Here is a 71570-nt window from a genome sequence, read left to right as displayed (position 1 = left end):
ACCTGGTTTTAGAGTCTAGGGAGAAAAAATAAACTTTCGTAAAACTTAAGGAAGATAATGTGGATTTTTTTCCCATTTTTTCTGACTAGACTATCTACATATTGTGTGTTTCAGCCAACTAAGCCCTTTAGTTTGCTTCTTCTCCATGTGACCAAGTCTTGGGCTGGCCTGCATGTGACGAAGTCTTGGGCTTCAGGCCCATGGCTCCATGTGACGAAGTCTTGGATTGGCCTGCTGCCTGGACGACGCCGCGACGGGATCACCGAATGAGGAGTCCAATCCTCTCGGTCTCTCGGAGTCTTCGACCACCGGACTGCAGGCTTCAGGCTTGTGCAAACAGCGAAACGCCCAGATGACTCACTACTTTGAGACTTTTTTTTTCTTTGGAACAGGAGGGGTTCTTTCCCCCTACTACTTGAGACTTCGAGAGTTGCCGGCCAAACGACGGGTCGATCAAAATCTTGGATCACCGTGAGGTTCAATCTCTCTTTTTGTTTTTCTTTGTAAAAAAAAATCCTATCTGCTTTAATTGTTAACATTAACGAGTCATTCCTATTCCCTCATGCAGCGAGATTAGGGACTAGCCCGGCATCACAAATGATCTATTCATATTGTAAGTCACTTGTCCACTTTTATACCTATATTTTTGAACTACCAGTATGACATTTAATCTATTTATATTATAATTTGTGCATGTTTTCAACTTAATCTTCAAATCTAAAACTTATTATATTATTTAATGTATGTATACCAAATTATGTTTAAATTATACAATTGTTATCGAATGGCCAAACGGTTTTACTCGATTGTATATGAAATTTTTTTGGACGACATACTATGAGGTAAAATCCTAGATCCGCCACTGCCTGCACGTGGCAACGCGTCAAAGAGAACTGTTTAGTGATGTGACAAGATGGATGTTGAAAATTAATGGTTGGATTGGAGGTCTAATTTAATTGTGTGTTTCGAGCTCTCTATACTGGGTACGTCCTTTTGTTCATGATTTGCTGCCATGTTCAATCGGATCATGCACGTAATGTAGCTCATAGGACACAATGCAATACACAGGGTGAGGAAACCATTGATCATCTCTTCAAGTTGATCAGAACCTGACGCCGTTTTAGAACTTTGAATTCATCAAAGCCCAAATCAACCGAAATTTTTTCATGGAAATCATTATCTTGCTTTACTGGGCAATTTGGATGAGTAGGAACAACCTCATTTTTAGACAGATTCAACCTTCCAGTCAAGAGTGTCAGGGTATTTTCAAAAATGAATTTGAGCTGATGCTATGCAGAGCAAAGAAAAAATACTTCCCAAAGATTCGGGAATGGATAAATCACCTAGGTTGAATTGGAGGCCTCTAGTCTTTTCTCTGTTCCTCTTTTTCTTTCCCTTTCTAGTTCCTTAGCTTCTGCTAGAATTTCCCATGATCTCCCTGTTTTCCCTTTACTGTAATCTTGTAACTCAGTTCTTTGTTTAATAAATTTTCTAGTAGGGGTTCCTTGCCCCTCCTGTTCTTTCAAAAAAAAACAAATAAATGTACGATCCATCCTAACTTTGCTTGTGGATGAATTGTGAACTTGCGATTTGTGATGATGGCCGGCCTCTCAGTGGGATCCAAGCTTGTGTGAGGATGGACTTGAATACTATGGATGATGCCTCAATACTCTTTAGAGAAAAAGGAAGAGAAAATGGAACCGTCTTGGATTCTCTATTCTAGGACGTTATAAATTGTAAGTGCCTTAGATTTATCCTACATCATTTTTTTTTTCTAATTTTAACTATCTTTATAAAAAAAATGTATATAAATATATACATCATAAAATTAAAGTAATAAGATTTATAGACAACAAAATATATTTTGATGGTGTAGATGTTAGTTTGAAACACATTTAGGTAGATGGAGAAAGTTTAGAATTAATATGGCAAAATTATATCTAATGTAGTTTTTGTACTTCTAAAAATATTTTTTTATAATACTATTTCATTTGTGAAAAGATATTTAAATGTTGAACCAGTTTTTTTTTAAAACATGTTTCCTAAGTCAGTTTATAGAAAGTTGAGTGAATACAAGACATATCTAAAGATATCTTGACGATTAGCATTACCATAACAGGTTTTATGAATTTTGTGATCTAAAATTTTAGCGCATTGGAAACGCAGAAAAACGATAAAATCTAGAATGTATAACGCACAGAAGTTAAGGATTAGAAAAATAAAATAAAATAAAATAAAATAAAATAAAAGGACAGAACAGGCAAACCTGGTTTGGCTTGAGCTCGAGGTCCACATTGGTGGGCCGTGGGTCTCATGATGGGCCGTTATGAACAGATCATCTGGCCAGGCCGCAGGCCGACTGCTAATTTAGTCCACTCACCAGTTTCAAATTGGGCTGCGCTTCTCCGAACCGTGCGTGGTCAGTGAACTGGTGCTGGGGTCCCGCCGTACTACACGTTTCTGTTTCTGAATTCGCATCCCAATCTTGTTGCAGCGCTTGAGTATTGTGGAATCATAATTTTGGACGGTGTTTACGGAACAGCTGCGAGGATCTATCCTGGATTCACTGTAGCAGCCAACGGATGTCCCGTAGTACGGAGTACCCCACTAATTTTTTTGCCGGTCGCTCTTGGTCAGGGCGCCTTCCGTCCCGAGTCCCGAGTCCCGAGTCCCGACCGAGCATCCTGGCGCGCACCTCCTGCGGTGGTTGCTGGGCTAGGCTAGGCTAGCTTTTTCCCGGTGGCAAGGCAAGGCAGGCCACGGCGCAGCGCTGCTCCCTCCTTGGCTCCTTGGCCCTTTGCATACTTGGAATTGCCCGCATCATGACGCAGGGCCGGCCGCCCAGTCGCGAACCGAAAGGCAGGAGGGAGGAGAGCTGCTGCTGGAGAGGAGAGCAAAGCAACGCTTTGGCCCCGTTTGGATCTAAATTTTTTTTTTGATTTTGGCTATTGTAGCACTTTCGCTTGTATTTAGCAATTAATGTCTAATTATGGACTAATTAGGTTCAAAAGTTTTGTCTCGCGATTTCTCACCCAACTGTGTAATTAGTTTTTTTTTTCTACATTTAGTACTCCATGCATGTGCCGCAAGATTCGATGTAACGAGTACTGCGCAAAATTTTTTAAAATCTAAACAGGCCCTTTGTTTTGTCTATTTATCCACCATGATATATTATTTTCTCTTGTAATAAATTAATTTTTAATCGACGAACGGCTCATCTGTTCTCCATGTCTTTTGGCCCTTGTATCATTCTCTGTTCCTTGAACTACACTGCTAATACATTCTGACAGAATTGAGTCCTTCCTGATCCGAACCCTAGCCGTCGTGCCCTCTCCCTCCCCTCCAATCTCCAGTCGCGCCGCCGCCGGAGCGGTCCGCCGGCAAGGCCGCGCGGCCGGCCGGGATGGCGGCGGCGTGGCCCTCTCAGCCGGTTGTGTGGCGGCGCTGGACGACGCGGCCAGGTGGGGCGACTCGCCCGAGCAGCGTGGGGCTCGGCGAGGTCGCCAACCACGATCGCGGCGGGCGCAGGGCGGTGCGGCGGTGGCGGACTTCTCCGTCATCGGTGTGCAGTCGCCGTGGCGGCGGACGGGCGGATTTGGGCCCTGCGGGCCTGGATCTGGCGTCCTCGGTCTGGGCTGGTGCTGTCCCTCTGCCGGCAGTACCCTGCTCTGTGTGGTGGTGGATCGTCGGCGGCGGCCGGCGTGCTGTTCATCTGGCGGCGGTGGCGGGGGGTCAGGATTGGGCCCCCTGGGTCTGGATCTGATCCACGGTCAGCGCCGGGGATGCCCGCCTTCTGAGCGTCTCTGATGGTGACCTTCCGGTGAAGGCGGTCTTCCACGTTGGCCGGGCGCAGTGTCGACGGTGGTGGCGGCGGCTTGGGCGAAATCCTTGCCTGGCGTGTTACGCCGGGCCGGCAGCGGTGGAACTTCTGTGTCACGCACCTTTTTGAAGGCGCCGCTGAAGCCGTTGGTCAGTCCGTCCCTTGCTGCATCCGCGGGCGTTCAGTAACTGGGTGAAAACCTAGCCTCGTTTCTCCGGGCCGGCGGCGATGGCGCAGGCGCGTCGTCGAAGTTCTTGATCTCCAAGGCCGGACAGTTTTCCCGTGTGGTTACCCTGTTCGGTGTTCAGCTCAAGGCGGAGGCGGCATTCATTGGCGTAACAGCTCGGCGTTTGGTGGTTTACACCAAGTGCTTCGTGCTGTTGTCAAGGAAGAAGCATCCAGTCTTCAATGGTGGTCGGTGTCTAACGTTTTCAGTACCTTTATTAGGTCTGACAAACGTGTTTGGCGGCTTCGTCTTGACGTTGGTGATCTTATTCTGTGGAATTGACATCACGGTGGAAGTCAGAGGTCACGTAGGACTACTCGAGCTCCTTGTTAGGGATGTATTTTCTTCGGTCAATTTCTTTCTTTAATTTTTTATGCTGTAATAATTTGGTCTGATTCTATCCACAGGTAGATAAAGCCAGATAGTTTCTATCCTTTATTAAAAAAAAAGCTATAGACACCATCGGTAGAACAGCTCGGCGTCTACTACTAGCCCATGCTAGCCACCCAGTACCTGCCTATACCTAACCTGCCTACTACGGCATGCACAAGAGAGAGGCCCCGTTTCGCTTGTCTTTCTCTGTTTAGATGTCCAAATTTTTAGCAAAATAACACTATAGCAGTTTTCGTTGTTATTTAGTAATTAGTGTCTAATTATAGTCTAATTAGGCTTAAAAGATTTATATCGTGGATTTCGTCTAAACTGTGTAATTAATTTTATTTTTTATTTATATTTAATACTTCATGTATGTGTCCAAAGATTCGATGTGACGAGAAATCTTGAAAAATTTGGTATTTTGGGAGGGAACTAAACGGTATCTAAATCAGCCAAGCAAACAGCGCCAGAGACTGCCCAGCGTCCACATGCATACCTGTCTGTACGCAACACGTACGTGTCAGGCCCTCGGTCAGGGGCGTTGTCGCTGTCTCGTGGATACGTACGCGTAAGCTACGTACGTACGTACCCCGTCGTTGTCGTCGATACGGGCGGGCAGGAACGCGTGCGTACTAGCTATCAAATCAAGTACAGTACCACGACGTGCTCCGTGACCGCTCGATCCAGCGTGCACCAGTAGATATAAGAGATAACAACGTGCGTACGCTCTTTTAATCCTGGTGTCATCGTCTGTGTACTGCTGCCACCGCAGCGACGGTAACTGTGTCGAAAAGACCTGTGCATGGGCAAAGCTGCGGCGTTACGTACGTACTCCGTACTTGGCTGAGCGATCAGTCCTTTTGGTTGGCTTGCTACAGTGCTACTCCTAGTTCCTACTCTATACTTCCTACAGAGGGGTTAGCACTACAATCGCCGCTTCCCGTGTCAACAAAGTTGACATCGTATCCAAGAATTGATGAGTGCCATTCTTGCGTTCCGAATGAGGCATACCAGCCTTTATACATTCCACTAGATATCTAGCATGTAGATGGGTTGTTATACTAATTTTAAGTAATGAATGGGACTTGCATTATAGTACCCACTACCCAATGATTTTGTTTCGATGGAGCGTGGTAAAAAACACAACGATCAAAAAGAGAGACATAACACGCTGTATGGACCTCGTATACTCGCGTTCTTAATTCTTATCGATTCTCTAGGTTTCTTATGCAACAAGTCATTTCATAAAAGTTTTAGAAGCTTAACCATTTGTTCCAAAGAGCTCCTTACAAGTTTTACTATTTTATCCTATAATATTTTGCTTAGAAGGCCTCGTTTCAAACATAAGACTTGAGACAAATCTTTGTGTGCCATTGGACGATTCAGAAATGATGGGCAAACCACTTGAAAAGTTCTCATGACAAATGCACCATCGAAGTTTTTTTCCCACGTACTGCATGCCACTACCATTACCACCGTTGGGTCTCCCCAATGTCATCCTCTATAGAGCTATCATACATTTTCACAAAATGGCCATTTTGCCCTTGCCCTTGCCCTCCCCTCCAACTCCCATTGCCGGCCTCCACCCCATCCACTACGACGATCCGCTGGTGGGCTGCCGCTCCACCCTCTGCCCTCCAACCTACTGTCGGGACGACCCGCCACTCCATCCTCTACCCTCCAACTCGCACAGTGCTAGACCATATAGTCCTAGACAAATGGAGCTCGTGCAGGCCACGACGACCTTGAGGCCACGGTCGTGGTGGACAGGATGGAAGAGAAAGCTAGAGCTCTAGCTCGTTATAACCAGTCAAAGCCGAGTTAGGCGCTCCCATAGAATGGATTCATGCTATGGATGCTGAATTGAGCAAAATCTACTATGTTGTTTTGTCCTAGACGTGTCAACCCGCTACATCGGCATTGAAAGCATCTAGGCCCCGAGTTGGGTTTCGGTGATTAATGACAATACAAGATTACTATGACTAACGTGTGTTTTGCAGAGGCAATTTAGTCAGGTCATGGTAATGGAGATCAATTGGGCAATCAAGATGGTCATGCCCCTACGATGAAAATTGTTTCGATTTTCAAAGGATGGACGACAAGGTTAAGGATGGACTAGTTCTAAGTGTCAATTGAAGCTGGAGAGACACTTAGAGTAGTTTAGGACTTTGTTTTTCCTTTGGCCGTACTATTAAGGGGAGTATGGACGGGTAGCTTGACCTAGGTGAGTCTAGCGAGTTAGGTGTGGTGCACACTTGTTAAAACTAGCACTAGGTAGCTCTAAAATAGCCCTTAGATCCAATGGAGCAAACTTCATTCATATATGATCGAGAGTTGGAAGTGAATGGAGGGTCAAATACTGACCGGACGCTGGTTCTGGGTTGACCGAACGCTGGCGCAGAGTCCGGTCAGTTCATTTGACCAAGGTGAAATCGTCTGGTGCGACCAGACACTGAGAGGTGAAGTGGCCGAACACTAAGAGCCTACGTTCGGTCGACTCCAATAAGGCTTCAGAGAGAGAAAATCAAGGTGCAAGACTCTGGCTACGTTCGGTCGGTGTCCACTGGACACGTCCGATCGTGATTCTAGAGGAATTGGACCTCTCTGGAATCGACCGGACGCTGGGTGGCAGCGTCCGGTCGCTGCCACCAGAGCCTTCGGTCAGTAGAAATCGTGCGGCATCAGGTTTCTTTCTCTTTTTCCTTTACTGACTTGGGGGCACCCTATTTAGTCTCAGCACGTCGTACCTTGACCTAATCCACACCTTCGCCGCACCGACATCTCCCGAATCGCCGTCCTGTGCCCTAGCCACCGTGCTTCATGCTCTCAAGCACCACCGCGCCCTTGCCTCCCGCTCCGTCGCATCGCCCTGCCTGTGCATCGCGCGCCACGCCCTACGCGTCGTCCGTGCTCGGTGTTGCGCCCTACTCGCCGCCCATAGCTCCCAGCGCCACTGCCTGCAGCTATCCCCCACGCCGAGCCAGAGCCGCCATGTGCCTCGTGTCTAGCGCAGCCGCTTGTAGCACCTCCCTGCGCCTCTCTGCTCGCCACTGCCGCGCAACCCAAACGCCGCCGCCAAGCCCCTGTTCCAGCCCAAGCTCCACCCTTGTTGTAGCCAAGCTCAAGTGCTCTCATTGCAATTGCTCGGTCTTCGTCGAGCCAGAACCCTAAACCTAGCTTCGCGATTTGGTGGTTCCCCGATCCTTTCCTTGTCTTGTCGTTTCGCCGATTCGTCAGGTAGCAAGCCTTCGTTTCAATTTCGTTCCTAAATTGCTTGCTACCTAGGGGTTTGCATCTATTAGATATATTGTATTTATTTGTATATCCTATCTATTCCATCGTGCAGCGAGTCGGTGCCGTTGAGGTGTTAGTGTCATTTGTCAGTTAACTCGGGGCCAAGCTCGCGAGTAAGGATCAAGGCCAAGCCTTGAAAGTGTCAGTGGCAGTTGATCTTTGTTAGAGGCAGTAGCTCTTGTTAGATGGCTCGTGTGAAGAACGCCGGAGGTGGTCTAGGTGATGAGGATCCAAGGCGTCCGCCTCGCTTGCCTACAGATCCAAAAGGCAAGGCGACGAAGAAGATTGCATCAAAGAAGCGCAAGTATCTAGATGCAAAGACAGCTAGAGCAGCCGCAGTTGCAGAGGCCGCAGAGCGTGCCAAGAAAGGAGGTGCTCGCAGTGCAGTTCGGATCATAGATCAGCTTTCACCAGATACGAGGGCTACACTTCAGGAGGTTGAGCACCTATATGGTGGTCCAGCTAGGACTCTCATGATTGGTGGATGGCGTCATGCTATTGATGAGGGTCAGCCTCAGGGGGAGTCACAGCAGCACGCATCGACAGTAGAGCAGACTCAGAAGGGACAGCAGGCAGAGGAGATAGAGCAGGCATCCTAGCCATAGCTTTGCCGCTCTAGTCGTACTCATGCTCCAGTCACGCCAAGGGCAGATACACAGCGGAGGGGTTCTCGTCCACCGCCCAGACCATAGGGTCTACCTCTAGTGACCCATCTTGACTTGAGGGCTGCCATGGCCAAGCAGGTGTAACAGCTGAGGTTCGTGGACTTTGAGGTGTGGTTCCCATCGAGGAGAGATGACAGAGCATCTGATGGTTTCTACACGCCTCTGTAGGAAGATTTCTACAATGCTTATCTCAATAGTGGGGCAGTTTTCAGATCTCAGATGGTGTGCCACATTGATTCTATAGTTGCAGCAGCTGGAGAGCACATTCTCCCCTACCTTGCATATCTGCCGGGGCTAACAGATTTGATTGGATGGATCAGATTATATGTTCCATCTTGGGTTCGTTAGTTCTATGCTTCTCTCTTTATTGACCCACACCATAACTTTATTTACTTTGCATTAAGAGGCAGAGATTACCAGTTGACAAGCACTAGGGTCAGGGAGATACTCAGGCTTCAGGAGTAGCCTATCAGATTGCATGAGGTTTGCTATGGACAGACAACGCCTCCCAGACACCCACATGGTGGTATGGTGCCCCCTACGAACTTGGTTTGCCACTGCTTCACTGAGCCCTTTGGCGAAGGATCGAGTAGGAACCCTAGTGATCTTACTCCCACTGCTCATGTGCTTGAGGCTATTATGAGGAGGACACTACTTCCTAGGATGGGATGCAGAGAAGGGTTGGCTCGTATACAGCTATGGCTTATCAACTCTCTGATGCAGCAGATAGTCTTTGATATTTGGGATCTTCTTCTATCAGAGATGGAGGACACTATAGCTGAGGGCTTCAGAGGTCACAGGTAGCTACCCTATGCTCATTGGATCACATTTCTTATTCATAGAGTAGTCACAGTGAGGCCGCCAGAGATGCTTGCTGAGTACAGTGGTGCCACCACAGAGTTCCCTGCCTATAACATGACACAGATGATTCGGCATAGTACACCTACTACACCCAGTCAGCCACGCCGATGTCCTGAGGTGCCAGAGTCTGCAGCCTAGCAGGATGATATTATCAGGGGCATAGCAGCTACTAAGGAGAAGGAGCTTGCTTAGCAGGAGGGAGTGGTCGTGAGCGACCCCAGTGATAGTTCTGATGATGACTACCAGCCCATCCCTCGGATGCCTCCTCAGCGACATGATCATGAGGCCAGCATCTCTAGTTCAGCGCCACCTGCCCCGCAGACTGACCATGCTCTCCTTGCTATACTTAAGCAGATGAGGCAGGACCAGGCACGCTAGGCTCAGGAGATAGCTGCTACATTTGCACAGTTCTAGACTCGGCAGGATGAGTTCCAGTAGCAGCAACAGGTGATCCAGCAGCAGTAGCTAGCTATTCAGCAGCAGACGCAGGCTTTACAGCAGTAGCAGCAGGCCATGCATCAGCAGTAGCTCCTCATGTAGCAGTAGCTACTTGGATTCATGCAGCATGTAGTGACAGCTATTGGGGCTCCACCGCCACAGCCTACGCCCCAACTTGGTTAGCCTACCACCACTTCCACGACTCCAGCGTTACATCCTAGTGGGCTTTAGAGTCAGGGACAACCACCAGCACAGTTTCCTTCTCCTACATAGCAGGTGTCCTAGTGGTTTGCTACGTTAGTGCCAGCCCCATAGTTCACACCGTTTCGTACGGGCTTCACACCGGCTGAGACATCATCGCTGCTAGAGCTAGAGACCACAGTGTTCAGGGGCCTTGGTGCTTCTTTCAGTGAGTTGACAGGGTAGCCCACTCCTCCATATCTATATGTCCCAGGTCCCTCTATTGTTGCACCTATTACCGGGACTACAGAGATGCTCCCTTCATCAGTGGCATCATCAGAGCCTGCTGCTTCAGGCGTACCAGCTCAGCCTACAATAGCTCCAGTTCCTGATCCGACCCAGACTACTTCAGCTTCACTACCAGCTACAGAGGGTCAGACAGCTCAGAGCTCAGGGTCAGATGATGATGGTGACTAGTTCCAGCTCGCTCCTCGTACATGTAGCCCCGTCGACCGACCCTTAGGTTTTGGTGTTTGACGCCAAAGGGGGAGAGGGTTCGAGTATGCTAGTCTTAGGGGGAGCGACATATCTAGGGGGAGCTTAGTTATTATATTAGCTTATCTATTACATTTGGAGTTTTTATGTGTGATACACTATTATGCATTCATCATGTGTTTACTTTCATGCATTGAACTGTATATGTGATAGTAATATCTACGTAATCGTGATATATGACATGTGTGCCCTCTACTTTTGAATCATTTATATGTCATATCACTTGTGCTATGCTCATTTGTTTTTGCTTCCGCATTTTAACTTCGATGCAAATGAGCTTTATTACTTGTACTCATGCTTATTTTATATCTTTTGAGTATATCATGTTGGCTTAGGTCATATAAGCTTGACTAACACCTTTGTTCTTATTGCTAAAAACTTATATGATCCAAGCATGTTAAAAACCTCATCTCTTTCACATACTCGAGGTGGTATTGTCATCAATCACCAAAAAGGGGAAGATTAAAAGCATCTAGGCCCCTAGTTGGGTTTCGATGATTAATGATAATACAAGATTACTATGACTAACGTGTGTTTTGCAGAGGCAATTTAGTCAGGTCATGGTAATGGAGATCAATTAGGCAATCAAGGTGGTCATGCCCCTACGATGGAAATCATTTTGGTTTTCAAAGGATGGACGATAAGGTTAAGAATGGACTAGTTCTAAGTGTCGATTGGAGTTGGAGAGACACTTAGAGTAGTTTAGGACTTTGTTTTTCCTTTGGCCGTACTATTAAGGGAGGTATGGACGGGTAGCTTGACCTAGGTGAGTCTAGTGAGTTAGGTGTGGTGTACACTTGTTAAAACTAGCACTAGGTAGCTCCAAAACAGCCCTTAGATCCAATGGAGCAAACTTTATTCACATATGATCGAGAGTTGGAAGTGAATGGAGGGTCAAATACTGATCGGACGCTGGTTCCAGGTTGATCGGACGCTGGCGCAGAGTCCGGTCAGTTTATTTGACCAAGGTAAAATCGTTTGGTGCAATCGGACGTTGAGAGGTGAAGTGACCGGACGCTGAGAGCCTGCATCCGGTCAACTCCAATAAAGGTTCTAGAGAGAGAAAATCATGACCGGACGCTGGCTAGCGTCCGGTCACACTGTAAACACTAGAGTTCAGGGTGTACTGACCGGAGCATCCGGTCAACATGACCAGAGCGTCCGGTCACCCCGTAGAGACACATAATGGTTTGTTTTTCAGCCAATGTTATAAATACTCCCTCCACTCGTGTGTGTGAGGGTACTTTTGGTCATTTCAACAGCTGAGAAACACCTTAGAGAGTGCCAACAAGAGCAAGGTCCTAGTGAGGTGATTGAGATTTGAGAATCCTAAAGAGAGCCCTCATTAGTGAGATCAAGAGTAGCAAAGTGTGCATCCACCCATCTCATTAGGCTTATCGTGGTTAAGTGAGAGTGCGTGCTTATTACTCTTAGTGATCGCCATCACCTAGACGGCTTGGTGGTGATTGGGAGCTTGGTGATCATCCGGAGAGCTTGTGGATGACCCAACTCACATTGTGAGCGGTTGTGAGTGATTCAGCATGACGGAGTGTCGAAGAATCAACCCGTAGAGAGCACTTGATCCTTGCGCGATCAAGGAGGAGCTACACCCTTGTGTGGGTGCTCCAACGAGGACTAGTGAGGAGTGGCGACTCTCCGATACCTCGGCAAAACATCGCCGCGTTTCCTCTCGTCTCTTTACTTTGAGCATTTACTTTGAGCAATTCATTTCTTGTCATTTACATTCTTAGAATTGCCATGCTAGAGTAGGATTGGAACATAGGTTGTAAATCTTTTGTGCGGTAGAACAATTAGAAACACTTTTTATGCACAAGGGGTTAATTATGCTAACCGTAGGATTTAATTATTGCAAAGAAATTTAGAATTAGCCCAATTCACCCCCTCCCCCTCTTAGACATCTTGATCCTTTCAGGCATCAACACTGAGCTCTCTATCAATACCCTCCCCCTCCCAACACACATTCTCTTCCTTTCTTATTCGTTGCTCGTGTCAACTTCTTTTTCTATTTCTCGTGTTTAGGTTGGATTAGTGGTTCTAGGGCCGTCTCGAGGAGAGCAGGAGGTGTGACCGTCGGGGGCCTAAGCCACTAAGGGACCCATGAGCATTATGTATATAGTAGATATATATGGTCTAATGGAATGAAGTGTTGATGTCTCATATAGTCAGCCCAACAACCCATGAGCATAGAATGAAGCTCTAAGGGCCAGTGTCGCTTTATTTTTCCCAATTGATGTAGTTTTGTCTTTCTCACCGCTGTCGCCTGAAAAGCCTAATCATGCGACACCTCATGCATCGTTTTTTTAGAGTTAGTTACATCCTATTTATTGTTGATGCTACAATTGCTTCATTAACTAGTCGATATGAATATCTAAAGACATTTGAAAATCAGAAGTTGAATTAGATCATTTTTTTCTCCGAATTAAAATTGTTGTAAGTATCCTAGTTAGTGAGTGGCAAGGTGGGGTTTTTTTTTTTGCCATGCTTCTTATTTTATTTGAAAATTGTTTGAATATCCTATATTTCGGGACGCAGGCAACCGCTTCTTGACAGTACATTTCGCACGAGAACTCTACTGATGATCTATCTAGCATGTCGGGATCACAAGAAATCGTCTCAAACATCGAAATTTCTCAAATCCAGATCTTTTGAGGGTCTCACAGGGAACACCGTTTGGTGTGCGTAGGATGCTAACAAAAATCTTGTCTTCCAAAATGACAGGCGGTGTGCCTCGCTCCTTCGTCGTCGTCGTCGTCGTTGTTGTTGTAACTGCCAGGACTTTTCTACCCTATACTTGGCCGAGAAACTTCAAAAACTCGTTAGAACTGGGTCTAGGACTAGGAGGCTTCACATTTCCTAGCAGCATCGCAGACGACGCCCATGCTCCTATCCCATCGACGCGTACGTGACATGCATCCGTATGAAAGTTTCTGGTGGCCACGATGTATAGAGCTGCACGTGCTGCGTGTTGCATCAATGTTTTAACGGTCTTTACACTGTCATCCTTCGTTTAGCGTTTAGACTGTTTACACGGTGTTTAAATAAAGTTAAACGGTCTAAACGGTTTTGTACTTTAAAAAAAATATATAATTATATATATGCATGTAAAAAATCAAGTATTCTAGCATTTAAACATATTTATCCAAGTAAAAATTAATTATTTTGGTATGTATATATATTTATGCATGTGAAAAAAATTAAATATAGATATTTATGCATGTAACATATCATGTGTACACATTTATAAATATAATAAACTTAAATATACAAATTTATCTATACAAAACTGAACTAGATTTACCTCGTGTTCGTCTAAATAGCCCCTGTTTAATGTTGTTTATCTCCGTTCTATTTAGGCCGTTGAGACCATTTTTTCTCTTTTTTGACCGTTTAAACGGTCAACCGTTTAATTTATGTTTACCCCTAAACAAAACAGTTTACCACCGTTTACCGTTTACTGGCCGTTTAATCTGTTTAGGCGAACACTGGTTGCATCTCCCTAATCTCTAATGTCCGAGCGAGCATTATTCGCTGGGCGTTTGGATTATAAGCCATGCTTTTTTTAGCCACACCAAATAATTCCAGCCATGGCTTATCGTCTCCTCCGTACGTTGCCACTGGCCCACTGTGCATCTGCTGCTGCTCACTCCAAACTGCATGCATGCAGACACGCTACTGTGGGGACCGGCCGAGCCTGTGTGTTACATCCTGTCCGAGTGTGTGTACACGTAGTGTGGTGCATGCTATCACAAAATGTTTTTTAGCTCGACACGATCAGTTGGTGAGGCTGTCAGCTGGTTGGTTTATGAGCTAATAAGTCCGGCTGATATTGATTTGTTGAAAGAGAAAAATAATGTTGGCTGACTAATAAGCCTGACGGAAACCGACGAGCGAACATGCTGAGGGCCTGTTTGGTTCCAAATAAGTCACCTACTTATAGGTTAAAAAGTGAAATAAGTGACTGATTTTGCCAAATACCAACAACTTATAAGTCACCCCTGCTTATAAGTTTTAAGTTGGTTCACCCCTCCTTAAAACTTATAAGCCATCATTTTCTACGTGGGGCTCACAACTTATAAGTCATCTACAACCAAACAGACATAACTTATAAGTTACTGGTTTTCAGTCATCTAACTTCATAAGTCACCTGACTTGTGGAAACAAACAGCCTCGGAGTATATACTGCTACGGACGACACAGTAAAACCATAACCCAGATCAGACAGTCGATCGACCGGCAAATGTCCTGCCGTCGCCATACGTAATTAAGACCATGCAAAATGCCCGGCAAACGGCGTCGGAGACAAAAGCGACCTACCACTAACATGACATGTCATTATTTGGTAGTAAGGGCCAGTTTAGTTCCTCAAAATTTTTGCCAAATTTTTCAAAATTCTCCATCATATCGAATCTTTGGACGCATGCATGAAACATTAAATATAAATAAAAAATAAAACTAATTACACAGTTTAGACGAAATCCACGAGACGAATCTTTTAAGCCTAATTAGATTATGATTAGATAATAATTACCAAATAACAACGAAAACAACTGCCGTAACATTTTACCAATTTTTTTAACATCTAAACAAGGCCTAGGAGTACTAGCGAGGCCTTGTTTAGATGCTATTCAAATTCCAAGTTTTTTCACTCTCTCTCCATCACATCAATTTTTAGCCGCTTGCATGAAGTATTAAATATAGGTAAAAAAATAACTAATTACACAGTTTAGTTGGAAATCACGAGATGAATCTTTTGAGCCTAGTTGATCCACGATTGGATAATATTTGCCAAATAAGATGAAAGTGGTACTATTCATTGGTTTGAAATTTTTTCGCAACCTAAACGAGGCCCGAGACATCATGCTCGGTAGCGAAAACATAAGACCCGGGTCACATCGTCTGAGGGCGATCCAAAACCGCAAGCACCATCTCATCGAATGGAAGGAACAGCACGGACATGACTGCCGAAATATGCGCGCCAATAAAAATGGGTGTAGAACGCCTGGTAGCTTGTGCCCCTGGGCTGCACTCTGCTCCCAGCTCGTAGCTTCACTGTTGCGTCTTTTCGACAGGGCCCATACGTAGGAGTACAAGTGCCATGGCTGATGGGTGACGGCTGCCTGCACGGTCCGCATCTGCTGTTTTGATCGTCGTGCAGTGCAGCCGTGCTCGACACTCCCAACTCAGCGACGTCACCTTAAATTCCTCGGCAAAACAAAATGCTGGGCGGGCTATCTATCAGACAACAAGAACCAGCTAGCTAGAAGGAGCGAGCGCCCGGCAACAACACATCGAAACGAAACGAAACCAAACCAAACCAACCGCAGCCAGGTTCAGAGAAGCGGCCGCGGCCGGCAAAAGTGATTGGTGCAGCAGGTAAATTTGCATGGCTGGCCCCTCCTCTCTGCGATGGACTAGCCAACCGAAAACACAAGGAAACTTGTTGCATTGGATCGCTCAAAGCATGGCATTGATCGCCAGCCAAATTAAAGCAAGCAAAAAAAAAAGAAGGAAAAAAAAAGGCACGCCGTCGTCCAGTCCGATCCAAGCGTGTTATTAGTGTCACAAGACATTCTCCAGGGGTCCTAGCTCGGCCCAAGCAACGTGCAAAGGGACGAACGGATGACGATGCATCATGCATGGCTGGCGCCCGCCCGCGCTGGCCGTACTACGGGGAACAGTCCTCTGGCAGTCGCCCGGCCGGCTGCGGCTGCACGACGAAACCGGGGCGCAGTGCTGGAGCAGTGCAGGCGCAGCAGCGCCCATGCTCCCCTCTACTGCTACTAGTAGTCATCACGGCATTCCCTGATCTGCGGTCGATGATGCATCTCGGGTGAAAATCGCAAGTTTCTGCTGCCAAGCGTGTGCCATGCTGCACGTTGTCAAACTTTGAGTGAACAAAACAAAACAGCTGCGAAACGAAGCAAGGGAGAGAATTTGCATTGGTGACCGCCCCCAAAATCCGCGTCGATCGTCGTCTTACCTTACCAGCTACAGCTAGTACTATTATTACCAGCAGCAGAGTGGTGAGTGCACTCCCTCTGCGTATCCGCGCAGATCGTGAGTGAATCTCTGTAGTAAAACCAAGGCATGCAGCACCGCAGCAGCAGCAGCAGTGCTGCGTCAAATCTAGGATCAGCTCGATCGGTACAACGACGGCACGGAATCACGAGCATTTACCACGAGTTACCAGCGACAGCGAGGGTACAGTGACATTAGTATGTCGGAGGTCCGAGTACAACGCAAATACGTACGTACCTGTTGGACTGGACGTGGACGAGCAGTGTGGACGGTGAGAGTGACGTGAAGCAAAGATCTACTACAGCGCAGCGCACGTACGGAGCCAAGCAAGTCACTGGAGAGTGGAGACTGAAGGAGAGTAGAGAAGGAGAGCAGGCAGTGAACAGTGATAGGTGGCCAAGGTTGAGCGGAGGTCATCGTCGCGTCGCTGTTGTGTTCGACTTTGCCTCCAGCTTTCAATTCCTTCGTCCCTTCCCTGGGTACCTCACCTGCCTCTCCCTCTCCCCCGGTATTAAACGTCCCCATCACTCACCTGCTCCTTAGTTACAGTTCTCGGCTTCACTCTCAACCGTGCATTCATGCCACCACAGAAAACGCTGCACCTGCACCCAACCCCAAATAGACACTTTAGACAGCAAGGTGCGAGCGAGGCTTCGCAGCTGCTCCACGGGCGACATGTGGGACCCCGTGTTAGTATTCCATTTGCATAGGGTACATGTAGGGCTGGGCCGGCTGGCTGTATTGCAATGTTGTCGTGGTGACGACCTTGCCTTGCACACATCACGCAAATGGTACTCCTAGAATAGAGCATGCATGCAATTTCTGGGGAAAAAAATGAGATCAGGACACAGCACTAGCAGAGGTCCTGTTTGCTAAAACTTATCAACAGTACCATTTCAAAAAATAACAATATTTTTTTCTTACAATAAACTAGCATCAGCATCGACATCAGCATCGGCCGTTATTTTCGATCAGTCGAGCAGGGCCAAAGTCGTCGCTACCTGTGAATGCAGCCGCGTCCACCTGGGAGTGCGGCTATTTTCCCAAGGACGATGGGAGTCTCTGATTCTGAAAGTTTGAGATCTGAAGGAAGGACACATCGTACACACGGTACAGCTAACAAAATAATGAAATTGACCAAAGTATGGTTACTCACTGGCTAGAAAAAATGGATGTTTTTATTGAACAAAAAGTGACAGCCTCTAATTGTAGTACCCCTAACTATATCCAGCAAAGTCTTTGACAAGAGAAAACTTAAGCGTTACAAATTTTATCAACAACTAACAAATAGTATACACGCTCAATGCATAGAAATTGCATCAACACATATTTATATTCAGAGTGGCTTTGAGATGATATTTGAGCAACTGACAGTATATCTTAAGAGAACGTTTGTCCACCTGAAACTAGTTTTACCTCCTGATGGAAAGAGGGAGTACCACCACCTTTACTCTACAACAAACATAATTGCTCTGCTTGCTTAGGGGGTGTTTAGATCCCTTCCAGTTTGGAAAATGGGCACTGTAGCAATTTCGTTTGTATTTGACAAAAATTGTTCAATTATGGACTATTTAGGCTTAAAAGATTCGTCTCGTCAATTACGGGCAAACTGTGCAATTAGTTGTTCTTTTTACCTATATTTATTGCTCCATGCATGTGCCGCAAGATTCGATGTGACGGGGAATCTTGAAAAATTTTGGATTTTGGGTGAGATCTAAACACCCCCTTAGCTTATAAGCCATAGCTAAAAGTACCGTTGGCTGATTTATTGTAAGAAAAAAATATTATTCATTAACTGAAAAAATACGACTTATAAGCCAGACATCAGCGGATTTGCCTGCAGCTAACGGAGACTTTCAGTACGAAAGAAAGTGATATAAAATGGTAGAGTTACAGTGCGCTGTTCACCAGCAGCTAGTCAGACACTGCTACTCCTACTCCACATTCCACAGCACAGACGATGATATAGATAAATCCTCAAGAAAGGAAAATGCAGCATGCTATTAGTAATAAAATACATTTTTTATATACTGTAGATGGACCCCGTGGTGCTCCCTCTTCTCGCCTCACTTTTCGGATACAGGTAGCAGGCATACTCTTGTTTTTTGGTGCGGAGCCCAAACTCCGAAGCGCACACGGCACTCCGCTCCCATCACGCACGCACGGACACAGCGGCAGAGCAAGGACCAGGTCACCCCTGCCTCCTTACTAGGGATGAAAACGGTATGGATATTTTCCGACCGTACTCGAAACCGAATCCGTTTAGAGGGGTTGAGATCTATCCATATCCGAGTCCGGATATCCAACATCCGATACCGTATCCGTATCCGAATATTCAAATCGCATATTTATGATGTCGATATCCAATCGTATCATATCCGACATAGTTGACACTATCTGTATTCGAATCCGAATCCGGACAAAAATATGAAAACAAATGTAATATCGGTAATATTCGTCCGTATCCGATCCGTTTTCATCCCTACTACGTACTCCGTATTGTACGTGGCTAGCTCCAGTATCGCAATTGCTCCATGTTTCGGTAGCAGTTTGGCACCCTGAAAGAGTGAAATGTGCTTACATATAAGTAATTTCCAATTTTCCAGGCAATAAGTAATACTGTATTTATGCGTTGCATGCTATTAGGTCCTATGGCCCGTTTTTTTTTTGCCCTTTTTATTTTTAAAGTTTTTCATAAATATACACCTAGAGGTATGCTTTTTAAAATCAGGACCCTAAACTCGGCGTCATCGTTGGTGGCGCCGAGCTTACAAGTCTCAGCGCCAAAGGGTTTGGCGCCTAGGTCAGGGCCACGTTGGCGGCGTGGACGCTGACCTGACTGGCAGCACGACGCCGTGGTTATTGGCGTCGAGGTGGTGTTTTAACCCGGCACCCAAGCTTTCTGCCCGAGCCTTTTTCCTCTTCTTTGCCCTCCCTCTCAGGTTTTTTCTCTTCCCACTTTGCTCTACCTCACGAATCGGCATATTGGACCTTGGAAACTTTGATTTGATCCGTAGATCTTCGAGAGCAAGGTATCATCGCTCTCTCTTAGTTTTTTTTTCACATCGATTCGGTATATATTAGTCGGATTTTTTAACTTAAGAATCGTCGTTACTTAGGGCTTCATGTAATTTTAATATTTATATTATACAACCGTAGGATATCAAAGCGTAGAAAAGCTAGCAAACCAAGGTAACCTCAGCGCACGTTGTTATGTTATGGGTTCATTGTTGTTGATAATATGGAAAACCCTAGGTGTAGGATTTAATGTTAATTACTTTCGGTTTTTAGAACGAAAATGACTAAATTATAGTTATGGTTGGATGACCGGAAATGCCTTTGACCCATTGCCTCTGTCTAGTGGTGTTCCAGTGCCCATGTGCTTTTGCGGCGATCCTTGCAAGGTAGCCAAGTCCGATGAAGAGGACATGTATAGGCAGAGGTATTGGATGTGTTCTAATTTTGCGTTTGAGCCTACACTTCGTCAGCGCCGCATTAACAAGATGGTGAGGAATTGATGTTGTGTAATAATTATTTTATGTCATAAGACATCTTGCATAGTTTTTTTTTGTTTTGTAACAATTGCATTTGTTGCAGACCCCTCCATCGCTCTGTGATTTTGAGCCATGGATCGACACTGAGATCGAGCCTGAAGACAAGGAATGGATGTAGAAAATGTTACAGTGGGAGGCAGAGGACAAGGAGATGATGGAGAAGAGACGCAGAGAGGAGGCTGCAGAAAAGGAGCACAAGGAAGAGGAGGAAAGGAGGCGTGTTGCTACGTATAGGGAGGAGAGGGAGAAGAAGCTTGAGTGTGCACGCCGAGCGAAAGCAGCGATGGAGAAGAATCCCGATGCCCTAAGGAAGGAAAAGTGGCCTCGTTGCACTCAGTAGTCTCCATTATTTGCTAGTTCTATGGTTTATTCATGAACAATGTTGTCTACTGTTGGACTTTTCATTGTGTTGTCATGTAATGCACTTTAAGTATGGGCATGCTTAGGTCATGTACTGCGTTATTTAGTTTGTCGGCTCGTACTTATAATATTATTGTGTTGTTTAATGTGTCATAGTATTGGACTTTTCATTATGTAGTTGTTTTCATTATTTATGATCATAATATTCAGTTTAATATTATGGATGTAGTGAAATGTGATTACGTGCTGCAAACAAAACCTAACGAAGTAGGGCATTATATAATTCAACACACACAACACATGAAATGACATGTGAGAACATGTACCGAACTAGGGTACAGAGGGGCACATCCACATTGGAGCCACAGAATCTATCTCCACAGTGCACTTGCGCAGCAATAGGGGGCACATCCACATTGTTAAGAATGTCTCCTCCAACATAAGTAGAAAAATGAGGAAGGGGGTAAGCTCCTAATAACCATGTGGATAAGACACTTACTCGGATGATTCTGTGTCAAAGGAATCTCATAAGGAGGATCTGTCACAACATCATGAGTCTGACAAGCATCTCCAACTAGCTCATTGGGAGCAGATTGAGCATCGAGAACCATAGGTGCAACCTCCACATCCATATCAGGTTCCAGGACGGGAGGGTCGAAGTGTGCCTGCTGACCCATTGGTGTGAAAAACCCATGAGGGATGAGATCAACTAACACCCGACACACAACCACGTCCAAACTTTGGAACTGGCTCTTCATAGCCGATCTCACATAGTTCTTTCACTGGTCTGCACACCTAATTGGGATCATCTTCCTAAGGATGTTGAGAGGGAAACCTAGATGAAGTACACCCTCAACTGTGATGCCATCATCATCATGGCAATGTAGCTCCTCCCGAGCCCTTGCAACCAAATCACTAAATGAATGCTTCTTATTGAATAACACAAGCACGCTTTGCATGTCAACAAACTCAACATATCCATAGCGATCTCTTTCCACGGTGCCTCCATGATATATGCTCACTAGGTTGTCCATCTATTTCATACACAAATCCAAACATATTTCATTTAGTCCAAATTACGTGCCAACAACTACATACTAGGTAACAGCTAGCTTCACAAATAACATAATAGCTAGCTCCATACATGTCCAACAACTAGGTTATCACCTTATTATCACTACATCACCAACTAATTAAACTAAATAGGTTATCATAACTAACCAAGTAGATAGCAAACTAAGTAAGTAAATAGTCTAACTAGGTTATCACCTAATCTCTAGAACACCAACTAATTAAACTTAATAGGTTATCACATTACCATCCTAAGTACATCAATAAACAAACTACTACACCATAATTCAACCTCACTATCTAACTACATTGCATATACATGAAATTTACCTGTCCAATAATGGCAGTGCACGACGCGGTGGAGAGCAGGAGGAGGCACCAGGTGCGGTGGAGGGCCGTGGGACGGGGTGGTGGAGAACAACCTACACGTCCGACTGGACGTGGAGGATAGGGAGGCAGCAGCGCCTGGCCTAGTGCCGCGGGACGGGCAGGGTGCTGTGACCACGACGGCCGTGGCTGGCCGACCGACCGTGGCGGGGAGGCTGCCTTGAGCGTGGCGTGGGGCGCGGACGCTGGGGCGACCGGCTAGCGTAGCACAGCCGGGACGGGGGCACGGGGCGTGGATGCCGGGCTGGGCTGTGGCGGCCGGCCGGCGTAGCGCGGCTAGGACGGGGGCGCGGCGGTGGGAGGCGTCGGGCGAGAGAGAAGAAAGGAAGAGAGGAAAATGAAAGGAAGGAAGAGAGAAAGAAAAAGGACCCACGTGTAAGGCCGCCTGAGCGCCAGGATCTATGGCGCCAAACTCGACGCCAAGATCTACGGCGCTAAGCTTGGCGTCAAAATCCACGGCCCCGAGCTGGCTGCCATGTCACCCCTAGCTCTACTTTGATGCCGACTAACCTAGGCGCCAAATACTTTGGCGCCAAGACGTGTAAAGTCGGCTCCACCAACGATGGCGTCGAGTTAAGGGTCTAGATTTTTAAATCATACCTCCAGGGACATATCCGTGAAAAACTTTTAAAAAAAAAGACCAAAAAATAAAAAATTTGGTCCTATGGCAGACCTGTAAACTGTATAATAATGTATGTAGTATAGTACAGTATCAGCCTGCAAAATGGGACGCGCATGCGCAAAGAGGCCTTGGCGCCTTGCTCCCCCTCACTCTCTTGACTCTCCAGACAATGTTCCGGAGGGACTACAAAAGTGAAGTTTTACCACACTATTCTAACGGTGGGAGAGAGATGGAGGGTTTTTTTACAACGGAGAGAGAGAGAGAGAGTCGTGTATGGTGTGGGTGTGGCTGTATATAGTACACGGCATCGCAATATATTTTCCCACAGCAGTGGGGAAGGAAGGAAGGAAGGAGGGCGAGGGAGACGAAGGCCCAAGCCAAGCCCAGGCGCCCGCGCCATGTGGGTATGTGAGAGGGTTATATATATAGAGAGAGTATATTAAGTAGTTAGCCACAGAATAAGTTATTCTGTAGCCACCTCCATTTACGATAATTTTATATACTAATTTACGATAAAGTGAATACATATTTACGATAGTTGTGTTAGTATAACACATAAGGATATTTACCATAACGTTATAGTAAATCACATAGTAAAGAGTTACTATAATCTCGCGAATTATCATAGTAATTATCGTAACTTAAAGTGGCTACAGAATAAGTTATTTTATAGCCAGCTGCATAACAATATATATCCAGAAGGATAAGACCGTGCACAATAGAGGATAGCGTAAAAGGAATATACAGTCACTCTACTATAGTTAGGACAATTATTGAAGCACACAGCTCCGTCCAGCTATCCAGCCCATGTCTGATTGTATTCTATTTGGCCATTCTTGCTTATTTGGGATATTATAAGCATCATCTATAGTATTATCATTTACGCCTTGTTCGGCTTACCCCATATTCGGCTTGTTCAGCTTCTTTTTCAGCCAGAACAATGTTTTTCTCTCACAACAATTTAGCCAGAACAGTGTTTTTCAGCCAAGTTTCATATCAGCGAACGGGATCTTAGTCTTTTATAATTAATAACCATTCTTGACTTTCCTCTAGCTATTTCAGCATGATTTCTAACTATAAATAAAGTTGATCTTACTTGATCTCGATGATAAATTAATTGTTAAACCTCATCAAAGATTCTTAATATTGAGGGCTAATATAAATTTAAAATATTTTAGAAGCATACAAAGAAATATTGGAGATGATATATCTCTATAAACTATTATTGATCATGGGTTAGTCCATGGTATATATGCTACACTTGAAGAAAATTTTTCAATCAGACATGGGAATAGCAATCAAAGAAGCTTGTAAGAAATTAACATGTATTCAAGGGGATACAAAATTAAGTTTTGTTCCAATCCACTAAAATTTACACAACCAATAAAACCAACATGCTATGATATATATATATATCACAAATGGATCATACAAATTTCCTACTACATGGACTTCAGATTCATGGCAAAATTATGAAGAGCTGTTCATAAAAGACACGAACCATGATAATTGGAAAATTTTCAGTGAAGCAAAAGAATTGGAAGGAAATACCAAATTTGCTCCTAAATATTATATGATGTACCAAAATAAAATAATAAAAGTATTCTTACGAGAATACTATGGAAGATATAGTATAATACAAAGAGAAGTTGGAAGACTAATAAAGCCTAGTTATGGCAAAGAATATCAATTACGAAAAGAATATCGTGAATTGTTGTCTTGGTATGAAATATGGCAACCTGAAGAAGTGGGCAACAAAGAAAATATTGAGGGGTCATAAGAAGAGTCAATACAGACTCAGTTCAATATCAATATATATACAAGAAATATCCTCCCTATGTTGACAAGGTGTTGTCAACAATTCAGCCGGGGGAAGATAATACTACATGCCAGAATCTTTGATTTGATGTTTGCAACATCAATTATTCGGGCATGAAAGACCATACCAAAGAATATCCAGAAGGATAAAACCATGCGCGACAGAGGATATCGCAAAAGGAATATACAGTCATTCTACTATAGCTAGGACAATTATTGAAGCATGTAGCTCCGTCGAGCTGTCTAGGCAACAGTAAGAAGGAATAATTGAAGACTTCGCCTCGAGGGCTCCTTCAGACGATAAGCATGAATAACACTCCCTTTATGCTATAAAGAGAGAAGTCGGGCGCATTCATGCAGCATCGGACTGAAGACCACCAGCATCAGACACTGCACTCTCATCCATTGAAGACTCCACTCCACACCACCACTCCACCATCTCTCCACTCACACATACACCATGAAGACCACGATCTCAGGAGTTCTCTGAGCTCGTCCACCTTTAGTACTAATACTCCACTTACTTAGTAGCCACTCCACCGTTGTAAATTAGAGAATAAAAGAAGTCATCGTGATCTTCCTATGCCTGTAAGGTAATTTCTAAGATTTATGCTAAGTGCTTGGGGTTTCTTGAAAGAGAAAGTCATATATAAGCTTGTTATGTGGAAATGAATTAAGTTTTCCTATTTTAATCTTTGCCTTCCTTTAAGCTCATTCATATGGGGCAAAGTCTCTATGCTAGGGATCCTAGAGGAGAAACCTCTGCGTGTGTTGTTCTCGTGTTAGCCCTGGTAGCGACGTTTGTAGAGAACCCTGTGTGCGTAGAAAAGTATTCCCTTCAGGTGGAACTGTTTGGGGAGACGATAGAGCCTGAGTCCTGTGTGTGCGTGGCTGGGACAGTGAGGGAGAAGACCGGGTCAGCCTAGTTCTGAAGCGAGCTAGTGATGCATACGGTGAGTACCGAGTAGGACTGTCACAAGCATATTCGCATGACCGGCTGAACTGTTGGTCTCACCAGCCTACAAAAGATCCTGAGAAATATTAATCTGTATATTTACTAATCGCACGTATAACTAATCACGCACGCATCCATAAAGCAAAACATGTGCTCTAAATAGTTACACCGCATAGTGCTTGAATAGTGAAAGGGTTGGGTGCCAGAGCCACTCCCGGTTGAGTGCTCGTGCATTGTTCATATTTCGAATTTGAATAGTAACGAGTATTTTGAATAGTGCCACGATTTTGAATAGCAAACGCTGAATTTGAATAGTATTATGAATAGTAACTCATGAATTTTAAATTTGAATTCTGAATCTGAGTTAGTTTCCCATTGTTTGCTGTAATTAATACCGCCGCATAACAGTGGTATCGGAGCCTGGTTATTAGATTTTGAATTTGAGGGATTTACTTATATTATCAAGTTTAAAAAGTTTGTTAGTACAGCCTCAGTCAAATACTTTATTTATAATGAAAACTTTAGATAGTCAGATTCAATATTATGAGAAAAAATTAAGTAAGATTCCTGATGAATATAATACATCTATGTTATGTGAATGGTCTGCTATAAGAGAGAAGGAACTCTACTTTAGACGAGAAATATATAGACTTAATAATATCAAGAAAGATAGAGAACTAAAAAATAAAATATTTTAAAACACCTGTTGTAATAAAGAAACAGAAAGACGAGTTAAAAACTAAAGATAAAGAGACTCATAAAGTTAAAGAAGTTATGCAGAAAAATAATATTAAATACATTACAAATGAAGAAGTGCAGTGGGAGATTAATGAAAAGATTTTATTAGAAAGTTATGATGAAGAAGAAAATAATGCTTAGAGTTACCAAGATTTTATAGACCCTTTAGATGATAAAGAGTTACACAATCTAGATAATGCATTGAAAGGGTTAGATATACTATCTGAAAATATTAATAGTTCAATAGAAATAAAAATAGAATTAATAAATCAAGAAGACTGTGAGCACGATTGGATAAAAGGAAGAATAGATTATAATATAAAATGTGTGCTTTCTGCATATATTATCCTAGTTAGGAAAATAGATCTACATGCAGAATATGTTTAAAGCAAGCATGTTCCTCATGTTTAAGAACCAATAACAAAAATGAAGACAAGAAATAGAACTAGAATCAGAAGATAAATTATTAACAAGCAGAGTTAGAAAATTAGAGAATAGAATAAATAGCTTAGAAGCAGAATTAGAAGAGCTAAAGAGTAAAATAGAACTCAATGAAGCTAATAAGCTAGAAAAAAATCATAGAGGCCTTACTGAGTTAAATGATCAAGCAATGTTAAATAAAAAATAATAAAGCGATACAATTAAAAGAAACCATAATAAACTTTGGTAGCAAATATATAGTTAGATTACCATTTAAAGAAATTATAGGAATAAGAGTACCTATAAAAGTAAAATTAACGCTTAACATCTCCTATAAAATATTAGTGTTAGTAGACACCGATTGTACAAAAAATATCATACATGATAAATATTTTGCAAAATATCTAGAAATAGTTCATACAATAGATCAAGATAGAACAAAAATATCTACTGACATGTCTAGGATATAAAAGGTTTATAATCAACTAGCTTATGATGTTGAAGTATAAATAAATAACACAAAATATATAATGGATGAAATTACAATAAGAGATCTATCTACGATACATGATGATATGATATTAGAATTAAGATTTTTACAATTCTCTTTACAAACAACAATCATACATGAGCAAGGAATAACATTTATCCCTTATCAAGACAACATTCCATATATAACAGAAGTATGAAAGACTATAAATTCTAATATAGGAAAAACCAATTTAGAACCCCAATGATCTGATAAAAATGACCCTAATAATTATATAGATGAAGAACTAGGTGAAAATATAGAAGAATTTTATATAGCAAACTCATGTATAGAATGTATCAGTCTACAATCATTAGCACCAAATTGGTATAGAGATATAAAATCTAAAAAGGATATAGATAAAATTGTAAGAAGATTAAAAGATATTCAGATAATCGAAGAAATACCAATAAAGCATTGGGATAAAAATGATATAGTAGGTAAGATTAACATAATAAATCCTGACTATATAATCAAAACAAGCCCTATAGAAGCAACACCTAAAGATATAGAAGAATTTAAGATGCACATCAAAGAATTACTAAAATTAAAAGCTATAAGAGAAAGCCGAAATCCTCATAGATCAACTTCATTTATAGTTAGAAATCATACTAAAATAGCAAGAGAAAAATAAAAAATGGTTATTAATTATAAAAGACTAAATAATAATACTATAGATGATGCTTATAATATCTCAAATAAGAAAGAACGGATAAATAGAATACAAGAAAGTAAATATTTCTCAAAATTTGATTTAAAGCTGGATTTTGGCAAGTAAAAATGACAGAAAAATCAATAGAATAGACTGCTTTCACATGTCCTCAAGGTCATTTTGAATGGCTAGTAATGCCCTTAGGATTAAAAAATGCCCTTGCTTTATTTCAAAGAAAAATACAAAATATTTTTAATGAAAATCAAGAATTCATATTAGTTTATATTGATGACTTATTAGTTTTCTCAAAATCCTATAAAGAGAATATAGCTTATTTGGAAACTTTCTTTAGAAAGGTAGAACAACATGGGTTAATATTGTCTAAAAGAAAATTGAAGATATATATGAAAAAGATAAATTTTTTAGGTCATGAAATAGGAGAGGGAAAAAATTATTTACAAGATCATATTGCAAAAAAAATCTTACAATTTCCAGATGTCATGAATGATAAGAAAACCCTACAATAATTTTTAGGAATAGTAAATTATGCTAGCAATATTAAATAGCCTGGCTAAATATTTTCATATGATTAATAGAAAAATACAACCAAAAGAACCATCTGGCAATATAGAGAAAAACCCCATATATGTTATATATAGGGAAAAAACACCAGGAATTTATATATCATTTGAAGAAGTTATAGCTCAGCAGATAGAAAAAGAAAAAGATGAAGGAGTGTCTTGGAAAAAATATTTAGATATTGATCAAGCTCTTTTATATGCAAGAAGTACTCTGGGAGTAAACTATTTCTTAGAGCCAGCAGCCAAAGACTATATCCAGAAATATAGGAAGGCCAATGAAATAAAACCAATATGGACAGAGACAAATATAAGAGAAGACGGATCGTCCAGACTGGATACATATAAAGAAGCGGTAAAAGAAGAGATAAATCAATTGAATGAAGAATATGTTAATACGAAGATGAAAGAAAAATTAGAGTTAATAACTCTTCAATAGAAGAAAGACGTAAAGAAAGAAATCTTACAAGAAATAAAATGTGAAATAGATGAAAAATTTGAAAATGTAATGAAAGATTATGAAAAAATATTAAGAAAGATTACGAGTCAAAAATGGATATACAGATATCTGATGATGATAATGATGAAAATGATGATAAGATATTGGATATCCGTGGTCATGGCCAACGACCAGAATATTAGATTTTAATATTATGAAAATTAAAATATATATGTTCCATATAAGAAATATATTCTCTATGTTGATAAGGTGTAATCAACAATTCGGCTGAGGAAAGATAACACTACATGCCAGAATCCTTGATTTGATGTTTGCAACATCAATCATTCGAGCGTGGAAGACCATAACAAAGAATATCCAGACCGTACGCGGCGAAGGACAGCGCAAAAGAAATATACAGTCATCCTACTATAGCCAGAATATATATATAATCATGTAGCTGGCTACAAAATAACTTATTCTATATCTACTTTGAGTTACGATAATTACTATGTTAATTTCTAAGATTATAGTAATTCCTTACTAAGTGGTTTACTATAACGTTATGTTAAATATTCCTATGTGTTATAGTAACCCAACTATCATAAATATGTATTGATATTATTATAAATTAGTATATAAAATTATCATAAATAGAGGCGGTTACAAGCCGAGCAGAGCTGGTGAGGGCGAGAGGTGGAGCGTTGCCGAGCAGAGCCATTCTTAAACGCGACCGGGGGGAAGTGAGTAGTGGGTTCACCTGCAACGGCACAAGCACAAGCACAAGAACAGAGACGCTACTATCACTCCACTCCCCCACCATCAGCTGCCCCTCCTCCCTCCCTCCTCCCTCCTCCCTCCTCCCTCCTCCGTCCGTCTCTTCTCTTCTCCCACATCAGCCAGCAGCAGTCTCTCTCTCTCTCACACACACACACATACACACAAGCAGCGACTTGCCCACAGTAGTGCTCCCCGGACAGAATGACCAAGGACGAGGAGTTCAAGCTGGTCAAGATCCAGGTCTCCCTCTCCCTCTCCCCCCCTCTCTCTCTCTCTCTCTCTCTCTCTCTCTCTCTCTCTACAAGTCATGTGGCTTCTTGAGTGAGAGCTGACTCAAAACTGTTCTTGGGCCTTGTTCGCTTGTTTCTTGCAGAACCATGTGCTGAAGGTGAACATACACTGTGACGGGTGCAAGCACAAGGTCAAGAAGCTTCTTCAGAAGATCGAAGGTACTTCTCCCCCTTCTCCCTCTCCCGTGCACACACACACACACACACACACACACACACACAGCTTTATTGTTCTACCGCCCCCCATTTCTTGGCCTCCTACAGAAGCGCTTACTCTATAAGGTGGTGTGGTACTTTGTTTTCAGTTCTCCTTTTTTCTTGACACCCACTTTACTGCCAATATCTTTTCTGCCCGGCCATAAAAACGGAGAGTTTTGTTCACTTGCAACCACCCTGTGTCTTGCTAAATGCGTTAACACGACAAGAGATCCCGGCTTTTCATGTAACGGGGTACTTGATGTTCAGACCAGATTGATTGTTAATACCATCCTTCTACCTTCAGAGAACAAAAGATAAGAGCTGGTAAAACTTGATTCAAGTTTTAGAGATGGTGTGCATTTTACTGAGCTATGGTAATAGGACTTTTCACCTCAGGTTGAGGTGAAATTTCCTGCCGTTCATTCAAATGGATGGGCATGAAAGTACTCTGGATCGCAACCCCACGCACTGCACAAGCCCACATCTTGTGACATGCATGCAATCGCCTATCGGTGGCCAGTACTACATGGTAACTACTAGTTACCGTTGCTCACGAGCGGCCTGTGACCCTCTCTGTGCTGCATCTCATGGCAGGCGTGTACTCGGTGGCCATTGATGTGGACAACCACAAGGTGTCGGTGACAGGCGATGTGGACTCGGAGACCTTGATCAGGAAGCTCACCAGGGGCGGCAAGCATGCGGAGCTGTGGTCACAGCAGAAGGGCGGCGGCAACCAGGGCCACAAGGGCAACAATGGCCAGCAGCAGCACCAGCACCAGCAGAACCACCAGCAGCATCAACAACAGCAGAAGCAAGGTGCCAATCCGGGCAAGGATGGGCACAACAAGAACAACAACGGCGGCCAGAAGGAGCAGGGAAAGCAAGGAGGGGTTGGGAGCCTCATGCAGGGCCTCAAGGCATTCAAGAACCAGCACGGCAACAAGCACCAGCTCCCTGATCTCAGCTCGGAGGATGATGACACGTATGATGATGAGGATGATGAGTTTGACGACGACTATGAGGAGGAGCTTCGCTTCCTTGGGGACAAGATGAGCCAGCTCGGGTTCCACAGCAACAACCACCAGAACCAGAACAAGAACAAGAACGGGAACAATGCTGCTGTCAACAATAACCACAACAATGGCAATGGCAAGAAAGGTAATGGTGGCGGAGCCAATCATCACCAGAACAACCACCACCAGAACCAGAAGAATGTAAATGTGATCAACATGGCAGCTGCAAATGCCAAGATGGGCGGTGGAGTCCAGAACCAGAAGAATGCTAATGCGATCAACATGGCAGCGGCGGTGAACGCCAAGATGGCGGCTAATGGTGCCCAGAGGAACACTGGTGCCATGAGTGGCATGTTGGGCCTGAGCCATGGCTTGGGAGCCGGCAGTGCTGCTCCTGGCTTCCAAGGTTACACAGGCTTCAACCACCCGTCCTATGCTGCTGCCGGCTATGGAGGTCTTCAGCAACAACATCTCCAGCAGCAGCAGAGCAACAACCTCATGGCGAGCATGCAGGGGTACCATCATCACCCTGCAGCGACGGCCGCGATGATGAACAATTTGAGGGGTCTGAACAGCAATATGATGACGACGATGCATCAGCCCCAGCAGCAGCCGCAGCCGCAGATGATGTACCACTCCTCTCCCCAGATCAGCCCTTACACTGGCTACTACAACCCTTACAATTACTACTACCATCCCCATCCTGGCAGTGCTGGTTACCCAGCCAGCAATGGGGATGTGGAGACCATGTTCAGTGATGAGAACACCAAGGGCTGTGTTGTCATGTAGGGATGCAGCTACAATCCTATAATCTAGAGATTGGTGATGGACCATGGTATTGGTGATGCAGTCCTGCTACTCTTTTTTTTCGTTTTTTTTTTTTTTTTTGCTTTCATTATTTTACTGCTCTTATGGTTTCGCCTGTATCAAGAGTGAATCATGGTGTTGACTTTAGATGTGTTGTTGAAAGTAGGGGCAACTTGAGAGGGTGGTGATCAAACAGCGTAATGTAATACCTTTTAGGCTTTTACTGCCTAGTGCTTTGCTCTGACTGGCTTGTTATAATTTGTATATTGTATATATCTGGGTGTTTTTGGCTTTGGATTGGACTTGTATGTTGTGGCATGTGAGTGGTGCTCATGGCAACAGTGGAGAGGGTGAACAACTGTTAGCAGTCAACATTGGGGGTGATGCATTCGTGGCAAAATTTGTCGGTGACAGCATTGGAGTGGACTTGGTAAAACCATGCCATGTGAATACAAATTAAACATTAGTTAATTAAGCAGAAAGGACTCCAGAGCTTTTAAGTCACGGCACCTTATTTAGGCAGCACAATTTCTCAGGGGTAGTATTTAAGGTCGAAATATTACTAGGAGAATTACATATTGGTCATTTCAATCACCAAAGAGTAGGAAGCTTTCAAACCTGTAACCTTGGAGATAAGATTCCATGGGAGCATTTTCCTTGAAACAAAGTTATGAGCCTGCTGGAACCAAAGATTCCAACCATGATCAAATTCCATGATGAAAGTGTATGCTGGTAAAGGTGGTTGAAAATGAATGCCCATCATAATGGTTGTGGCTCCCTTCATGAACGCATTGGTCCCTAACAAAAATAAATTCTGATTTCTCGTCAGCCTTTCTTACCACTTTTGCCAGACTATAGTACAGATACCATAACGCACCCCTCATATAGACAATTGATAACTGTTGTGAAATAAACAAACATAGAAATACCCCTCATAATGCAAGATTTGTTATTATTCTAAAGATTTTAGAAAGTTCGACTTTCCAGTGTTGCACAAAAGGTGGAATGCACAAGCTTTACTTATCCCTGTATATTCTTAAGAATTCCATGAACTTTTTCAGCACAGTTTATCCAGTTTTCAAGTAGTTTAGTTGTGCCTTATCAGAAAAAAAATAGTTATCTGTACGAACTACAAAGAAGGGCGGGCCTGGTGCAAGCGGTAGAGTCTTACCGCTGTGACCGGAAGGTCCTGGGTTCGAGTCACGGTCTCCTCGCATCGCCTTTTTTTTTTGTATGAACTACAAAGGCAATACTTTTGTAGTAGACAGCAGTTCCCCCACTTCACCTGTATAAAGAATGTGTAGATTCTCGGGAAGGGAAATTAACAGACAAATAGCTTGTTTATTCCTCCTTGGATGGGTGGAATGGTTGATGTGCGTAAAATATTGCATACACTAGCAGGGGGCGTGCGGCACGCACGCCTGCAGCAGTGATGATGGTCAACTCAATACAAGATCCGGATAGTGCAGCAGCTGCAGCCAGCAGCTGTACCGTGCCGAGTAACCTGCAGGAAAAGGAACCCCATGAATTGGAGTTTCTTTTTGGTAAAACCATGAAATGGAGTTGAAATGCAGGGATGAAACAAGAGTTAAGATGCCAGTGTGCAGCTTATTTCAGTGAAGAATAAATATGCACGGTAACAAGCACTTGTCCTCAACAAGTATGCATAAACTAGCAGACCAATTTTCCACCAGACTAATGGTCCTGATTCCTGAATGGCTGAAGGTAGAGGACAAAGCCGCTTGTGGCCAAGCCAAATCTGGATCAACACCCAGTTTTCTTTCCGTCAGGGATGTAACTTGGGTTACGAGTCCCTTGCCGTATTGATACCCAACACACAAGCTTTGTGGAAAAGAGTTTTTTCCTTAGCAGAAAAGGCTGAGAGACACTAAAGCAGAGCCAGTACATGATGCTAGTGTAGTTGAAATGAGGCTTTCTCCATTTCAGTCAACATCTCGCCCCCATGCATAGTGTGTGTATGAGCGGAGCCTACGAGGGGAGAAGTACTCCAACAGCCATGTGAGACCCACGTACAGCAAACGTCTCAGCAAGCCAGGCAGTGAGGACTCAGGGAGCGAGGGACCAGAACACAGGGAACAGTGGACAAAAGCTGGAACCCAGCTGAGGGCATGGAAAGCCATGCACAGTAAACTACAAACGATCATCTTTAGACTTTATCAGGCAGCTTTGGCATATCACTAGAATAAAATTGATGCTTGCTTTTAGCACAAGGGATTATAATGAGGGAGGAAGCATATAAAGGGCAAAAACAAACCTCTTCAACAAAGAGGAGGCTCCGTGACGGCAAGGTCTGAGCAGGGGCACCACGCTTTTTGACCTGCAGTTGTGAAGCACAGTGAAATGCTACTTGCAACTACCAAGAAAACTTTGGCCCCTGCGAGATGAACTAGCGGGCAGAGAACCATTGGGGGAGGTGATGAGATTCTCTCTGGAATGCGACATTCACCTCAACAGACATGCCAGTCTTTTGATTCAGAGCTTTGGTATTTGGGTGATGTTTTGTATATTAGTGGTACTTCGAAATGTGGGCAGTTTAAGCAGTATGTCCCCTTAACTGTAAAAGCTACCACTGAAGTCGTGTCATTTCTGAAAATTTTAAAGACACAATGTTCTTGTTGCGGACTGGATTAGTTCTGGTTAGTCATTATCACAACTAAAACTAAAGAAGCTCAACTAAAACTAAGAACGAAACATAAAAGAAGCTTACCTTATTTCATTTCATCAAGCATAACCTATCGTGAAGAAATCACTCCTTATCCAAAGTTCCAAACTAATAAAAATATCTTCAGGGTTCAAAGTAACCTGCCTTTTTGTCAATTAATAAAACCATAGATGAATCCTTGCTGTACGCTATATGTTCACCATCTTATTATATACTTTGGTTTAACTTTATGTGAGTAAAAAGTGGAGGATGAAACTTTAAGTTCCCCAATGGAACAAGTCTGAAAGCCTACAACAGATCATTAGGTTGTGGAGACAGCCAACTACAATATCCACAAAGGAAACTTCAGCAGTGGATGCTTTTCAGACTTTGTAATAGCATTTCAGCAGTAGCAACAGGCTCAAGAACTTTAATATTGATCTGCCCCTTATGCTTCCAGAGAACAAACTAAGACAACGAATCTTATAATTCTGTTTGGAAGCAATTCAATATTGCAGAGTAGCTATAATTGAGGTGAGATGTGTGAATAAAGTAAAGATGAACCAAAGCACGAGCATGCTCACCTGCATGATCCCATAAGAAGCTTCCTTGCCTTTGCTCTTCCTGAAAAGGAGAAGTGAACACAAGCAAGTAAATTACTTGCATGACAGTTTTCAATCCCATAGTGCTCTAGATCAAATATACTGCAAACAAATGATTTTTCAAACCTTTCACATTAACAAGGCAACTTCTCATATAAGAAATCCACCACACAGTGGTAACAAAAATAAAGGTCACCACGTCACACCAAAAGTCTGATGGCTTTATTGGCTCAGTTGCCAGTTGGCACAACAATCAGATCCAGGCAGCATGATAAGCAGGGTTGAGTAACCATGGATTGCTCAACAAATTAAACTTTTCAATATGCAGGCTGAACCTTCAATTTATCACAGCAGGTAGTGGAATGACAGTGTCAGTCTTCACATGACAGTTAGCATTAGCAACAATCTACTATATTATGAACTACAAATAAGTAACCAACCATCCAAAAAATGTTATTTAGCCATTAGGACCGACAATTAGGGGCTGTTTAATTGTGTCCCAGGCAGCTTTGCCTAGCACTCCACTAGCTCCAAGCCGTCTGATTTCGGACGCCTGAGGCTGAGAAGGCTGCCTGGTGCTCATGCTGCCTGGGAGGGCACAACCCAAACATGTCCTTAGTGTATAATCTTCGAAGTGCATAAGGCGTACTGCAAGGGAAAAAAAACGAAAAACCCAGTTGTATTGGTAACCAACCATTTCAAAACAAGTCCAAACCAAGTCCCTGAAGTCCTTCCAGTTACCGCTCACACCGGCCAGGACTAGTTTATATTGTACCAGCAAGAGATGATTTCAAATGGTTTTGATGTAATCTTAGTGTTAAAGGTTATGAAAGACCAAACAAGCACAATAGTTTGCGGAAACAGATAATTGCATACTAAGTAAACAGCAAGATGATAGTGTAGATCTGTCATTTGCAGGCATTTGCACATGTGCACTCGAACAATACAAAGAAACAAATTTATGTCCTATGGAACTATCAGGGAAAATAAACTGTTAGTTTGTCATGACAGCTGTATAAAGCTTCTACTGATATATTGGTTAGTCAATCAACACCAAGTCAACAAGTACGACCACAAAGGTTAGTGGTAAATCTGGTACTGTAATACTGTAGTTGGTCCAACTCATATAACTTGAAACCGTTACAAAGGACATTAGCTATTCACCTCAGATACAAGAGAAACTGAGAAACTATGCAAAATCAACAGTTTGAGCATATCATTTCCTCGCCGACTTCAATTATAGAAACAATTGAGAATATCAAGACATGCATGTGTTGAAGAGTGAAGACAACAGAGAAACTTCAAGTCTGACTTGAGTTGTACACAAACTTCGCATCACTCCAGTGTGAACGGAGAGAATCATACTCCCTGCTTCTTGCTGGACTCAGATAGACTACGCAATTCAGAACTCTCAATCGCCAAATAGAACAGACATCACATGTGAATGATATGAACATTTATGTTTTTCTTGAAGTGCATGTGCCATCACACCAGGCATATCCATTGTACATTAACCATCTGAAGAAAGCATTCTGATGTGAGGGAAAAAGAGATGAATACATTAGAGGTACGATCACCTCAACGTCTGTCATTTTTCCTCTTCCTAGCTTTGGCTTTCTGCCACTTTTTCCTAGACACTAATTTACTCTTTGGCTTTAACTTCAACTCTGGAGAAAACTTGAAATTTGGGTCCCTCATGCGTGCTTGTATATCCTTAAAGAACTGTATATTGAGCTTTTTTGGTCCACCCTCCCGCAGCTCTGCATATTCTGGTCCTGAAACAATGTTCTCAAATGCACCAATCAGGATATCTATATCAGTAGCAACATCAAATACGTTAATGTAGCGTCCATCAGGGCCTTTCTTCAACTTCTTAAGAGCATTTTCTACAGCAAGTTTTCTTGCTTGCTTTCCCGGAGATAGCTCAGGTGGCTCATTCTCTGCTTTCAACAGCTCTGAGATTGTGCGGTACTTTGGTGACTCGTCAAATTCAAACACCTTATCAATATATGAATCACTGCGTTCACTAGGATGTGCTTCGGAGGGAATATCATCGTCATCATCGTCTTCACTGCCACTCCAGAGAGTCATATCATCTTCATCACTCTCAGGGCATATACTTCTTAACTCGTCACTGTCATCAGCATCAATAAGATTTGAATTTTCCTTGGCTTGCCTCTTCACTTTCTTAATTTCCCTCTCCAGTTTTGTATCACTCTCTTCGTCGTTGTCATCATCTTCACTACCTGTCCACAGACAGTCCTCTTCATCTACGTCCTCCTGCCAAGCTTTTCTGAACTCTTCATCCCCAGGCCTTCTTTTACCAAACAGATCGTAGTGTGAGCGATCGTCAGCAAAGTATCGGGTTCCTGGATAAGAAATTCCCTTCAGTATAAATTGTACCCCCTAAAGGTTCATTTATCCATTTTTCACATTTTGACAAAATAACTACACCATTCTAGACTGATCAAACTATTAGTTTGCCTCCACGACCACCTTAACATCAACCAATGCACCTTGTGTTAAATCATCTACTATTACCTCCAATTCCAGATGTAGGTTGTTTTAGGATTCTATCCAGTCAAACGTTTTTAACTTGGACCACTGATAATGAGTTACATAGATTCACAACACATGGTTGATTTTATCATATTCATCATGGAAATATTTTTCTAATATATAATTTTCATTATTTGAAATGGTACGTTTTTATCCTTCTTAATACAAAGACAAACATCTCTGCTGTATGTTCGATAACAGAAATGGTCTATTTTAATAAATTTTACAAGTCAAAGTGTCACATTTGAGACTGTGTCGCTGTCCTAAACAACCTAAACCTACATTTGGAATCAGAGGGGGTATTTGGCAAGTTACCATCCTTCAAATGAAGCAACAGAAGATTTCAAACAAACTACTGACTCTCTGGAGCATATATAATGGGCCAATGAATGGCAATAAACAAATCAGTCGGGGGGGGGGGGGGGGGGGGGGGGGGTGCCGGGGATGCCCAAGTAGTGTAAATCCACTTTGCCAGAAAAGAACAAAGTGCTGAGGTTTTGGCGTACTCTGCATCTAAAAATCCCAATATTCTGTTGTCTTAACCCCAGCCGTGGAATCGGCTTGTAATGGGATTTTTTTTTTCTATCTATCAATGAGACGACAAGCAGCTCTCCTGCACATTCGAGAGAAAAAAAATCCGTCGTCTTAATCTTAAGAAATACTCATTTTTTCCCAAGAGGAAACATACAGTGTAGAGCAATAGTGGTAGACTTCAGTTCTATAGCTTCTTTCCCCAAATCAGGTAAACACAATCAAGCACACAACAAACTTAGGCGTGCACTGAACACACAGTAACAACAGCCTATGGCCCCAATCAATAGACTCAAGGGTGTGTTTGGTCTGTGGAGTCACCCCATGCATAGGTGATGCATCATGAGTTCATCCCATGAATTTTGGTGAACCAACTCATTCATCGTGCATATACTAATTATTAGCTTGCGAGGAATGAGGTGGTGATGGATCAACTCATTCCATTCCACGAACCAAATAAAAAAGTGAGGAGTGAGAAGACGATGGACCACCCCGTTTCTCAAACCAAACACACCGATCAGACACTCCACGGTTATGAAGTGAAATGCTACTATGCAGTTTTCAGATGCAGGTGCTGGCAATGATGCATGCGTCCCCTCGTGCTCCATCACACTAAACTCACATCATTCATCGCCAAAGACGAGACAAAAGGGGGAAGAGGAAGCGATCGAATTCGAACAGCCCGCACCTTGAGGCGCCTGAACCGGAGGAAACGACAGTTTTCCGACAGCTCGCGTAAGCATGCCCAGCGTCGGCGGTGGAACAGAAAGGAGACGAGGCGCGCGGAGGCGGAGATGCGGGAGGAAGTGGCGGGCGACGAGGCAGCGAGCCATGAATAGGTGGGAAGCCTGACACCGATATCCAAAGACCAAAGTGAAGGAAAATCGTGTCAGGGTGGAGAGCAGAGTTGGCGCAATGGATGGGAATGGGATTGAAGCGTCGATCCTTACCTAGGTCCCTCGGTGGATTCAAGAGTCGGCGGGCAAGTTGCTGTGGCAGCGGTTGGCGCCGTCTTGGCTTCCTCAGTCCGCGTGGGGCTGGCCGCGGCGGCTTTGCGTCCGGCGGGCGAAGACGCGGCGGGGAACGACGCCTTTGGCCGCGGGAAGGGGCAGATACGCCAGACGCGGCGCAGGCGGCAGGCGGAGGCGCACACGACGGCTGGAGCTCGGGAAGAGGCCGTGGGCTGATAATAATGGGCCTCATTGATGATGGTATGGACCTGGCGTAGCTTGCATATGGGTTATCTATCCCCTTCGTCCCAAGCTTCTCGTCCCTTCCATAGAGTTACAGTTGAGAGCGGTGACCAGGGGGCGATCTCGTGTTCCCTCGTCGATTCGCCGTCGCCCTCACCTCCATCGCCCTCGCCGGCGTTGGAGGAGGAGCAGGGCTAGATGAATTGACGGAGGATTTGTATATATCCGTACTTATTAGGTTTAGGTTAAATAAGTTAGGGTTAGGTTTCCCATGCCGGCGGTGTGCGCATGGGTTCGTCTTCCTAGGCAGCGTCTCTAGCGGGCGACGGTGTGGACGTGCGGAGGACGGCTCCGACATCTACGATGGCTTCCCCGACTTCGCTGGTGGTGACCGTACCAGTGAAGAGCACGAGCTCGCCGGATCTTGAGTTCTGTCCCTCCTCTAGATCTGGTCAAGTTCGCCTTTTGCCTCTCCCTCATCTTCTCCGGCGAACTCCTCTGGCGAAGATCTTGGGAGGTATGTCTACCGACTCGCCGTGAAACCGGATTGGTTCTTACCAACCACCTGCTCTGGTGGTTTCATTCCCCTTCTGGGTGTGCCGCCATTCGACGTGTGGGGATTGTTGGTAGCTCTTGAGGTGCCAGATTCCTTGTACTCCAACGATGTGATGGCCGACTGCCATCTTTTTTGGCCTGGGCGTTCAGCGGTCACAAAGTATGTCGTTGATTTTGACATACTGCTTTTGGTGCCAATTAAAGCTTGTGTTTAATCGTCGAGACGAAGGTCGGCTTCAAGCGCCAAGTTGCTCCGACCGCTGGTGACGAGGACGACCGGAAGGATGATTGTGCAAGGACTATGTTGTAATTTTTCCTTTCTTCAAGGGTGTCTTTGCAAGTCTTAATGTAAACTTTATGAAATATATATGAATACAAACCCGGTTTCTCAAAAAAAATATAATTCATTTTTCTAAAAAATATAATTCATTTTGAAAAGTCAAATGATTTAAACTTTGACCCAAATTGTTAAAAATGCTAATATTTGTAATACAAAATTATAATTCATTTTGAAAAGTCAAATGATTTAAACTTTGACCCAAATTGTTAAAAATGCTAATATTTGTAATACAAAATAGATACCATTAGATAGATAATAAACTTATTTGAAGTCATAAATGTTAATTATATTCCCTATAAACTTAGTCAGATTAAACTTGTTTGATTGGCGCGGATCCCATAATTATATTTTTCTAAGAAAAACGGAGTATATAGCAAGGAAAAAGGTACATCTTGCCTCCTCAAGTATTCTGCAAGTTCGATTTGTCTCCCTTAATCAGAAACTATAATTTTAGATTCTTCTGAATTTTTAAACCGCACATTTTACTCATTGAGCGTTTCTAAAAATGGTTTTGGTTGACATGGCACCAACCAAGTTAGCCACGAGAAAAATAAATCAAATTTTCTCGATAGTCAATTAAACTTTAACAAAAATAATGTAGATTTTGTTTTTTTTAATTCAAGAAAAATTCTAGGAAAAATATGCATGTAAAAATACTAAAATCTGATTTTACCTTAGAAAAAATTGTTTTATCTCACAAAAATATGAAACCATTTTTATATGAAGCGTGTTGTCCTTTGCTCGTGCACTTTGTCTAGACATGTATATATCCAACTGTGGCTGTTGCTGCAGTAACCGAGTCCTTGCACTATATACAGCCTGGTCGCTTGCTTTTAAATGATCATAAATTTTTAGTTGAAAATAGTGTTTTTCTCTCACACCAAATCAGTTAGCAGTAAATAATCCACGATACGATACGGTCTTCCGAACAGGCTGATAATACATCGTTAGTCATCTCTTGCCGTGCACATTGCACCAGTCACAACCCCGTACTCCTACAAAGCCTCTCATTACCTCGCATCGTGTATTGTCGCTCGTAGTTCGGCATCGTCGAACCTCCATTTACCGATCGAGCTTCAATGCCAAATCTCGTGTGGCAGGCAAGGCAAGGTAGCCTGATGATTCACTGACGTGCGGGGTCCAATATAAGCTGGGTCCCGCCTGTCAAACAGCAGAGAGAAATTGTTACGGAACGCATTAGTTCGTACACACCGATTGTCACCTCGGCCTCCACCACTCCCTTCCCTCTCGCGGCCTCAGATCACGCGACGCAAGGAGAAACAAAAATGGCGCAGCTGGTGGAGACGTACGCGTGCTCGCCGGCGACGGAGCGCGGCCGTGGGATCCTCCTGGCCGGGGACCCCAAGACGGACACGATCGCCTACTGCACGGGCCGCAGCGTCATCATCCGCCGCCTCGATGCGCCCCTCGACGCTTGGGCCTACCCCGACCACGCTTACCCCACCACCGTCGCCCGCTTCTCCCCCAACGGCGAGTGGGTCGCCTCCGCCGACGCCTCCGGCTGCGTCCGCGTCTGGGGCCGCTACGGCGACCGCGCGCTCAAGGCCGAGTTTCGGCCCCTCTCGGGACGCGTCGACGACCTCCGCTGGTCCCCCGACGGCCTACGCATCGTCGTCTCCGGGGACGGCAAGGGCAAGTCCTTCGTCCGCGCATTCGTGTGAGTACAAACTTTACACGCTCTTCTCTCTCTCCCTTCCATCTCGATCTCATTTGAAGGATTCGGAGGTTAGGGGAAAGCCAATGGTGCCGCCCTTTTGTGGGATGGCCGTGATCGGGATTCGGGAGAGAGCACAGAAAATGATATGATTCGATTATTCGAACTGGGATTAGCCGTTGACTGGTGATCTGGCCTATGGCCGTTCGAGGGATGACGGGATAGCACTTGTCCCCACATACATGGATTGTTCAGGCTTCTATGAATTGGATGAAGTATTTGTTGAAATCAGGATGATTTGGTTGGTGCCCTTCAGGACAACCCCTGCTCCAGTCACGCATCTCAGCCCCACGCACTGGAAATCTAACGCCTGGTCCAGTTATCTCAGCCGCGGTCCTTGAAACTTCCATCTGTTCTTATTTCAGATTAAGCATCACCGTCAATTTGCATTAGGTTAGACTATACATGTACTGTTGTTTGATTTAATGTTGATTATTTGGTTGTCATTGAGTTCATATAATAATAAGTAATACATAATTGAAGAAAAATCATACCTCATAGGAACAGGCGTGGACCATAATGATTACCCTATTTTTTTTTGTGTTTTCACTTCTTCATATATTTGTTTAAGTTCTTTGCATTATGTAGGTGGGACTCTGGCAGCACAGTTGGTGAGTTTGATGGGCACTCAAAGAGGGTTCTGAGCTGTGACTTCAAGCCAACACGTCCATTTCGCATTGTGACATGTGGTGAAGATTTTCTGGCTAACTTTTATGAAGGACCACCATTCAAATTCAAGCATTCCATAAGGTCAGTAGTCATTGCTGATTTCTAGACCTACCTAACAGTGTATAGCTAGCTCTCCTGCCATAATTGTTTTGTTACGATCTTGCTTACCTTTTGCCAATGGGCCAGATATACACATCTGATGTGGATTACTATACTACATTCATTACAAGTGTGTGAATGTAAACCTTCATTTACCCCTGTATCAGTGATGTAGTCATGTTAACAAGGGGTGTCACCTATCAGAATTTATCCTGTCTTGCATTTTCTTATCCAGTTATACTCAAACCTATCCTAATATACTTTACCTTTTCTTTTTATTTTTTCTTTAGTTTTCCATAACAATATGTGGTGTTTACTTTACTTATATATAGCTTAACACTTGACAGAAAAGACAATCGGAGTCTGACACAAATTTTGGTTACTGCAGGATATGTTTTCAACACCTATAGCGATGTTGTTTCCTTTTTTAGTTTACTTCTTGACCTATGCAGAAATTGCAGTTGTTTCTTGCATAATTAAGGTTTTTCAATAGCTGTAGGCTTGTTCCTGTATACTGATTCTATGCTCCAGTATGGCAAACTGAAGCTGACACACATTGGAGTGACTCAAGTACATAGATGCTCTGTCCTGCACCTGCTCCATGCATTCAAAGTAGAATGTTCCTATTGATTTACATGCTTTGCACACTTTGCAAGCACTTCTTTCAGTTGTCATTCATTATGTATTTATACATATTTCACATTTTTCAATTCACTTTGCATTTCAGGGATCACTCAAATTTTGTTAACTGTATCCGTTATGCTCCCGATGGTAGTAAGTTTATCACTGTGAGTTCTGATAAGAAGGGTTTGATATATGATGGCAAAACTGGAGAAAAGATAGGAGAGCTTTCCACTGAAGGCGGTCATACAGGGAGCATATATGCTGTTAGCTGGAGTCCTGACAGTAAAAAGGTAATTTGATATTAATTGTTCTCTGTTTTTAGTTCTCATGTCATAGTACTAAATGTCCTGTTTATAGTGTACCTAGATTGTCTTAGATTAGATGTAGAATTATTTGTTAGGCATGATTGAGGAACAACGCACAAATTCAGAAAATATGCTTGATAAAACGTATAACATGGTGACATGGTCCACCTAGAAGGATACTGCACAGTCAACAAGGTATTTGATTTCAGCCAAGATCACATAATGATCTAGCCTGTATCTAGGATATGCATGTTCTCATTTTTTTATGAACCTCTTATCTTTTTCCTTCAAATGTACTTTTTTGTAGCATCACACTTAAGCATTTTAGTTCCTTTCAATGGATGTTTGGTGCTCATGACCTATGTGGCTATGTGTGCCTATCTAAGCAATATCATATGATTTCAAGTGTTTATTCGCTTCTAATGGTTTTCTCTTATTTTACCGGTGCCTTTAGGTTCTAACAGTTTCTGCTGATAAATCTGCGAAAGTATGGGATATCATGGAAGATGCAAGTGGGAAATTGAATCGAACTTTGGCTTGCCCTGGTATAGGAGGTGTGGATGATATGCTTGTTGGTTGTCTCTGGCAGAATGACCATCTCGTGACAGTCTCTCTTGGTGGGACATTTAATGTGTTCTCTGCAAGCAACCCAGACCAAGAACCAGTTACATTTGCAGGACATTTGAAGACTGTTAGTTCTTTGGTCTTCTTTCCTAAAAGTAGCCCAAGAACTATACTATCTACTAGCTATGATGGTGTCATCATGAGGTGGATACAGGGTGTTGGATTTGGTGGCAGATTGACACGCAAAAACAACACTCAAATAAAATGCTTTGCTGCAGTAGAAGAAGAGCTTGTTACCTCAGGTTATGATAATAAGGTAAGAAAAATCAAAAGGTTGCTCATATGACTAGTATTCATCCATATCTATTAAAGATAAACAGAAATCTTTATCTAGGGCTTGTTTTGATTTATGAGATTAGACTTGTTCCTTTGGGCTGGTACAAAAAATGTGGTTATTTTAAATTCCCTGCTAATTTGAAGGGTCAAGGGTTTAGACTATCTTGACTGCTTTCTCTTGCTGGTATTATAGGTTCCCAAGGGGGCAATAATTGTGTATATGCTATGTATTAAAATAATGATGCTTTAGCATTTTGAGTTTTAACTCGTATGATATGGTCGGTTGATCGGGCACTTGATTCAAGAACAGCTAGATAGATTAGTTAACTCACCCTCCCTTTGGAGCTTTTGAGCTGCTTTCTTTGATCTATTCCTCCTTGCCGAACCTATGTCTCACATCTGCCCGTATAGACCAGGCGTCTGCTTTCTTTGAGTGATTCTGTAAGAGGATAATATATACAAATCTCAACATTGAACACTGACTGTAAGCTTATCTATTTGTGAATTGCCAGATGAAGTTTCTATGGTTAAACATGATAGCTTGAAAGGGCCACAGGCTCCATCATTCTTTAGGACAATATTTATAAAGTTCATTTTTTTTTCCAAAGACATGATTAGAGGATTAACTCGATGTCTGGCAATTGATTTGTAAATCCTGAAATGTCAGTAATTATGAAATGAATCGTTTCTTTTTATAATCTCATAATACTGATGAAATCAAATACTGAATTCAAATTTTTTGATTGATGGATATTCTTTTTCATGTGCTGAAGTTTGGTTAGGCTCAGTTATTATGATAACTTATAGTTTCTCCTTGAATTCAGGTCTTCAGAATTCCTCTTAATGGAGACCAGTGTGGAGATGCTGAGTCAGTTGATGTAGGCGGTCAGCCAAATGCTTTGAACCTTGCAATTCAGAAACCTGAATTTGCACTGATCACTACTGATTCTGGCATTGTATTACTGCACAACTCGAAAGTCATTTCTACAACCAAAGTTAACTATACCATCACTTCATCTTCGGTATCTCCTGATGGCACGGAAGCTGTTGTGGGTGCTCAAGATGGGAAACTGCGAATCTATTCCATCAGTGGCGATACGCTTACAGAAGAAGCTCTGCTTGAGAAGCACCGGGGCGCTATCACTTGCATACATTATTCGCCAGATGTTTGTATGTTTGCTTCTGCTGATTCCAACAGGGAAGCTGTTGTGTGGGATCGGGCAAGTAGAGAGGTACTGTCAGTTTTCAATTAGTTCTTTTTTTCAGTTGTAAAATGATGAATATTGGACTGTCAAGTTTTTGTTGTTACTACTTATGAATTGTTTCCCCTTAAACATGTCAGGTAACGCACACTTGCCACTTTTGCTATTTTGTCTCCACCAGTTTATAGTTTGCTGGAGTTTTTGTTGATATTTCTTGTGGTTAATGCAGCAAATTGATTCAATACACCTTGCCTTTCCCTGCCATGTCACATCAAAAGTATTAAAACTGTCTCTTGATTACTAAATACTTTTTATTCATAATCATTTCATACCCCTGTAATCTTCATTAGTTTGATGGTAAAATAAAACCATTTAATGCAAGGTCTGTTGCAAATTACATTGCTGAAAATATATTTCCCTTAATCTAAGGAGAGTTGAAGGTTAGGTGCCCCTTGTATGATTTTCTTTCTCTAAACTTCATTCGGTGTGTTTCAGTTGAGCAATGTCCTTTACCTCTTTACATAAAATTCATGTGCTCGACTGACTTATTTTCCACTCAATATTTTGGGTTGCAGTAATCATAATATTTTTTTCTTCAACAGGTCAAGCTGAAGAACATGTTGTACCACACAGCTAGGATAAACTCCCTGGCTTGGTCACCTGACAGTCGATTGGTTGCCACTGGCTCACTGGACACCTGTGCAATTGTCTACCAGATAGACAAGCCAGCAGCGAGTCGCGTCACTATCAAGGGAGCCCATCTTGGTGGAGTTCATGGTTTAACCTTCCTGGAGAATGATACTCTGGTGACTGCAGGCGAGGACGCTTGCATTCGTGTTTGGAAGGTGGTACAGCAATAGGTTACTCATTATTCTGGTGTGCATTGAGAATGTCTTTGCTGTTCATTGGAATAAACTTTTTTTTTTCTGTGTTTTGTTGTGGCTGTTACTCACAGGCCATAGCATCGTTGTTGCCTTCTCTGCGATTTGTGCTCTAAATTTCCTTTACAATTCTTTTTGAGTTGTGTTATTTTCGCTTGTTTTTTTTCAGTAAGAAAGACTCATTTGTAATTGTAAGTGTATCCCTGCATCTGATTTTGTTAGGAGATATGAGAATATAGGGATACTGTTGTTGCTTTTCTCCCCCAGGTCCCTGAAATAGTTGTTAATAATTGACTTCGCTTTGGTGCAAGTTTTCACGAATGTTGATTGTGCTTTCATCTACTTCTACTTCCTCTGCACCTTGCACCTACCTGTATCATACCCATAAGTAATCCATATGCCTTCTACAGATGCCTCTAGCTGCTGCCTGTAATTTGCAACCATGTGTTCTTTCGAATGATACCAAGGCAAGAAGTAATACATGACTTGCAGTTTGGAATTGGAATAGAATAACTTTCTTGATGTTTATTTTTCTCTCTTTTGCTTAGGATTATATTTTGACGCTGAAGCTTGTGTGAGAATATAGGAAAGCATCGGTATTTTTTTGAATGTTAAGCATCGGTATTTTGGTTTCATAGGGCATAGAGTTCTCCCCCATCACAGGGCAAGAACAAGAGCTGGATTGGGACCTATGCCAATTCCATCCCATAATTTATCCGATGCCATTGATGACTGATGAAGTGACAGTGTCTGGTATTTTCAAACGTAAACCGCGGAGACTATTGGGCCTATCTCATTCTTTTCTTACCTTATGTTATATATACTCTTCCGTTCCAAATTAGACGTTTTTGGCTTTGCAGACACATTGAAGCTGCAGCTGTTTTTTTTTTTGGGGGGGGGGGGGGGATGCAGCTGCTTTTCATCCACTGGTAAACACTGTAGCATAAGACTGAAAACACCGCAGCCGCAGCTGAGCTTGTATGTAGACACAGTGTATACTTAAGTGTATAACGAAAAATATATATATATAAAATCAAAACGTGTTATAATTTGAAATGGGGGCAGTAATGAAAATGGCCGTGAAAGATCTAAGTTGAGAAACATCACGAATAGGAATAGCATTAGAGATTTGAACTGCATGCGTGGGAAGAAAACATCTTTCTCTTCATTTTACTGTCTTCTGTCTTTTTTAAGTGAAGCAAACAAAATCTTAGTTTTCGTGCATCGTGTATAGAAAAACGTCTTCAATTTATTGTTAAAGATAATATATTAGCCTCTTTTGACACGGTTCCATTTCACTAGTGAAATAATTTTTTTTTGCTAAACTCTATGAACAACTCCATCGGTGGAGCTGGAACCGTTTAATAAACCATTTGTCAAAACAACTTCATATATATAACACTTTAAACATGCTCTCGTAAAACCCCGCGTAGGGTCCACCAGGATGAGGTGAAGTCACTATTTTTGGCTCCATCACACCTTAAAATATTTGTGAGAGCAAATTTAAGGGGCTTATTGGTGAAGCCGTTTTGTTGAACCCTGTTTGGCACAAACGGAGAAGCCGTGCGGGCTGTAGAACTATACAGATTTTCATACCATCATCATCGTATTTGTATCCATTCCGCGAGTATACTGTATATATGCAAAGTACAAAGAAAAACAAGATTTGAGCAAATGAGTATAATATAAAAAAGTTAAATTTGCGAACTGCTCATAGATCAGCTGGTTAGGCTCCTTGTGGTGGAACCTGTCCATCCGGATTCAAGTCCTCGACTCGGCTCGGGTGCTCGCATTTTTCTGGATCTATTCAAGGATTTAACAGCACTAGCCGGCTCGGTCCTTTGGAGGTGCTCATAGTGGTAGAGTTTGCATACGTGTGTTCATAGGGGTGATGGTGCGAAAAAAATAAAAATAAAAAAGTAAAAGTTATGTGCTACCGTGCAAGCCAGCATAACCAGATTCTTCAAAAAAAAAAAACAGCATAAGTGCATAACCCCACTTCTCATCTCAGGCAGCTAAACCGTCTACCCCCACGAGTCCACGACGATCACGATCCACCAGGGCCGAACCGGGCCACAAACGGACCAGAACTCGAGACCCTTCTCCCCCCGTTTGTGTCTCCTCCTGTAGGAGCAAGTCCTGTTCCGCTTTTCCCCTTTTCCCCCGTCTCTTTCTTTTTTATTTTTTTCGTCTCCTGCGCTGCTCGCCTCCGCCTCCTCTTTTGTCCACCGCCTCGTCTCATCTACCCTCACCTAGGGCACGCGCGCGGCCTCGCCGTCTCGCCGCCGCTGATCTCGCAGCCGTCGATCCCCGGCGCTCCGATAGTCAGAGGTCAGTCCGCCCTCATCACCAGATGACTTCCCACTCATATCCCCTCCCTATCGATCGCTTTCGACTTGCGTGGTTTGCCGGCGCTCCCAGGGCCGCGCCGCCCCTGATCTTGGCGCGATAGTTCGTGGATTGGCAATCGTAGGGTATCCGCTGGCCGATGAGGCTTTTACCCGTGTCTCGATTCGGTTCCGGCGAGTGCGGCCGGATGGCCGGATGCAGGGTGGGCAATGGGACTGTGGGCCGGCTGTTGGTTTAGCTTGGTTGGATTGGGGTTTCGTCGAGAACTAGATGGGTGGTTGCTTGCAGACTCTTTACTCTGGCACATATTCGGTTGCTTGCAAAGTCTCCTAGTACATAGAACAAGGTCAATGGCACGCCTCTTTTGGGAATCGTTTGTTTGATTTGGATTTGGATTAGCGAGAACAACAGCCATGTTAGATTACCATGCTCACTTCAGCCTGTTAGGTTGCTTGTCGCAGTTCTTGCTTTTATTTTGCTTATAATTGCCTATTCTTCAATTATAAGCATCATGTGTGGTTCCCCCCCTCCCCCTCCCCCTCTCAAAACTTTATAGAAGTCTTCAACTCATATCCGTTTCTTGTGATTGTTTTCCATGAGTGGTTGCAATAATGGTCACTAGCATGTCAATTCTTGTTTATGATCAGACAAGGTTGTTTACACGGTTAATGCATTGAAATTCAATTTCTGAATCAAGAGTAGCCTATCCCATTCTAATTCCATAACTGTTACTGCTATTTTGTCTTCATGAATTAAGTTACTCCCATGTTTACATTTTCATCATTATTTACTGATGAAACTATCACAAGGGATATAGTTCTTGAGCTCCTTGTAGTTTTTAGGCATATAAAAAGATTGTGCAAAATACGTGTTCACAAAATAAAATGCAATATATATACAGATAACTGAATTATAGTTTTCTGTGGCTTCTTGATGATTATGGATTTAGGATTATTTAATATTCAAGTAAAGCAACATATCATTCTACTTTACAGCAAGTATTTACTGCACTCGCATGATACTTTAATGGAAATGCATTGCTGGAGCTAGGACCCTGCATTGCATGTACATTCCACTTGTCATGCTTGTTCCTTGTGTTAAGGAAAAGTATATTGTTTGTTAGGAAACTACTAGGTACGAGTGATTGGCTTACTTTAAAAATTCTAGCAGTAAAACAAGTGGTGATCTGCATGCTTTTGTGGAATTCAATAGCAGTAATCATGGGGAAATGTTTGCATATGTTAAGATTTTTAAATTTGTTTTTCTCTCAAGTTTCATGCTTAGCCTCATGTTTCTTATCTTAAACATGTTGTATGTGTTTCAGTTGAATAGAGGGCTACTTGATTGTTCGGAATCTACTTTGATTCCAAGCATGGAAAGTCGACCAAATGATTCAGTAAATAATGCTGAGCATAATCAGGAAAATGAGAAGTCCATGGATGCTAGTGAACCTGAAGAAGCACGAGATGTTTTTGTTTACAGAGAAGATGTTGTGAGTTTGAAGTCCAAGGAGGATGTCCGTGGATTAGTTTTGGAGGTAGCTGGGGAATATGATTCTGAAGGTAGCATCACTGATGATGATATTAATACTGAGGAACATAAAGATAAATCTGCTCGCGGAGCTGAAAATGGTGGTGCTGATGGTGATAATGCTAGTAATGGAGCTGAAGTTGAAAGCCAGAGTACTTTGCCTGATGACAAAGTTCGAGTGTTATGGATAGATGGTAGTGAAAAGACAGAAGACATTGATGAGGTAGTTGTTGTTGATAGAAGTTTCCTTCATGGAGATTTAGTTGCCTCTGCCTCAGATCCAACTGGTCAGATGGGGCTTGTTTTGGATGTCAATCTTGTGGTTGATTTGCAAGGTGCCAATGACGATACGATAAAGGGTGTATCTTCCAAGTATTTGAGACGAATCAGGGAATTCAATGTGGGTGATTATGTCGTCTCTGGGCTATGGCTTGGTCGAGTTGATGAAGTGCTAGATAATGTTAATGTGTTGTTTGATGATGGCTCTGTCTGTAAAGTTAATAGGGCAGATCCTATGCGCTTAAAGCCAGCATTTGGCCCAATTCATCCAGATACAGCCTGTCCTTTTTATCCAGGACAGCGTGTGAAGGCAGTGTCATCATCTGTTTTCAAAACATCCAGGTGGCTTAATGGATTGTGGAGAGCAAGTCGTCTTGAAGGTACTGTCACAAAAGTGGAAAGTGCTGCTGTTATAGTCTATTGGATGGCATCTGCACACTTTGCTACAGATCAACAACCTGTTCCTCCAGAGGAGCAGAACCCAAAGGACCTTACTCTTCTGTCTTGTTTCTCACATGCAAACTGGCAATTAACTGACTGGTGTCTTCCTCACCGATACACTTCATGTACTAATGATACCGTGATTAATTCTGATAAGCATACAAGGCAGATATGTACATGCTCACAAAGCTCAGCTCCATTGTCTGATATTCCAGAATCTCAAGCTGATGTTCAGACTGAACAAGATCAAATTACTGGTACAGATGCAGGTCACAGGCAGACAGATGTTGATTCTACTGCAGATGGATTGAGTATGTCGGATGGAGATAATTCATGCATAGCCAAAGAATCAGAAACAGGAACTAGTGTATCAAGCACCCCAAAGTTGGGTCCACAGGACAATGCAACATCCAGAAAAAAGTTTAGGAAAGTGTTTCTAAAAAAAGACAAAAGAACAAAAAAAAGAGACGACAGCTTTGAGCGAGCTCTACTCATTGCAAATACTTGTACCAAAGTTGATGTAGTCTGGCAGGACGGAACAAAGGAATGTGGAGTAGCCGCAACATCGTTGATCCCTATCCACAGTCCAAATGACCATGATTTCTTCCCGGAGCAGTATGTTGTGGACAAGGTCACAAATGATGATGATTCTTCTGAACCAAGGCGTGTGGGTCTTGTTAGACGTGTTAATGCTAAGGACCGAACAGTAACTGTATCATGGTTTAAGCCTTCGCTACGTCTAGAGGAGCCAATGGAGATCGGGTATAATGAAGTTGTGAGTGCATATGAACTGGATGGCCATCCGGATTATGATTATTGCTATGGAGATATTGTCGTCCGCTTGCCGCCTGTCTCACCTGTAATTGAATCAACCAATAACAAGGACCAAATGGAACTGGATAAGACGGTAGATTCCTCCGAAGGATTTGCTGCTTCAAATGATGCACCCCCTGATACTAGTGCGGACGAACAGCTTTCACAGAAGGAATCCTGCTCACAGTTTACAAGTCTCTCATGGGCTGGAAATATAGTTGGCTTTCAAGATGGTGAGATTGAAGTCATTTGGGGTGATGGATCAATTTCAAAGGTATTTCACAGCTAATGCGCTAAACACTATTATTTATGTGAACTAGCATTAGGAGTTTATTCTGTCAAAAATGGTTAGCTGAATCCTTTTGCTTTGTCAAATATATTCAGGCTTGTTTAGCTTAATCATTTCCTTTTACCTCCTGACCTGACCCTCACTTGACTATTCTGCAGCTTCATGCGTAACCTATATTTGTTTTAATGATCTCCTGCTGTTTCAGGTTGGGCCTCATGAAATATATGTTGTTGGTCGTGAAGATGATGGTGCCTCACTAGATGATGGAACAGCCTCTGATGGAGCTAGCTGGGAGACTTTTAATGACAACGAAATGGATGTACTTGATGATTCTGCAAAGGTATTCTCGACTGCTGTCTGACATAATCATTAATTATTCTCAGATATATCTCCGAAACACATTTTAGTTTCCTTTTGTTCTTTATATTATCGATTCATATCCTCTTTCAGGATGATTCGCAAAACGTACCTGAGAATAGCATTGAAAGGGAAAATGGTTCATTCAGCTCCCAGGATGGAAGTTCTGTTGCAACTGGTCCCCTTTCAGTTGCTTTTGGGTTTGTGACCCGACTGGCGAGTGATCTCTTTGCTCGAGGTAGAAGGCATTTAGATGGATCATCAAACTCAGATGCTATGGATGAAGTTGAGTCTCACCGGTCTAATGAGGCTTCAGAAACTGGTGATGACATTGATAAAATTAATGAGAATCATGTGGAATTGCCAGAGCATGCTGCAGTCACAGAAAATGATTCTTCTGTCGAGAAGTCTGTAGACGTGGTCATGGCTGATAATCCTGTAGATCCAGAATGTTTCAAACACTTTGATGTTCTGCAATGTCCTCCGGACCACCACTACCTTGAAAACACCGCCCAGGTGAATTCTCACATTACTGTTTTTTATGTTACTCTCTTCTGTATTGCAAGTTGCTCTGGCTTTTCCAGATACATAGCCTTTACTATGTATCTGGACACAATATATATCTAGGTAGGTAGCAAAAGCTATGTATATCTAGAAAAGCCAGAATGACTTACAATTTGGAACAGAGGGGAGTATTATTTATTTGTAGTACTCTTCCTTTTTAGCTGATTATGAAAGCAATTCATCTGTAGTCTGCTTCCATTGTTAAATACTATCTCTGTCCAAAATATAGTTAGTTCTGGGTTTGTCCTACTCCCTCCGTCCTGAAATACAGTGTAGGACTTCTAGGACATATTACGCATGTAACTTTCCTTAATTGTGGAGAGGGATTATGATTAGCTATTTGGGTTGGTATAAACATTAATGGTAGGTATGCATGTGAGTGCTTCCTTTTTAAACTGAGTTAGGAGGTTACTTCACCTAGAATCCCTGTAATTTGCGACAAATTTTTAATGCTTGGGTACCTTATGATTCAGGACAGGGAATAAGTAAAAATCTGTGACACCAAATACATTCTTAAAATTTGTATTTCATAGCTGATGTAATGATAATACTATTTTGGTGTCCCAAATGTTATTTTCTCCTATAAATTGGGTCAAATGCAACATGGTTTCACTTAGGACAAACTTACAAGTATATATGTTATGGGATGGAGGGAGTACTCCCTTTGGTCATGGTAGTTGACTTCTCTGGTTGCATTTAGTTGAGGTATATAAAATTCAGCGATCCATATCTATTTAGATTTGAAAATGCGAGTAAACTTGTCCTGAAACATAGTAATTGACTAATTTTGCTGTATCTTCTAACATATCAGAACAAAAGTTAGTAGGGAACCTTGCATTTTGACAACTGTTTTGATCTCCAAAATGGCAATTGTTTGTCGCTAGAGGGAATATTTTGTTGGCATTTCACTGCTGGAGTCAAATATGTTTCTGTATGAGGTTTCTTGCTTACATATAGGTAAACAATGTTCTGGCAGGGTACGGGTGGAAGAAAGTGGGTCAAAAAGGTACAGCAGGAATGGAGCATACTTGAGAAGAACCTACCAGGTCTGCTATTACTCAATACAAACACTAAAAACAACCAAGGACAACCGCATTATGATTTGCTGATGTTCCTTTCACTGCATTTGTAGACTATATTTATGTCAGGGTATTTGAGGATCGCATGGATCTCTTGAGAGCTGTGATTGTTGGAGCAAGTGGAACACCCTACCAAGATGGCCTGTTCTTCTTTGATTTCCACCTTCCACCTGAGTATCCAGAAGTTCCTCCGGTAATTGCAACAACTACATCTTTCATCTATGCTGTCTTTGGTTTTCATAACTGCTGTATATTTAAACTGTAAATAAATACATTTAGCGGAACTCTGCTGACATTGCTGCATTTTTCTCATCCTGGCATCCATTGTTGAATCTGCAGTCAGCATACTATCATTCTGGTGGTTTGCGTGTAAATCCAAACCTGTATGTGGACGGGAAGGTTTGCTTAAGTCTCTTAAATACTTGGACTGGCAGAGGGAATGAAGTGTGGGATAAATCATCATCAAGTATTCTCCAAGTACTAGTTTCACTTCAGGGATTGGTTCTCAATGAAAAACCGTATTTTAATGAGGCTGGGTATGAGAAGCAAGTTGGTACTGCTGAAGGGGAGAAGAATGCAGTGCCGTATAATGAGAATACATACCTGCTGAGTGTGAAATCTATGCTGTATATATTGAGACGGCCTCCTTTGGTAATTGAACTTACCCTTGAGAATCATATTGCACTTACCCAGTTAATCCAGTTTGCCTGTGCGTTCCTAATCTGTTACCTGAACCATGTTTTACCTTTCTGTCACCGAATTGATGAGCATGCAATAAAATCTTGAAAATCCCAATTTTTAAGCATCTAGTGGTCATTTTCTCTTCATATGGTCCAATAAAGAATTTGATTAGTTTAAGATAACTATTCAATACCTCTTTATTTTCTAATTGTTTAATGCATGACACCGCAGCATTTTGAGGATTTTGTGAAGAGCCACTTCTGCAAGCGTGGTCACTACATCCTTAAAGCTTGTGAGGCCTATTTGCAAGGAAATGTTGTTGGCACTCTCACTGACGACGCATGCCCCACCGACAGAAGCAAGGAGCACTCGAGCTCCGTTGGCTTCAAGCTTGCACTAGCAAAGATTTTACCACGGCTGATTACAGCCCTGAAGGACACTGGAGCCGACTGCGACCAATACGAGCACCTTGGGAAAACAGAAACAGTTAGAGAAAGCTGATCATCGAGTGACTTGTACTTGGACTTTTGTTTTTGTTTCTCTGTTTTCTTGGTTCATCAGAAAGATGGTGACTCCATCACCAGGCTGTTTTCCTATAAATGTACATTCATAGTTTGTTGTTTCAGTCAAACATTTGGAAAATATGGCTCCATATGATTTATTCGATATACATGGAACTGAGCTACCCTGTACAGTTGGTGTTTTTGTTAAACTTGCAGGGTGTTTAAATACCAGGGTATCGTTGGCAGCAATACTGGAACCAGGCCAAGAAATTCCTGGAACAGAGATGTGAGATCCATCTATTTACGTCGTTACGGGTGTTGTTGGTTTGACGAACAAACACCTGTGGGAGAAAATTACCTGGCAATTCAGTGATTTGTCGTATTCACTTTCCCGTTGTTAACTTAATCCTTGTGAAGGACTGCTGATTCTTGATCAGGCCATGTTTAGTTGGCCACCAATTTGGCGTCGCCGGATTTCTTGACACTGTAGCGCGCACGGTAGCATTTCGTTTGTATTTAGTAATAATTGTCCAATCGTTGACTAATTAGGCTCAAAACGTTTGTCTCGCAAAGTACAACCAAACTGTGCAATTAGTTTTTGATTTCATCAACATTTAGTACTCCATGCATGTACCGCAAGTTTAATGTGACGGGGAATTTCTTTTTGCATAGTGTCAAAGTTGGGAGTTGGGGATAAACTAAACATGGCCTGACTTGGTTGCTTGTTCTTGGAATCTTGGTGAACAATCAAACGTGTATGGTTGTTGTAAAAAAAAAAAAATCAAACGTGTATGGTTATCTGTTTGACAAGTCCTGTGATCTTGGCATGGTACCCAATCCTATTCTAGTCCAAGAAGTACACCCTGTGCTGCCAGTGGGACGCTTACCTTCGTAGCAATAATCAGGCTCGCTACTCCCGTCGATAAGCGTCAGGTTAGTTTGGGTTTGTTTGTTTTATAAATTGTACTTTTTTCAGTTAATGAATAATATTTTTTTCTCACATTAAATCAGCCAACAGCTCTCAGTCATGACTTATCAGCCAAACAAGCTTAAACGAAGGGCGAAGAGTAGTGTTCTTGTTTGAAAGAGCAAGATGAATCGCAGACTCGAAACGTACGAGTTCGGCGACGATCGGATTGCCAGGCAAACTACGTTGGCGTCGTGCACCATGCAGCACTTGCTGCCTATTTTTTAGTGGCAATGGCGTCATATTGCACGCTGCCAGTGCCACACCCTGGATTTGGAAGGCTGACTTCGTGGAGAAGAGAAGATCGGGATGCAGCGCGAATCCGTAGCTTGACCTCGGGCATGCGTGACTGCAACGACTCCGAGATTTGGGTCGCGCTTGGTTTCACACCAAGAACATCGCTTTAGAAGAAACCATCAGTCGAAGTTGCCTTTACATTTTTACATGTAGGGATACAAATGTATTGGCATGCAAACCCACTTGCAAGCAAAAGCCCCTACCTCATTTACCGAAATACACCAAATCTGATTAACCATTTGTCCATTTACAACATGTCCTAAAAGGCGCCTAAGTTTATAGAATTTTTTTAAACATCTATGACCTAGGTATATAAAAATATATTTCATGACAAATCTAATAATACTTATTAAGTATATTCGGCCTGTTTTGCAGCACTAACAAATCAACGTAAGCATCAGCATAAGTCAAATTTCAGCGAAACGAACAGAGCCATTAGTATCTTTTCATATAAATTTAGTCAAACTTTAAATTGCTTGACGTAGCAATATTTTAGAATTGCATTCTTTTTTGAACGGAGGGAGTACTATTCTAAACCCGAAATTAGTTTCGCTAGCATGCAGTAAAATCTGCATCTTCATCGATAGAACTCACATATTATTATATACTACATTCATCAGGAAAAGGATGCAATTCTGACTCTATCTCTTGTCAAATTGTCTAAAGTTCGATAAATTTATAAAAAATACTACCAATATTTATAATATAAGATGGATATACTGTAAAAATTGTCTCGCCATTTAAACACTAGTCGGCAACAAGCTGTCTGTTTATCTCGTTTAATTGACTGTGCGGCCCGAATAAACACTAGATGATAAGTGTCCGACTATTTACTGTCTAGCGTTTTAGTAAGCATTGGAAAAAATATATCTCATGATGACTATAATGACACTTATTTGATATCATAAATATATTGATATTTCTTTGTATAAACTTGATCAAGCTTAAAATGGATTGACTCGGTATTATATTAGAATTATATTATTTTTTGGGACGTTAAATGTATGTGTTTTTATTTGAAAAAAAGGGTTTGGAGATCCCGACCAGCAAGATAACATCGTTTTTTTCTTAGTTTCTTTTTATAAATCTTTTAGCATGATTGGTGTATTGGCACAAATCTTTCCTAATTAGACTATATTAGAGTCGGTAGCCCATTCCCTGAATGAACCTTTCTTAGTCGCAAAAAAAAAAAAAAAACAAGAATGAACCTTTCTTACACAACACAAGCAAAGCAACGACGCGCCACACGCTTTTGACGGCAGAGGTACCACGCAAAGCCGGCCTGCCCTTTCCCATCAACAGGTTGATCTATTTAAATTAGGCTCAATGAAGCATGGAACTGCGGCTAGCAGCTAATATCACTATCTCATTTAAGTTAGCAATATCTAATTATTGCTTAATAAAGAGGTGAGGCGTTCATCTTGCTAATGGCATGGTCGTCTCAAAATGTAAGGCATGATTTGACTTGACGTGCTCTTAAAAGATATATCTTGACATATAATTTATCTGATAATATATAATTTATAGAAACAAAAGTTTAATCATTAGAAAGTATTTATAAATATAAATCTAAATAAAACTACTTTTGTAGTATAAACGTTGCATATAATTAGGCCACTTGTTAGTTAAAGATAACAAAGTTTGAATTTTAAAATATATGCATACCGGTACCTGCATATAGCAGATTATTGCTACTGCTAGTCTGCTACGCACAGTGAGCCTAAAGCAAGTACCAGGCGAGCGAGGTTGCAGACTACGGCCTATTCGCTTGATTATAAATGATCGTAAATTTTTAATCAGAATAATATTTTTCTCTCATATTAAACCAATTAGCCATAATAATTTACGATCAGGTGTAGAGTTCCCTCGAATTGCTTACACAGCCACGCGATCCATGTACTAATAATCACAACGAAATAAAATACTGGCCGGGCCTGGATCGATGGCTCCTCGTAATTGGGAATTTGGGTGTGTGTGGCCTCATGGTTGCCTATTTATATAGGGCGCCCGTAGCTTAGCTTGGTTCAAGCATGTCAGCCAAAATTAACCAACTTACAATTGTACGTACTCGGCAGCTGCAGGCCTCTCTCTGGCTAGGCAGCCTGTTCGCTTGTTGGTTTCAGCCAGCCTAAACCAGCCAGTCAACAGTGTTTTTCTCTCACAATAAACCAGCACCAGCCAGCCCAAACCAGCCCAGAAACCAACCAACGAACAGGCCGAGGTTCTGCCGCGAGCAAGCATTTGTCCCACCACCATCTCATCAGCATTGGTTTGCATCTATCTGCTCATCTGATTACCAATAATATACTGCAGTTTTAATTTCATTTCATTTTCATTTCGTCCTTCCAATCAGCATGGCCATTATATATGTAATAAGTCAGCGTAGAGATCCAGCTCCACATGAATAGGAACACACGCACGTGGAGTTCTTGATGATTATGAACTAGGAAGCTAAGGTCCTGTTCGCTTGAACTTATCAGCCGTACCTTTTCAGTAAAATAATATTGTTTTTCTCTCACAATAAATTAGTATCAACATGAGCATCAACCGCTTTTTCAGTCAACCGAACATGGCCTAAGCTTGCATCGGTACCATAGGCAAATAATAATCTGTAACCAGAACATCTATCCATATCTGCAGAAATTTGATACTCGCGTGAATCACTCCATCTGGATTAGAAGGAATAAATTGTTTGTGAATCGCCAGCTTATCTCTGTTCCGTCATATTGCCCATGCCAAGCCTAGGAAAAAGAAGACATTTCTTCAGTCCCAAAAAGAATGCAGTATGTAAGACTAAAAAAAGAAGAAGATATTCCTTCGTCCACCCTCAGAAAATGCAATTCTAGGATTGAGGCTAGTTAAACTTTCTCAAGTTTAACGTATATAATTTATATAGGAAGGAATATCAATATGTATGTCTTCAAATAGATTTACTATGAAAATATACTTAATGATTAATCCAATAATATTTATTTAATATAAAAGGCGTTACTTTTTTATATAGAAGTGCTTAAAGTCAAATTGTTTGACTTCTTAAAAAATGAAAATCGCTTTCTCTTTGAGACGGGGATCGAAGTACCTAAGTTTCGAGGGATGCCTAGCCTCCCTATATATATATATATATATATATATATATATATATATATATATATATATATATATATATATATATATATATATATATATATATATATATATATATATATATATATATATATATATGAATTGAGTCTTCAACTAAGTTTCGAGGGATGCCTAGCCTTTGTCATTAAGTCTTCAACTAAGAGTATCTCTTGTACAACGACATATATATGAATTGAGCCATTACGCATTCAAACAAAATAGTCTAGGCATTGCTCATCGCGTCCGTAGTATGTACGAACCAATTTACTTAAATTTTCTTTTGTCAATTTCTACGGCACTCCGAAATACAGACTTCGGTACTTGGGAGAGCCGCAGCTATGGACTTGGAGTCACACCTAATCAGGGCTCGGATTAGTAATTGCGATTTGGTTTGGGGTCCAATTTGGTTGCTCCATGGTCGTGGAACCAACTCGATCGGCAAATATTAAGGTTCCTTCCAGCACAAACACGGGGGGCTGGGAAACAGGACGAGGAAACGAAAACGCAGGCAACTTATGACGACGGGACTTCCAAGTCCACGCAGATTTGTCCGGTCTCCAGATTCCTGTGCGAAATCAACCAAAACACACACCGTACGCAAAACGGTGAGTTGGTTGTGTTTTTGTTGCCGCTGCAGCGTGCCCTGCCAAAACTACAGCAAATGCCACGATAGCGTTTGGTTGCTGCCGCATCTTTGGTTTGCCAGGACCCAGGACGCGGCGTCGCTCGCTGTGTATAGGTACACTCAGTTCGCGTGCGTTTAAATCCGGTTTGATTTGTTTATTTTTTTTCATCCGAAACAGTATTTTTCTCTCACAAATTCATCCAGCATTCCTCTAAACCATCCAAATTCCTCCAGAATTCAGACAAGCGAACAGGCCCTGCACACCAAAGGTCTACAACCTGTTCGTTTAGCTGTGGCTTGTCGTAAACGATCGTACATTTTTAGTCAAAGTATTTTTTTCTCACACAAACCAGCCAGCGGTACTTCTTCACAAACCAACAACGATACAAACCGGCCAACCGAATATGCTACTGGCGCTCCATTTCACCGCCGCAGCTACGGTGTGGCGAGTTGACGGAACAATTGAACACATAAAAACGGTGAAGCAGCTACTGTAGCAAGCTAGCGTGAGCGTGACTTTATCTTTGAGCCAGGCAAAGTAAAGAGAGAATTCCTTATTTGACACCAGATAAATGACCCGTTCCTTTTTTGGCCCTCAAAAAAATTTCGTTCCCTATTTGACACCGAGTTCAACTTTCGTTCCTTATACGACACTCCGTTGGGTTTGACATCCGTGAACCGTTAACTGCCACGTGAAAAGACGATTTTGCCCCTGTGGGCCCCACCACCTTCTCCCTCCTCTCTTCCCTTTCTGGCGGAGGAGGCAAGGGATGGCAGTGCCGCTCGCTGGTGGAGGATGCAGGGAGTGGCGGCGCTGCTCGCTGATGGAGGAGGCAGGGGAGGGCGGCGCGGCTTGTTGGTGGATGAGGCAGGGGAGGGCGGCGCTGCTCGCTGGCGGAGGAGCTCGGGCTGAGGTCGACGGAGGTCATGGCGGGGAGGAGCTCAGGCGGAGGTCGGCGCCGGCCATGGAGGGGAGGAGCTCAGGCGAAGGTCGGCACCGGCCATGGCGCGGTTCAGGATGGGCTCTCGCGGTGCGGGATGCGGGCGCGGCCGGAGCTCGCGTGGCTGGTGCAGCCATGGCTCCCTCTCGCGAGGAGCTCGCGCGGGGAGCTCTCACGCGCCGGTGGCAGGCGCGGGGCTGGCCGAGGGCGGCGCGCCGGCTCCACCAGATCGCGGTGCGGCGCGGCGGTCCGAGCTCCCACGCTGCCATGGCGGGACGAAGCGCGAGGTCGGGAGGGAGGGCGCGACCTCGGGGAGGACAGCGCGCGGCCGTCGCGAGCTCGGTGCGGCAGGCCGGGGCGAGCACATCGGGGGCCATCGCGGCTATGGCTGGGGAAAATCTCGCGAGGAGCTCGCGCGGGGAGCTCTCGCGCGCCGGTGGCAGGCGCAGGGCTGGCCGAGGGCGGCGTGCCGACTCCACCAGATCGTGGTGCGGCGCGGCGGTCCGAGCTCCCACGCTGCCATGGCGGGACGGAGCGCGAGGTCGGGAGGGAGGGCGCGACCTCGGGGAGGACAGCGCGCGGCCGTCGCGAGCTCGGTGCGGCGGGCCGGGGCGAGCACGTCGGGGGCCGTCGCGGCTATGGCCGGGGAAAACTCGTTGAGGGCCGTCGCGGCCATAGCCGGGGCGAGCTCGTCGAGGGCGGGGAGCGGCGCGGCCATGACCGTACGTGGGGAAGAAAGGGAGGAGAGGAGGGTGGTGGGCCCACAGGGGCAAAATCGTCTTTTCACGTGGCAGTTAACGGTTCATGGATGTCAAACCCAACGGAGTGTCGTAGAAGGAACGAAAGTTGAACTCGATGTCAAATAGGGAACGGAAATTTTTTGAGGGCCAAAAAAGGAACATGTCATTTGTCTGATGTCAAATAAGGAATTCTGTCTAAAGTAAAAATGTGTCATAGACTCATAGTAGTACGCTACCCCGACGGTTTCAAATTAAAATATATTTTCTAAGTAAATAGTCTGCCTTTGATCAATTTTACAGAGAAAAACGTATTACTCCGTACTCCTAGGTCCGTAGAACAAAGACTTGGAAGTACAGGGGTGAACATTGGGTTTTTGTTTTGGTTCCTTGATTCTTGAAGAAATCTGGTTGCCAGAAAATAGATACAGATCGATTTTAAAATTCTAAAAATCGAGCATTTCGGTTCCTGGGATTCGGTTTTGATTTTAACTGAACTTTTTCACTAGAGGCTAAGACAACAACAAAAAATGCAGGTTCAAAAGCAATTTGGGCAACACTACCTCTATTTTAGACAATAATAGTTAAAGTACACACAAACCAAACATAGTTTTACAATGCAAATAAGTGAAGTACAATTCATGTATTTCACATATTTCGGTTAATTTGGCTAATCGAGAGTAGGAACCAAACTTTCTAGGGTCATTTCGGTTCTTTGCTATCTAGAACCAAGTGGCGAATTGATTTTTTTTGGTTCCTCGATCTCTCAGTTCCGTTTCTGGTTCTTTTGGTTCATTTTTTCGGCCTATACTTGGAAGCTGGAAGGGAAAAGTTTTCATGCCCCTCGTTAAAACAACTAGGCAATTCCTGATTGATACAACTAATGACAGGTAGCTAACACTAGTAGAGAAACGACCTTTGATCCAGCTCGAAATTTGGCTTTAGTCCGGTATTTTTCGCGTCCGGGACTAGAGAGACCTTTAGTCCCGGTTTGTAGATCCAACCGGGACTAAAGGTCCATGTCCAACGGCTACTGCGCCAGGCTTTTGCTGGAGGGGACCTTTAGTCTCAGTTGGAGCTACCAACCGGGACTAAATGTTAACTTTTACTCCCGGTTGGTGCCTCCAACCGGGAGTAAAAGTCTACTCCCGGCTGGAGGCTCTGTCTGGGACTATAAAGGGACCTTTAGTCCCGGTTTCTATCTCCAACCGGGACTAAAGGTACCCTCCTATATAGCCCTTGTTCCCCCCCCCCCCCCCCCGAGTCCGAGCCACTTTGAGCTCAGTGTTCTCTTGCTATCGCCGGCCTCTCTTCTTCCTCATCACCGGTCACAAGATTTTTCCATTCCTCCATCGGTTCTAAAGGTTACCAACTTTATACTCTCGTGTTTCATCTGTAGCTTATTTCATTTTATGGACTAGATATATGTGGTTTTTTTATGGTAGATTTTTTTATTTGTAAGCCATTTAAGCTCAAAATCACTTTAAAGTTTGCGTATTTGGATGAAGGAAGGTTAAAGTAGTTATTCAAAACTAGTATTGAGCTTTCATTTCTAGCATGCATAGCACACTTCATGCTTTAGAGATATAGAGAATTTTAGAGTTTTTTAATTTTATTTGTTTATAAAATGAGAAATTTATATTATATTAAAAATGAGTATAGAGAGTAGATGGCAACTGCTTCCGGGTCCTCGGCCTCTCATTGGGTTACAAAGCGACTGAGGCCGGACCTTACTCTCATTGCATGCGGCAAGTGTAAGGAGAAGATTGTGATAGAGTACCGGGTGAGAAAGGAGTGTCCCAACAAGGGCCGTATCTTCTACAAGTGTCCGGATCGTAATGTGAGTTATTTTGTCGTATTTGATGATTATGGTTAATTTATACTTATTTTCATGATGATTGTAATTAAAGTTCTAATTTTTTATTTTAATTTTAGTGGGATGGCACTGGATGTTCAGGCTGGTACTGGGAGGAAGAGTATGTTGAACACGTGCAAAACTCTCTTGCACAGGCGGCTATGGCAGCTGATAAGGCAGTGATCCTGCGGAAGAAGCTCATAGATGTTGAACAAACGCATGATCTATCTGTTTTAGTTGGGATTGGTCGCGAAATCCTTATGCTGCTGAAGTGCATTTTAGCTTTAGTTTTTTTAGTGGTAGTTGGGATTGTCTATATTGTAGCGAGACTTTCATAAATTAATACCTTGTGTGGTGGCATGCATGTCGTATAATTAACTAATTATGTTCTAGGTTTTAATATGGTATGTATGTCATGTAATGCAGATGAGCCGACATTGGATGTACAATGCTGATTGCCGCTCCCAAGAGTTCATTGAGGGCGTGCATTCTTTCTTACGTGTGGCCGAGGCAAACAAACGCGATGGTTTCATATGCTGCCCATGTGTCATATGTAAGAATTTGAAGGAATATGCTAGCTCAAGGAGTCTTCATTCACACTTGTTGAAGTCGGGTTTCATGCCAAACTATATTTGTTGGACGAAGCACGGAGAAACAGGGGTTGTAATGGAAAAAGGTGAAGAAGAATAATGGGACGATGATGACATTATTGTTGAATATGGTGCCTTCAATGATACTGCAATGGGGGAAGCTGAAGAAGAGGTAGTGGCAGAAGATGAGCCCGCTGATGATCTTGGTCAGGCCATTCGTGACGCACAAAGAGAATGCGAAAGTGAAAAGGAGAAGATCAAGTTCGAGCGCATGCTAGAGGATCATAAGAAATTGCTATACCCAACTTGTGATGCGGGACAGAAAAAGTTGGGTATCACACTAGAATTGCTGCAATGGAAGGCAAAGAATGGTGTATCTGACAAGGGATTTGGGGAGTTACTGAAAATCTAAAAGAAGATGCTTCCAAAGGATAATGAATTGCCCGTCACTACGTACGAAGCAAAACAGGTAGTCTACCCTTTGGGATTAGAAATCCAGAAGATATATGCATGTCCTAATGACTGCATCCTCTACCGTGGCGAGGAGTACGAGAAGTTAGATGCATGCCCGGTTGTCATGCATCGCGGTATAAGATCAGGCGAGATGACCCTGGTGATGTTGAGGGCGAACGTCCCACAAAGAAAATCCCTACCAAGATTATGTGGTATGCTCCTATAATACCACGCTTGAAACGTCTATTCAGAAACAAAGACCATGCAAAGTTATTGCGATGGCACAAAGAAGACCGTAAGGTAGACAATATGTTGAGACACCCTGCTGATGGGTCCTAGTGGAGAGCAATCGATAGAGAATTCCCGGAGTTTGCAAATGACGCAAGAAACTTAAGGTTTGCTTTAAGTACGGATGGTATGAATCCTTTTGAGGAGCAGAGCAGTAGTCATAGCACTTGGCCTGTTACTCTATGTATCTATAACCTACCTCCCTGGTTATGCATTAAGTGTAAGTTTATTATGATGCCAGTGCTCATCCAAGGTCCAAGGAAACCTGGCAATGACATCGATGTGTACCTGAGGCCACTAGTTGAAGAACTTTTACTTTTATGGAACAGACTAGGTGTACGTGTGTGGGATGAGCACAAACAGGAGCACTTTGACCTACAAGCATTATTGTTCGTAACAATCAATGATTGGCCTGCTCTAAGTAATCTTTCAGGATAATCAAACAAGGGATATAATGCATGCACGCACTGTTTCGATGACATTAAAAGTATATTCTTGAAAAAATGTCGAAAGGTCGTGTACCTTGGCCATCATCGATTTCTTTCTGCGAATCACCCCCTAAGAAAGAAAGGCAAGTATTTTAAAGGTAAGGCAGACCACCAGTCCAAGCCGAGCAACCAAACTGGTAAGGATATACTCAATATGGTCAAGGATGTGAAAGTAGTATTTGGAAAGGCACATGGCAGCGAACCTATTCTGAACGATGCCGACGGTCACGCACCCATGTGGAAGAAGAAGTCCATATTTTGGGAGCTACCCTATTAGCAAGTCCTAGAGGTCCGTAGCATGATCGACGTGATGCACCCGACGAAGAATCTTTGTGTGAACCTGCTAGGCTTCATGGGTGTGTATGGGAAGCCTAAGGACACACTTGAAGCACGACAGGACCTGTGATGTTTGAAAGAACGAGACAACCTACATCCAGAGAAGACAGATGATGGACGCCATTACTTAAGTCCTGCCAGCTACACTCTTAGCAAAGAAGAGAAGGAAAGCATGTTTGAATGCCTAGCAAGCATCAAGGTACCATCTGGATTCTCCTCGAATATAAAGGGTATAATAAATATGCCAGAGAAGAAATTCCTAAACTTAAAGTCCTATGACTGCCACGTGCTCATGACGCAATTGCTTCCAGTTGCATTAAGAGGAATTCTACCTCCAAATGTACGTCTAGCCATCGTGAAGCTATGTGCATTCCTTAATGCAATTTCTCAGAAGGCAATCGATCCAATGGATCTAGCTAAACTACAGAATGATGTGGTTCAATGTCTTGTCAACTTTGAGTTGATGTTCCCTCCTTCCTTCTTTAATATCATGACACACCTCCTAGTTCACCTGGTCAAGGAGATTAGCATTCTCGGTCCTGTGTTCCTGCACAACATGTTCCCCCTTTGAGAGGTTCATGGGAGTCCTAAAGAAATATGTTCACAACCGTGCTTAGCCAGAAGAAAGCATCGCCAAGGGCTATAGAATAGAGGAGGTCATTGAGTTTTGTGTTGACTTTATTCCTGACCTTGACCCGGTTGGTGTTCCTGAATCGCGACACGAGGGGAGACTAAGTGGAAAGGGGACACTAGGGAAGAAAACATATATTGGTACGTAGGACAATTATTTTAATAAAGCACACTACACAGTTCTACAAAACTCCTCCTTGGTGGATCCGTATATCGAGACACATAAAGAGTTGCTCCGATCCGAGTTTCCAGGGAAGTCTGAAGCTTGGATTACGCGTCAGCACATGGAAACTTTCAGTGACTGGTTGCGAAAAGAATGTCAGGGTGATGAGAGTATTGATGAGCAACTGTATTTGTTGGCTAGGCAGCCATCGTGGCATATCCTCACATACAAAGGGTACGAGATAAATGGGAATATATTTTATACAGTAGCCCAAGATAAAAGGAGCACCAATCAAAACAGTGGTGTCCGCATAGATGCCACCGACCCTAATGGAAATAATCAAACATATTATGGCCGCATAGAGGAGATATGGGAACTAAACTATGCACCTACTTTTAAGGTACCTTTGTTCAAGTGCCAATGGGTAAAGGCGACTGGAGGCGGGGTAGCAGTCGACAACCAGTATGGAATGACAACCGTGGATCTCAATAATATTGGGTAGAAAGACGAACCGTTCGTCCTTGCCAAAGATGTGAATCAGGTGTTTTATGTCAAGGACATGTCTACAAAACCAAAGAGAGGAAAAAACAACAACGACCCAATCTATGAGCCAAAGCGCCACATAGTTCTTCAGGGAAAAAAACATCGTCAAAATTGAAGACAAGTCAGACATATCAGAAGATTATGAAAAGGATGACCGAATTCCACCCTTCACAGTGAACAAAGACCCAAGCATCTAGCTAAATGATGAGGACACTCCATGGTTACGACGCGATCATAACCAAGGGATATACGTTAAGAAGAAGTTCACTACTGTGCCCGCTTGATATATTTAGTGATGTATTAGACCTATTATGTAATAATTGTGACTTCAGATTTTTTTGTCGTGTTTTCATATTTTCTATGGTTTAAATCAATTTTCTGCTAGACGGTGGATTTCCCGTGGAGAATGTGTGATGAAAAACCAAATAATCAATGTTAATAAGATGTGAAAACTAATTTCCTGTCGAAATGCAATAGTTTTAATGATTTTAATTAAGTAGTATATTTTTGCATGGTGCAAATTATAATTATTATTTATACTATGTCAAATATTCATACAGTAAAACAAAAGAGTTTAGGTTACAATTTTTTGTTGTGTATAATAATGCAAAACCAAGTCCAAGATTTTTTTTATAATTTTTTTGGTAATATTTTATTTATTAGGCAATTAATAACTCTATGCATTTTTATATAAAAGAAATATATAAAAAAGGAAAAAACTTATGGAAACCGAAGAAAGCCAACTGCAGATCACCTTTACTCCCGGGCCTAAAATGCCCTTTACTCCCGGGCCGTGGCTACACCTAGGACTAAAGGTGGGCTGCGTTTTCGCAGCCCGCCAAAATGACCTTTACTCCCGGCCGTGGCTACACCCGGGACTAAAGATCAAACCTTTAGTCCCGGTTCTAATCATCACCTGGGACTAAAGGGTCTTTAGTCTTGGTTCGTAGCGGCAACCGAGACTAAAGGTCTCCCTTTATAAAACCTCTCTATCTCCGCCAAGCCTCATCTTCTCCACTAGATCGATCCAGCAGCGCCGCCGCCCCTAGGCCACCCTAGCCTCGCCTCATGCGCGCACGCTGTCACCGGCTGGCCAGCGCACGCCTCGCGTCGTCCTCGTCCCCGACCCACCTCGCCCCCAAGCAGTCTTCTCCAAGATCCATAGTAGGCCACAGCTACAGCACATCTCTAGGTTTGGCCCAGTCTCCCTCTTCCTCTACACTTCCCTTGATGATGTCGTAGTTGGTGTTCCGACGACGATGGAGATCGTCGGGCTAGGTTGGGGCGGGGCGCCCATGGCCTTAGTGGCGGCGGGAGCAGGAGGGGAAGAAGGAGGCCGCCGCCGTGGCCATTGAGCTCCGGCATGACAAATCCTTTAATTAAAAGCTCTACTAGATGATCATGTTTATTAGAATTATGATTTTATACATTTGTACATACTTGTTGCAAATGAGCTTTTGTATGAATCTAGAATCTAGGCAGGAGCTAACTTTGATCTGGTAGGAGTTATGGCTGATATCATGAGCTTTTGCAATTTCTACAAGTCATAAAAAATATGCTTCTGTATGAATCTAGAATCTGTGCATGATCTTTGAAGTTTGGATTGGAACCTGAGTGGTAGAAACTTTTTGCGACAAAATCTCTATGCTGATGAGAGCAACATTGACAATGGAAGCATTTTTGAAGATATAGTGAGATGCTTGCTTTTGCATTTGTTTTGTATATTTTGCTGTTATAAACAATAGTCTGCTGATTTCCATTAGTATCAATTTGGCTCATCAATTTGGTGCATACTTCTGTAACATGTTTTTTAGTAAAGTCTAAGTCTCTAACATGTTTTTTTGGCTACAGGAGCTGGACCTCGCGTTTGACACCTTGGATGTGAGCCACCGCCGCCACCATATATAATCTATTTATGATGGATTAATTGCTCCAACCTTTTATAATTGGATGGATGCGTGTACCAAGCTCTCGTGCCGACAATCTTGTAATGCGATTTTGCGCTGAGCCATCGAGCTCAGTGGAGCACGGGCGCGCCTGGTGTCTCGTCGTTTCCTCCTTTTTACGCGGTAGCTTATGACGACTAGTTAGAAAATTGTAGAAAATCCGTACTAGTTGAACTTACGGACCGTGTTCAGCTCGGCGAGCATGTTCTCTACCGAGCAGTAATGGACGTCAAGGAGGAGCTTTGATTCTACGAGGGAGAGCGGCAACAGTCGTGGAAGACCGTGTTCCCTTCCTTGTAGAATCGGAGCTCTTCCGTTGCCAAGTACGGTGCCGTCCGGTGGAGAAATGCTTGCCGAGATGATCACGTAAGCAAGGTCAACTAGTACGGATGGTTATTTATTCACACGTCCCAATATCGTTGCAGTAGTCTGTCAATCACCATACCCAAACATAGTATATATATAAATATAAACGATAATCGATTGTTATGTGTGTACACTCCCATTCTTCTGTTAATTTGTGGAAATATCATGTGAATTACTTACCTGCCGCAGTAAAAGACGAGAACACAATGACCATGGCCATGGCCATGAAAAATGCCAACTACACAACACTAGCAACTTTCTCGGCAAGCAGAGTAGTGTTAAATGCTCTGGAAATCTTTAAACTTTGTTAGTTAAGATTTCCCCTTCAAACAAGCTAGGCACTTAAATGAGGCTTATGCTAGATTCTATCACTAGTACAGATACAGAAATGATTTTTACAAATATTACTATCCTTGAGGTGGCACGTCTTGCAGGAGTTCATTTTATAGATATAGTTTTTATTTTTTATAGATATATCTGGTGGTGTAAAAGCTAGATGGCTGCCCCGAGAGACAACATGGATGAAGAAATGATGAATATTATCAACACCGGCACTCAATTTGTCGATGGTGACCAGCAGGATGTAGATGACGGGAGTCAATACCTGGCTCTTGAAGATAACCAAGAAAATATTGTGCAAGAAAATACAGGCGAGGTATATATATTTATATATATATTTGAATATTATATATATATATATTTGAATATCTATCATCTATTATACGTAGCCCTCTAGATCGATGACAACAACGGCGAAAAGCAAAAAAATTCGAGGTCCGAAAAAGCCATTGGAGGGGCGCTACATAATATCAGAATTCAATATCGAGATAGGCGAACCACTTGGTCCACACGTAAGGAAATTCGTGCAACACTGTGGGTGCCTTGTAAGGGACAAACTTCCAATCAGTGCCCGTGAATGGAAGCAAAAGATCAATGAGCCTCATGTTAGTTTTGTCTCTGATCTTGATAAGAATTTAATTTGGGATGATATTCTTCAACATTTCACGTTGCAAGCGGATGATTATGATGCTATCAACGATGATGAATTGAAGGAACTAGTTCGAAATTAGGCTATGAAGAAGATGGCCACACAATTTTAGACTTGGAAGAAATCCCTATACACGAAATATGTCAAGAAGAACGTAACGCCCAATTTCAATACTAGTGGCCCGCTTCGCAAGTTGAGGCCCTACTGGAATGATTTTGTACAGTACAAGATATCAAAAGAGGGTGAGGAACGAATGAGAAGGAACTAAGAGAATGCCCGACAGAAGGTATACTACCATGGCTTGGGATCTGGTGGCTACGCGACTGCCATTCCCAAGTGGGAAAAAATGGAAGTGGACATTCTTGCTAAGGGTATCACACCAGAATCACTCAATTGGCCCAAACGTGCGAAGAATTGGTTTTTCGCTCATAGGGGAAGACTGGACCTAGAGACCGAGAAGCTGGTTCATGGCTCAAAACTCGAAAGAGCAACACAAAGATTATCTTATGCTATACAAGCTAAAACTATTGGTGTGTTCAGACCCAATAGAGAGAAGGATGAACTGACATATGTCCTCGGGACCGCTGAACACAGTGGCTGAACAAGAGGTTTAGGATGGAATATTTCTTGGGAGCATGGTTTTCCTGACGATAGAGATACCTACAGAAGCCGGCAGAGAAGGAAGGATGAGGATGCAGTGCGGATCAGCAGGTTGGAGGAATTGGTTCGTGAGTCACGGGAGGCGTTGCTTCAAGCACAGGAGCCCAAAAAAGACATGCAAGCTAGAATGCAGGACAAAATCATAAAGCACGTGCAAATAGCAATGAG

General features: G+C 42.9%; 4 protein-coding genes across 8 annotated transcripts; 3 read left to right on the top strand and 1 right to left on the bottom strand.

Annotated features, from left to right (window-relative positions):
• Positions 1 to 18923: 18923 nt before the first annotated feature.
• Positions 18924 to 40090, bottom strand: LOC136449644 (uncharacterized). Of its 5 annotated transcripts, XR_010758067.1 has the most exons (10): positions 38969 to 40090; positions 38707 to 38866; positions 36093 to 37297; positions 35055 to 35263; positions 34132 to 34950; positions 33940 to 34002; positions 33058 to 33168; positions 32836 to 32949; positions 32283 to 32462; positions 29819 to 30142 (listed from the first exon to the last, which is right to left on the bottom strand). XR_010758067.1 is itself a non-coding variant. In XM_066449755.1 (3 exons), the coding sequence occupies exons 2-3, from the start codon at positions 38849 to 38851 to the stop codon at positions 36507 to 36509; spliced, it is 936 nt and encodes a 311-aa protein (XP_066305852.1). In that variant the 5' UTR covers positions 38852 to 38866; positions 38969 to 40090; the 3' UTR covers positions 35999 to 36506. The 5 variants fall into 5 exon arrangements, 1 of the variants encoding a protein (XP_066305852.1); XR_010758066.1 differs by lacking the exon at positions 29819 to 30142 and adding an exon at positions 18924 to 19011 and having other exon boundaries at positions 32836 to 33168; XR_010758065.1 differs by having other exon boundaries at positions 32836 to 33168.
• Positions 29431 to 31990, top strand: LOC136449643 (heavy metal-associated isoprenylated plant protein 37-like). Its single transcript, XM_066449753.1, has 3 exons — positions 29431 to 29596; positions 29730 to 29805; positions 30439 to 31990. Exons 1-3 carry the CDS (start codon positions 29558 to 29560, stop codon positions 31644 to 31646), a joined length of 1323 nt encoding a protein of 440 aa, XP_066305850.1. The 5' UTR covers positions 29431 to 29557; the 3' UTR covers positions 31647 to 31990.
• Positions 40091 to 41319: 1229 nt separating the features above from the next.
• Positions 41320 to 46908, top strand: LOC136451715 (actin-interacting protein 1-2-like). The gene is made up of 6 exons (XM_066452397.1): positions 41320 to 41784; positions 42430 to 42591; positions 43337 to 43523; positions 43993 to 44418; positions 45263 to 45670; positions 46243 to 46908. Exons 1-6 carry the CDS (start codon positions 41393 to 41395, stop codon positions 46498 to 46500), a joined length of 1833 nt encoding a protein of 610 aa, XP_066308494.1. The 5' UTR covers positions 41320 to 41392; the 3' UTR covers positions 46501 to 46908.
• Positions 46909 to 48647: 1739 nt separating this feature from the next.
• On the top strand, positions 48648 to 55606 carry LOC136449642 (probable ubiquitin-conjugating enzyme E2 23). Its single transcript, XM_066449752.1, has 8 exons — positions 48648 to 48852; positions 50195 to 52207; positions 52428 to 52562; positions 52673 to 53095; positions 54120 to 54189; positions 54276 to 54415; positions 54562 to 54873; positions 55135 to 55606. The coding sequence occupies exons 2-8, from the start codon at positions 50243 to 50245 to the stop codon at positions 55402 to 55404; spliced, it is 3315 nt and encodes a 1104-aa protein (XP_066305849.1). The 5' UTR covers positions 48648 to 48852; positions 50195 to 50242; the 3' UTR covers positions 55405 to 55606.
• Positions 55607 to 71570: the final 15964 nt, after the last annotated feature.

This window comes from Miscanthus floridulus, chromosome 5, assembly GCF_019320115.1.
Source record: "Miscanthus floridulus cultivar M001 chromosome 5, ASM1932011v1, whole genome shotgun sequence".
NCBI classification, from domain to species: Eukaryota; Viridiplantae; Streptophyta; class Magnoliopsida; order Poales; family Poaceae; genus Miscanthus; species Miscanthus floridulus.
Note: the sequence above shows the minus strand (reverse complement) of the source record. Positions and strands in the feature narration are given on the sequence as shown.

Bases quoted from the DNA above. Each gene is read 5' to 3' on its own strand.
- LOC136449643 (XM_066449753.1), top strand. From the start codon at position 29,558: ATGACCAAGGACGAGGAGTTCAAGCTGGTCAAGATCCAG. The intron at 29,597-29,729 runs GTCTCCCTCTCC...TGTTTCTTGCAG, and splicing joins TCAAGCTGGTCAAGATCCAG to AACCATGTGCTGAAGGTGAA. The intron at 29,806-30,438 runs GTACTTCTCCCC...ATCTCATGGCAG, and splicing joins GCTTCTTCAGAAGATCGAAG to GCGTGTACTCGGTGGCCATT.
- LOC136449644 (XM_066449755.1), bottom strand. From the start codon at position 38,851: ATGGCTCGCTGCCTCGTCGCCCGCCACTTCCTCCCGCATCTCCGCCTC. The intron at 37,298-38,706 runs GTGCGGGCTGTT...TTTCTTATCCAG, and splicing joins TCCGGTTCAGGCGCCTCAAG to GAACCCGATACTTTGCTGAC.
- LOC136451715 (XM_066452397.1), top strand. From the start codon at position 41,393: ATGGCGCAGCTGGTGGAGACGTACGCGTGCTCGCCGGCGACGGAGCGC. The intron at 41,785-42,429 runs GTGAGTACAAAC...TGCATTATGTAG, and splicing joins TCCTTCGTCCGCGCATTCGT to GTGGGACTCTGGCAGCACAG. The intron at 42,592-43,336 runs GTCAGTAGTCAT...TTTGCATTTCAG, and splicing joins AAATTCAAGCATTCCATAAG to GGATCACTCAAATTTTGTTA.
- LOC136449642 (XM_066449752.1), top strand. From the start codon at position 50,243: ATGGAAAGTCGACCAAATGATTCAGTAAATAATGCTGAGCATAATCAG. The intron at 53,096-54,119 runs GTGAATTCTCAC...ATGTTCTGGCAG, and splicing joins ACCTTGAAAACACCGCCCAG to GGTACGGGTGGAAGAAAGTG. The intron at 54,190-54,275 runs GTCTGCTATTAC...CTGCATTTGTAG, and splicing joins ACTTGAGAAGAACCTACCAG to ACTATATTTATGTCAGGGTA.